Below are 71,589 nucleotides of genomic sequence, written 5' to 3'. Positions count from 1 at the left end.
TCTGTCTTTCTCTCTCAGGTCGTCGTGTCAGTCAGTCTGTACTGATCGTAACGGGCAGCTAGCATGCTAACGCTAGAGCCAAGCCCTGCAGGAGCTGCATGCCTGGCGCCTGCCCAGCCCCAGTTAGGAAACCCGCGTGTGTGTGTTTGTGCTGTGCTACCTGTCCTCAGTTAGCAAACAGCCCAAGAGCCGGACACAAACCTGTCAACATGGTGGCCACAAACACGTCATAGGAAACCCGTGCCTGGGTCTATACACTGTTTGGGCAAAGCTACCTGACCATCACACATATTGACCATCATCACTCACACATCACACCTTGTTGAATATCCCAATCCCAAACCATGGCCCTTCTCCAGTACGACCAGTTCTAACGCAAATGGGGTCTATGGAGATTGGTAGCTGCTGGATTTGGTGGACAACCTATCAGCAGCAGTAAGATTTGACACTTCCTGACTGGGGCTTTGAGACTGTCCAGCAGTGGAAATGAGGGATCCATTAGGTGTCCTAATCAAGCCCACCTGCTGAGGCAGCCGCTTGTTAGCCATTCATCGCTAACGAGTGTCAGGTCCCTCAATCAGAATGGGTGATGGAAGCAACCGCTTCCTGACAACTTATGTATGACCAATGAAAAACTGAGCTGGGATATCGTCTTTCTGCAGAGCCAATAATGCTCCTTGATCTCGGGCACTCTCTGAGATCTACGTATTGTTTCTCGCTAGGTGTGTGTCCATGTGAATCAGTGCTCTAATTTGAGCTGCCTTACATCGCTTTACACCACTGAACCTGAATCAGCATCCAGCATGCGATGAAGTTTGTACCATGATCTCCTTTGAAGACAAATGAGCTTTGGCTAAGATCAGTTCCACTGCATTCCAGTAGAGCGCACTGTACTGCTACAAATTACATGTGTGTGTTTCTAAATCTGTTTCTTTCTTCCCACATCCAGTCAGTCCTGCTGAAGCGTAAATGCGAGGAACATTTGTGAGTGTTTTTATTCGTATTTTTGGCACATTTCTTGGTGAGAGCTAGCATGAGGCTTTTTAGGTGAAGAACCTTCATTTTCACTTTGGCTCCACTTTTCTCTTCAGGGAGAAACTGCGGGATGCAACCAATGAATTGCTGAAAAAGAACACCATCATAGAAGAGCTGGAGCCCAAATATAATGCAAGCAGTGAGTGAATGAGTCATCAATCTGCGTCCCGACACTGTCCTGCGCTGCGCCTGTCAGCGGGCAACGTCCCGACACTGTCCTGCGCTGCGCCTGTCAGCGGGCAACGTCCCGACACTGTCCTGCTCTGCGCCTGTCAGCGGGCAACGTCCCGACACTGTCCTGCGCTGCGCCTGTCAGCGGGCAACGTCCCGACACTGTCCTGCTCTGCGCCTGTCAGCGGGCAGCGTCTCGACACTGTCCTGCGCTGCGCCTGTCAGCGGGCAACGTCCCGACACTGTCCTGTTCTGCGCCTGTCAGTGGGCAGCGTCCTGACACTGTCCTGCTCTGCGCCTGTCAGCGGGCAATGTCCTGACACTGTCCTGCTCTGCGCCTGTCAGCGGGCAGCGTCCCGACACTGTCCTGCTCTGCGCCTGTCAGCGGGCAGCGTCCCGACACTGTCCTGCTCTGCGGCTGTCAGCGGGCAACGTCCTGACACTGTCCTGCTCTGCTTTCAGCCATACGGGTTGAAGACCTGGAGGAGGCTTTGAAGAAGAAGGATGAAGAGATGAAGCAGATGGAGGAGAGATATAAAAAATATCTGGAGAAAGCAAAGAGTGTAAGAAACAACTTCTGTTAGGTGTGTGTGTGTGTGTTTTGTTAGTGTGTATGTTTGGGTATGCATGTGTAATTTGGACATTATGTGTGTTTTAGGTCATTCGGACCCTGGACCCTAAGCAGAACCAGGGCTCAGCTCCTGAGGTGCAGGCCCTCAAGAATCAGCTACAGGAGAGGGAGAGGATGCTGCACTCACTGGAGGTACGCGCGCGCACACACACACACACACACACACACACACACACACACACACACACACACACACACACACCAGCACAGACGCACACATGGACGCGCACACACACACACACACCAGCACAGACGCGCACACACACACACCAGCACAGACGCACACATGGACGCGCACACACGCACACACACACACACCAGCACAGACGCACACATGGACGCGCGCACACACACACACACACACACACACACACACACACACACACACACACACACACACACACACACATGTACTCACATGCCTCACACAATACTCACATGCATACATGCACTCAGAAATAATGCACTTGCTTACACACCATACACATGCTCTGCTGTTGAGTCACCTGCACAGACAGTTATTCATTCTAATTACACACACGGAAACTTTATTGGTGGTGTATTGGATTTACAGAAAGAGTATGACAAGGCCAAGTCACAGCGAGACCACGAGGAGAAGCTGATCGTGTCTGCCTGGTACAACATGGTGAGTGGAGCGAGTTTCTCCTACTGCAGCGTGAGATCTCTGTTGAGGTTGTCCACGTTCCTCTCCCAAGACACAAAGACGTAATGCCGTTCATTCTTATTTGAAGTTTATGATCCGCTGAACATAATTTACTGTTTAGTTCTAAAAGGTTCTGTTTGCAAAGTTTAGCTCTGTAGATGGCGCTGTGGCGCTGTGACCCATGCCCACGTCAGACCTGCGGGGCTGTGTGTTCATGAATGAGTCTCTCTTTCATATGATTGTGTTTGGAAAAGGCAACAGGCCGCTGCTGGTTAATCGTTTGTAATCTGAGAGGTTTAGATTGGAGCAGCTGCGAGATGGCGCTCGTCAAGGTTGTGGATAACGCTTCAGCTCGCTCTCTCTCTCTCTCTCTCTCTCTGTCTCTCTCTCTCTCTCTCTCTCTCTCTCTCTCTCTCTGTCTCTCTCTCTCTCTCTCTCTCTCTCTCTGTCTCTCTCTGTCTCTCTCTCTCTCTCTCTCTCCTCTGTGTCTGATTCTCGCCCACTCCCCCAGGGAATGGCTCTACAGAAGAAGGCAGCCGAAGACCGCTTGGCCAGCACGGGTTCGGCTCAGTCGTTCCTGGCCAGGCAGAGACAGGCCACCACCATGCGCCGCTCTTACCCCGGCCACGTGCAGCCGGCCACGGCCAGGTAGACCCGCCCCCCACCCCCCCGTCACTGCAGCAACACTACCGAGCCGCGACGTCCGTCTCCCTCTTCAGCCCCAGTCGTCTTACTCTTCCTCCCTCCCATCCTCTTCTTCACCCGCCTCGAACCCCTAAAGCCAGCCGTGTCGCAACAGGGTATCCAGCGCCGTCTTGTTTACGGTCTCTTTCGAGACTTCCTTCTCTGTACGTTCCTGCCTTTTCTAGCGGACTTCTTCTTCTTTTTTTTTCTTCTTCTTCCCTCCACGTCCTGTGCCACCTGCAGGATTTTCTGAAGAGCGGCGGGTTTTGGCGCAAACGTCTGCTTAAGTCCTTTTAACGGAGAGAAGCTGCTCCCCTGCTCTGCTAATGCCTTCTCGTTCTTTTGCTGTTCCCTGACGAGCAGCGTTTAGCGAGGGCGCTCCTCTGCACGGAGGATGACTGAGTTGTCTTCAGGACGCCGTCTGAGGGGACGCTATCCCATCCTGCACTGTTGACTGTTACACCAAGACGTTCTTGGCGAAATTTTAAAGAAACACATCTGATGAGAGCTTTCACGATGGAGGATGCCATCAGACGCCTCCCTCGGCCACAGCTCTGTAGTTATTAGTGCTTGAAACGGTGCCTCTGTTCATAAACCCCAAAGCCAGAGCCAAGGTGCGGTGCGGGCCTCAGTGGCTGATCTGGGATCAGCTCTTCTTTACATACATGCCCGTGTTCATTACAATGCAAATAGCCACCCCCTCCCCCCCACACCCCTGCCAGTCTGTTTATTTACTGTAATCTAGTCTGCCCAAAATCACCAGTATTGCGAGCGAAGAGGCACGTGCTGATATAAACGCCCTGCCTTCGTTCAGATGTGTCTGTGCATTACGGCCTTCCTCTCTTCCTCCACAGTTTTCTTCAAAGAACTCATATCTGTGCATCAATCTACACAGTGTGGCAGTGATATCTAACGTGTGCTGTGTTACTGCCTGCTGAGCTCATGGAGCCATGTTGGTCACACCAAGCTGAGTCCCATCAGCTTCAGCTAGAGTTAAAAACACACACACACACACACACACACACACACACACACACACACAACTGCTTCAGTCTGCCCAGTAAGAAGGGCAAGTTTATACCCCCCCTTTTCCAGTATCTTGATTGGGGCTTGCTGCATAGAACAGCCAATAACAGGCTCCCTTACTATATCTGCTCCACAGTCGCTCCTGGCAGTGAAAGTGCTCCTGGCAGTGATCAGCGTTACGTCCACCCTCGCCAGCAGTGTTCCTCGAACATGGTCTTATTACAGGGGTGAGATCTTGCAGTGGGGTCCGTTTTTCCAAATGTGCTATTCGGAAACACATGCGCCAAACCCAGGCCGTAGCGAAGATGGCCGTGTTGGGAGTGCTGGTGTTTGTGTGGCTAAGCTCGTGGAGGACACAGTCGCCATCATAACAGCTAACTCGAGCAAGCATGCCCTCAAATACACAGGCTTGTGTGTGTGAGGCTGTGGCCTGTCTGTCTGTGTGTGTGCGCACATGCACGCTAACATCAAAATCTTTAACATGCGAGAATCGTCATTGCCTGGGTCTTGACTGACAGCTGTCCATCTCTCTCTCTGTCTCTCTCTCTCTCTCTCTCTCTCTCTCTCTCTCTCTCTCTCTCTCTCTCTCTCTCTCTCTCTCTCTCTCTCTCTCTCTCTCTGTCCTCCCTCCACAGTGATGTAATGGCATGACCAACCAGTCAAGCGCGTGTGGCTGCATGAGGGAGCTGCTTGCATAAATGATTTTTGATTTGAGGCTGTTGCCTGATGATATATCCACATGCACTAACCCCTACCCCCTTTAACAGCCCCCCTCCCAACCCATCATTGCTCGTGAACCACCGCCACGCACAGGAAACCCTGCCCCTTTTACCACCCACCACCAATCACAGAGCAGCATGCTTGCTTTATGTTTCCAAACCACCGCTGCCCCAGCATGCAGCAGTCTGAGAAGTGAGCACCGACGGTCACAAGTCGTGTATGTTTGAGAGAGAACGGTTACCTAGCCTTAAGATTACGTGCACGTGGATGGGTTTCCTAACGGCAAATCTAGAATAATAGGATTATAATCCAAGTGCTACTGAAAAACTGTCCTGCCAGTTAAAGTATTAAATATGAAGTGTGGGATCCTCCTCAAGGGTTGCAGAATGCTGGAACCACTTCAGTAAGTGTTATATGAGGAATAGTTACAATGAGGAAGGGACAATGATGTGAGGCGTGCGGTAATGCAGGTAGATGGACTCCAGACTCTTCCATATTTATTTGTTTTCTATTTTATCTTTGATGCCACTTCATCTGTTTGAAATGGTATGAAGTATTTTTTTCTTCTTCCCTTTCCTGTGCCCTCGTGTTATTACTCATATGAGCAAATGTACTGCTTAAAAGTGGCAAGTTACCCACTGGAAGGTGAATGCTTCGGCCCAGCTATGCCTGCTGAACCAGACGTGTTTATCGTGAATTTTCCTCTAATTTACAGCCGCTACGCACATTCAGCTCTCAGGGCTGTAAAATCCCCAGTCAAGCCACAGCGTGGGGGCTGAGGCAGTGTTATGTAACATTAGCGTCATGCTATCGCACCTGAGGGATATACAGTATTAGGGAAAAATGTATTAAAGGTCATTACGCTGGTAAGCAAAGGCTGGTGGAATGACACACAAACCCCCTGCTTTTGCTTTGTGGTGTCTTCTGAAAACACTACTCCATTTGTTGGATTAGGAGAATTTAACCAATGCTGCACAAGCAGGTGGATCTGTCTAACCAATGGCCTCACAGAAAATCAGTACAGCGCCGCCTTTCCTGCCGGTGTTGTTAAGTGCTTTTACCTCAAACGAGTAGAGCGGAGGGCTAAGACACAACTGTACACACTAACCCAATAAAGTCTGCTGCCTCTGCCTCTTCAGCTGTCGCAGGTCAATATCAACTGTCCATGTCATGTAACAGACCATTTTGCAGTGTGTTGAGTCAAAGGTGACACATGACTTATAAATAAGGCAAATTTGGATTTAAAGTAACTGCTTGTTCTTTTATAATTATTTAAGGTAAGCTTGGGGTTTGTATGTTACGGAATGGCAGCATTGACGAATGCTTGGGTTGTTTTAGTGTTTGGGTTAGAGAACAGTTAGTTTATTTAAAATTCTCTCACAACCGTTATGTTATGTCCTGAACAGACACCTCAGTCAAAGCTCTATAAAAGGGTAAAAATAAAAACAATAGGAAATTCACAACAAATTTCTCAACTTTTATGGCTGTACATTTTTTAATAGTTAGACTCATTATGTTTATTCGAAGCAGCAAATAATCTTTCCATTTGCCAAATTTTATACTGCTTGTAAACATTTTGTAAATAAACTATTTGAAAGACCGTGTTTCCTGGTGATTAGTTTATATTAAAAAACAGGAGGATAAATGAGTAAGGACAGGATGTTGCTGAATTACATGGTGTTTTTACTAGGACTGTGTTGAGAGAAACGCACTTCCAAAGCAAAAGAAATGTACAGTTGTTAACCCAGTTGTAAATAAAGCTTGTATAAAACTCACTCTTGCTGTTAGTCCTCTGTGTTCCGATGATATGTGATATTGGTATTGTATGCCTTTTTTTTTTTTTTATACATAAAACGCATGTATATCATCAATGGCTTGTAACCTGCAAAATGACACAATGTCACACTCTCTCGAGTTATTTGCCACGCGCAATCCGTCCTTCCATCAGCTAACTGTAACACGGCACAGGTACGGCCCACGGAACGGCGCCAGCTGGAGGCCCAATGCCCCCGCGCTCGTCCTGATGAAGCAGGGCGGTGCTTGGGCCCGGGTGGGCCGCCCGCCTACTCTTCCTGGCCTGATTACTTTCACATGTGCCGGATGGTTCATGGCCCTTCATTTCAGTCCTTCTGATCTGGAACCCCGCCTGAGCGAACCATGACCTGGTGATCTGGCTGCCAGGTGAAGATGACCTGGGTTTGATTAAGGGAAATTAGCACGTGACCGAAGCCTTAACTTTGAAACCCAACCTCCACCCCTGACCTTGGAATGGCGGCTGGTGAGTTTTGGGTGAGTGGCGAGAAATGTTGCCGCTCGTCTTAACGGGTGGAGGTCGTTACCAGCTGATGAATCTAATTATAGATGAACTTCATTAGCTGAGGGTCATCTCCTGATTGGTTGTGATTTAATTGTGTCTCAATTTATTACACACAAATTACATCACTGACATGCTGGTCTTCTGATGCTGTGGCCTGCAGACCTCTGGGTAAGGAGTGTATGGAATATCTGTAGGTCCTAAGGATAAAGAGCTATGATATGAATACCTATGCTCGGAGACTACAAATCCAGGACTGCATTATTTTTGGATACACGAACCTTAGTCATAGCTCATAGTTTTAGGAGTTTCTACCTTGTGTTGGTGATTTTCATCATCGGGTGGAGTCAACATAACCCCAATACCTTCATCACCAAACATTGGGGGAGGAGGCCGTATCTGAGGCAAGCCATGCGTTTAAACCATCAATGTTTCTGGACACCAATAGTCTACCTGCACCACCAGACTATATTTAGCCCAGTTCCCAGCCAGTTCTTCATGCTTGGCCCCAGGAGTAATGGGAGCTGGAACAGGGCAAAAATGTGCATTGTCTGGTAGTACTGAGGACTGAGAACGGCCACTGTGCCTTTTTGTTGGTTAGGCTTTTTTATTAGCATGTCCACTTTAGACTATATTTAAAGGGACATTTTAGTATGAAACGGAGTAGAAAGTGTAGCTCCACAGCTAGAGCTAGATTCGTTGTACCATGTTGTACCATGTTGTACCGGACTTGAATGTAGGTCTTGATCACTTCCGTAAGATGGACCCGTGAGTTCTACCTGGCGGCTTGGAAGGTGTAGGATGCAAGTCGAGTTCTATTACACCAGCACCAGGAATAACAGCTGGTTATGGATCGGCAACAATCACATAGCTGTCAAATGGGTTTCTGAGGTAACACCAATTCCATTATTTGTTTTAGCAGGTTTTCGTTGCTTTCGGGTCAGTAATGGTGTATCCCTGCAATGACACTCAACATATTAAGCGTTGGCAAATCTGGAGAGGCCGGGTAAAAAAAAAAAAAAATTTTAATGGAGATCCCCAGAAAGCGCGATTCAGCCTGTCTACCTAAACAGAGGTATAACTCCGGGCGGCTTTTACTCCTTCAGACTCTACGCTGATGTGATTTGAAAAACACTCCAAATGATCCGCGCCATTCAAAGTCTAATAGTTATTCTCTAGCAATATGCCGATCGGTCAGTCCCGGGGAAAATCGGGCCACACAATGCGCTTATTTCTGAAACGCTTAATTTCATCTCACCTGGAGACAAGGCACTCATTGTCGGACTCTTGCTCAGGGTTTCCTGAGCTACGGTCTAAACGGCCCCCACACTTTCTCACACTCACGCCTGCCCGCCCGCAGAGTGCTACAGGTTGCTGTAGTGTTGGCCTACCCTAGCGCAAATAATCTAATGGGTAAATACGGGATTTGTGTGATAATGGGCCATTATTACAATGGCGACACAGTCAGCAATCAACTAAAGCAGAACTTTTGATAAGTACTAGTCCGGGTGGGGACTTACTTGGCAGATGCAGAGTGGAAGTAAGAATGTTTTAAAATATGTTGGTCTTCATGCAACAGCTCACAGACTTTCTCCATTTTTGTTGGATTTCATGATGTTTTATATAGTCTAAGCTCCATTTCCACTAAAACAAATGCCCTGGTTTCCACTTTTAAAAGCATAAATGATGAGGGGGGGAAAAAAACCTTAGTCTTCTCACTAGAATGGTTTCTTGGAAGTTCGGGTGGGTATATGCTGATTGCTTATGACATCCAGTGACATCCAGTGCAATGTTTTGTCTGAGTAAGTGTGAAACCTTTTCTCTTTTGGGTAAGTCACCAATTGTATTTCCCTCAACTTCCCCTCATCTGTTTTGATGTTAAGTTTGTTTTTCTCCTTGGAAATGTATGTTCTTAATTTTCTGTGTTGTGCTTTATTCTCATCTCTAATGAGGTTTTGCAGCCTTAAAAGGCTTTAGACATCACTAGTATTATCCCTTGACTGAAAATGTGAGATGGTTAGATTGTTTTTAAAAAATCTGGTGAGAAAAGACTTGTAACTACTTTGGAATAACATTGCAACAATGACTTTCAGGAAAATAAGTTTCATAATTTTTTTTTCCCCTTTAGTCTGTATTTGTGAATTTTCTGACACGCAAGAAATTGGTAACAGTGATGTCTTTCTTTGATTTTCTGCTGTTGATGGGAGAACAGGTCCAATTTTAGAAGTGCTGATGGACGTTTCAGAGGAACCCCTTAGATGGAAGAAAATCCCTCACACTCATAGACAAACCAGCCTTTTCTATAACTTTGTACATTTAATTTGCATTAAAATGTATATATTTGCCTAAGGGACCTTTGCTAAAAATATGATTAAATTATTAAGTCTGTCTTTTAAAAAATAAATGTTAAAAATCTGATTTATCTGATTTTTCACTGAAGTGATTAGTTGATTATCCAAAAAGATGCTGAAAGCATGAAGCCTGCTGTACACAGCTGTACGACTAGGCCATGTGCTTGTCATCGAGTGTGTGACATTCAGAGATTCAAAGTACAAAATGGTGCTAGTTGGTTTTGAACTGGTAATGTTACAATTATTTAAATGGAAGACAGTGACTTGCACATGGAGCAGCATCCTGGAAGAGTGCCTGAACAGCTCATGCCCATCAGAAAAGGGGGATGTATTAGGACATCTCTGCCTTAGCAGACAAATCTATCATGAATGGAATGTAGAGGACAGCCGGGAAAAAAACAAATCAAGAGACCATAGCAGAGGGAAAAAGTTGAAACTACAAAGAGTGACATGTCCAAATATTGTTGCCTGAACTTGTTTCCGAAACAGATCCAGTTAGCCATCCAGATCGTGGTTCTGCTTTTCCACTATGGAATCATCCATTTCTGTTCCAGCTTGTAGCCCTGTATCAGAAAGCTGAGCTCGCAAACCTGCCTCAGCCTTCCAGTCATATGGGTATGTGCTCCTGATGTGTCTCGTACCTGTCAGTGTGGTGAGTTTATTTACTGCCCCAGTGTGCCCTGTCTGTGTGTGTGTGTGTGACTGGGAAACTGGTGCAAGACTACCACCTGATTACAATTTCATAGCTCTCACTTGGCCATGGCCCACGTCATTCCTCACGCCGAAGGATGGGAGGTGTTCTTGGCTCCCAGTCATACAGGACTTGCTGTTTGTGTGGATTAACTGGAAAAATAATGGTCCATGTGGCCCAGTTCTGTCTCCGTGTGAAGCCACTGTGGCGATGAGAGCTTAGGAAATATGTGTTAAAAGAAAAGAAAAATAGTTTCCATGGACAGGCTTCAGGTTGGATTTATGGTGCTGGAGGTGTGGGAGAGTGCTTAAGAGAGGAGAGCTGCAAGAGCCAGTGCAAGATGAAGTGACTGCACGCCAAAGTTCATTCTCCTCTGATCTCTGCACCCAAATCAGCTCCATCCCCTCTGAAGCAGCCAAACTGCTAATCCTACACTACTTTAAGCCAAACCTCGACTCCTGTTCCTCTGCTGGATTCCTGGGTCGGGCCTGCCGACAGTGGCGACAGCGTTGCGAGAGAACTAAAGGGCGAGCGTGCCGCACTGATGGCTGGGATGGCCCTTCTGACAGCTTTTTCGTGATCTTCCATATATTACTTCAGCTTCTGCAGCAGGGCACTCTGGTGTGTTTTGCATTTCTATAGTCAGGCAGTGTCTGACGGAGCCACATTGGACAGAAATACATTAGTGCAGACCGGGAGCACTGAACTTCTGAACAAAACGCACACCCACTCCCTCCCTCACACACACACACACACCTTTCAGACTGCTCTGCTTATTGATCAATGAATCACTCTGAGCCTGATAACATCAGTCTGCTCCCTTGAAAGCAGAGACCCCAGTGGGCTCCTGACACCGAGGGGCTGACCGGAAGGGAGCTGGGCTCCAGACTACCGGCCATCTGGCCCCTGTGATTCAGACTACTTACTGGAAGCCTTGCTTCATGTGGCTGCTCGGGCCATCATTGAGGTATGAGGGACCATACACGCGCCATGTGCGGAACACTTCCTCACGCAACATTTCTAGCAAGAGACCCTCATTTATGAGTGACTAACCTTTTGGTAATGCTGTTCTAAGTTTTTACAAGCAGTGTTCCATTATCCTTGTGGAGTTTGAGACCAGGCTTGTTCCTTGAGCCCTTGAACTTGACAACACACTAGTATTCACCCCCCCCCCCCCCCCCCCCAAAAAAAAAAAAAAAATTTCCAGTACTGTCATGTCTGTATGCATAAACTGTCTTTGAGGAGGCAGAAACCCTTTTTTTTTTTTTTTTTTTTGCTTCTGCACAGCTGGTTTTGCTTTAATGCTGTGCATTAATATTCATGTTGGAACAGGCCCATAGCTGGGTCCACCTTTTTGGCCTAACATCCCGTAGCCCCTCCTCCGTGCTGTAGCTCCTCCCCTGTACCATCTTTGAAGGGAAGTCTGTCTGAGTGGTGTTGGCACTTTCCGGGCACGTTGGGCGGCTGGTGGGGGAGACACTCAGCCATCCTCCCTCAGAGCCTCAGAGATGCCACCGCTTTCCGCTTGAAGGCCTGTGGAGAATTTGGGTCGGAGTTGCAACAGGAGTGTCTTTACACAAAACACAGCAAGCTTAGCTTTGGGTTACTGCATATTTATGAACAAGACAACTAGGCAAGCCAAACTTCACTGAACCACCATCTTCTACACAGCATTGTACACATACATGTACTTCAAGGGGACAACATCTGAGACACTTGGAAATCTCTGCAGGAAGCATAGAATTTGTGTGGTTCTGTGCCTTACTGCTGAGAATAAAGTTCCACAGTTTCTAAAAGACTGCTCATCTTGTAAGCTATCCTGCTGCATATATTGCCAAAATGAGTCCAGTTTGTGTTGTGTAGCTGTTGGACAGCCACAGCTAACAACTGCATTGTTTATGCCCATTTCAGCAGCAGGGATGTCATCTTTCATGTGTAACAGCTCAGAGTTTTGAAAATATTCTAACATACTTCTAACACAATTTTTCCCCTCTAGAAACACTGTAGTATCTGTCAGATCTGACATTTTAAACGGTTTTCCCACACACCATGAAATGGCACACATCCTTAATAAGTTAACCTAATCATCATCTGTTACCCCCGTTACGAACACCCCACATTACAAGCCAGCGATGTAACTTACTTTGTTGAACGGTAGCCTATCTAGCATTAGTGAAAATAATCATTTTCATGTAATTGGTCTGTGTACTTGCATAATTAAGTGATTAATTAGAGAACACTGATCACTTCATAGTCAACAAGATGTATTGTCCTCACTGTTTTGTATTGCTAGTTGTGTAGACAAGAGGTGACTGACCTCTTCTAGGCAGGTCTAGGGAAAAAAGTAAACTGTAAATTGGAAAAAAAAATACTAAAAACATAAGGCATGTAAGAAGTGACGTTTAAGGCTGGTGTGAGTTTTGTATGGCTAAATGGAACAATATGTACAGTATAGCACTATTTTAATGCTTTACAGCAAGCCTGACTACTTTTTCAGACAGTTATGAGCCTTGGGTGTAGAAGTGTGAAATACTCTGTGGCTTGTAACTGTACTTCCAATATAGTTCATATTCAAAAATATTTAAATTCCCGGCAGATCTGTGAAGTGAGTGGCAACTACGCTAGTTTTGAGTATAAAGCATTGCACCCTAAATGTACTCCTCTCCTCCTTCCTCTTTCTCTCCCTCTCTCCTCTCCCTCTCTTCTCCTCCTCCCGCTTTCTCTCCTCTCTTCCTCCCTCTCCCTCTCTTCTCCTCCTCCCTCTTTCTCTCCTCTTCCTCCCTCTCCCTCTTTCTCTCCTCTCCTCTCCTCCTCCTTTTTTCTCTCCTCTCCCTCTCTTCTCCTCCTCCCTCTCTCTCTCCCTCTCTTCTCCTCCTCCCTTGGCCCTGAGCGCTGAATCAGGAGCCAAACGATGGTCCTTGTAGAATCATAAACAAGTGAGCATATGTCTTACCTGTTTACTTTGGAAAAAGCCCTGATGGCTTGGCATGGAGACCGCCTTTGATAAAGATGCTCTCAGATCATTGGCAATGAACTGTCATGTCTCCCTTCAAAATAAAGAAAATAAATAGACCTGAGGTTAACTCAGATTTATGTGTGCAGACTTGTAAAGTTCATTTATGTCCACCTGGCATATTCAATGATTGTGTGTTTTTTTTACTTCATTTCTGAGGTGTTCAGTAGATATAATTCCTTTTATATGGTTGTGTTTAATATACAGAACAGATGTGAGCTACATATGGATTACAAGTCAAACAAACAAATGATGAAGGCACAGAAGGAAGGCAAAAGAGTTGTAGAGTTTTTGATGTGTTCAAAAATGAAATCTGTGCTGATATCAGCTCTGAAATTTTATTTGCTTCTGATGAAAGTTCAAGGCTGTTGTGCCTTGACTTGTGAAGGAGTAACACAGTTCTATTAGTGTAAAGGTGGACTTTGCTTGGAATTTAAAAAAAAAAAGTTATTGAATAACACTAAACTGAAAGTGTGTTTAATAAACGTGTGTGTTGGAGAGAGAGAAATAAGATTGAGGGCCACAGTTTTCCTTCCTTTTTGAAAAGACCCATTGCTCATGGAAAATCAACAAATGGTCCAATGTTTTCCTCTGCTCACATACTGAATATCTGTAAGTAAATGTTTACAACTTTAGTGTTTGTGGTGGTCTCACTGTTAGATGAAAGCTAAATTAGAACAAGCAGATTGAGGATTTTTCTTTCTTTATCTGAGTAGAAAAAAGCAGTTTGTCTTCAAGTGCCCTTACATATTCCCTATGTCAGCTGTCATGGGGGGGTGAGGATCGTATGTCCTTGGGCAGGCCTGGATAAGGCCCCTGAACCCCTGTCTATCATCTGCAGAGCCAGTATGTATATCAGGCTTAACGGTTCAGTTTTGTTTGTATTAAAGGTGAAAATCTTGGTGAGATGTACAGTGTGACTGTTTTGTTGACCAGCACAGAACGCTCGGTTATGTTCCTACCATGGCTGAGGTGAGGTTACTTCCTGGAGGCTATGTCCTGTATGGCTGTGATTCTGCCAGCCATGCGGTTTTGCCATTGGAGGAGTGATGAGTTAATTATGCATTATGAATAATTATGCGTCTTACAGCCAAAACCTACAAATGTCACTTAGCGTACCTTTGAAGCCATACGTGGCTGTAAGTGACTCCTGACTGCCTGTGGAAGGGATCACTGCTTAAACAAGCATAAAACGAATCAGAGGCTGTGCTTTCAGATTCAGAGCTGAGCCCTCTAATACAAGCTCTGATCAGCTCTGCCATGTGTTCTTATCGTGATCCCCCACGTGCTTCAGAGGCCAGGCCCATGCATGGGAATGCCAGCGTGTGTCTATTCATCTTTTTGTATTTTTTTCGTGGCCTATCAAAATAAACGGTTGGGCCAGTGGCGTAGTGCAACGCTGCTGACCAGTCATTTTCAGGCCTGCAGGAGTGGAGCTCAAACAAACACGTTTCCCCCGAACCTGGTGGCAGAAATGGCCCTGCCTTTCACCAGAGCTACAGCGTGCGCATTTGTGGGACTGATCGGAACAGCGTGGCTAAAATGAAAACTTATAATCGAGAGCTAGTTATTTTATAGCCAATTAATTTAATTCTGACGTCTGGGCCTTGGAAGAGAGTGTGTGTGTGTGTGTGTGTGTGTGTGTGTGTGTGTGTGTGTGTGTGTGTTTGCGTTTGCTGGTCGGTTGGCTCTACCTCTGCGCAGCATAGTGCTTTCACTTTTATCAGACGCAGGAAAGAAATTTGGCATTCAGCCTCATTATACTCCAGCTCACCTCAGTAACGAGCCACTCGCATTCAATTAAACTCCAATTAAGCCGTTAAGCACAGCGGTGAATCTTCACTGCGTATCCTTAACTTGCACAAAATAATTATTTAGGTTGTCTAATGTTTGGGCAGCCTGAGAAATGAGGAATAACAGTTCCATTAGCTGCTTAGTGTTTTCCATTTAATGGAATTAGAGATGCAGTTGTTTTAAGGCTGTGTAATGGTAGCAGTGTGTGTTAGGTGAGGTTGATGATAAGGCCTTGGGGATCTTGCCTGTGTTGTGTACTTGAACCACAGGACCGGAGGAGAGTAAATGCCTGTAGGCTGGTGAAAAGCAAGTGATCTGATGTGGCTCTGGCAGCATTTAGCCCACAGAACCAGTCATCCGCTCAGTGGTATTAAGAAAATCTCGTGGTTCAGTTGTGCTTCGATCCTGTCTGCTGCCAAAATCCTTCATGTATGAATTTATCCTGTATAGTGCAATTGGTACAAGATGAAGTAGAAAAGCAGTGTGGTGACTGAAAATCCCTGACTGACTCTTCCAGCGTCTTTACGTGCAAATGCTACTGACATCATCTGCTTCTTTGAACTTGCTGGTTCCTGTGATTCATGACATTTGATCTGGAACGGCTGCCCAGTGCGTCGTCCTTCCCGGCAAGGTTGGGAGAAAGTGAATCAGAGCCCGCCACTCCTCCCAACATACCACTGGCGCCATGCCCACCGAGAATGTGGCCAAGAGGTGATCGCTCACGGAGTGGCCGGCAGCCATCACGCATCAGCGCTGCTAACGCCGGAGTTCTGAACCACAAGCGAGGAGAACCACGGCCCGCCAGAGAGTTCATACTCGGACAGGAGTGTCGTGTCGATAATCAAGATGTATGTGTTCTGTTGCAGCAGTAGACTGGTGATGTATGACGTGGGAAAACTCACCCAGAGCAATCATGAAGGCCTTTTTAACCAATCACAGACATAGAAAGGCAAATAAACCACAGCAAATGAACTCTGTCACCCTGACAAGTAAAATTAAGGACTTTGATTCTGGTGATAACAAACGTAATAAATATATCAGCACAAGCTAATTACATATAGAGCAAGTGTTATAGTGGGGTAATTAACATGTAATAAATCATACAAAACTCCCTTCAGAAGCACCAATGCTGGACTGTAAATCAGAAGTGTCTGAGCATTCGGGGTACGGCAAGCTCAGCCCAAACGCTAAATCGTAAGTTTTCTTAGTGCTGCAGGTAAACGTTTGGATAATATTTATAGGGTCTTTGAACAGGGTGCATTTACGAAGGCGGGCTACAAAGAGGAATGTCTACATTGCATTGGGTACCTGTATTTAGCATACGGTGCAGGAGTACCCAGACTGCTGCCCTGGCGATATAGCTGTTGAGTGTAGTTCTTCTTGGTATAATGAACCTGAGCCTTTGAGTTGGACGATTTGGAGCCTAGCCCTATTAGAGCAGTAGATCTTCAGCAGAATGTCAGATTGTCACTGTGTGTGAGATTCTGTGTGGGGATTTTTCTTGTAAACTGGACAGAATTAGAACCCTAGTGAGGCATGAAGTTCACTCCAACACTCATGCTTATCAAATGATCTCACTGTGATAGGTTTTGCCATCACAAACTTGGATAGCTAAAACACAAATAATGACTTCTTCCCAGATCTAACACTGCTCTCTCACTTTCACTGGTAATTGATCAATGTTAAAAGAAAGCAGTTTCGTTCCAGTCAAATCATATTAGTTCAGACCTATATTAGACCTGAGCCACATTTACGAGGTCAGTAAAACGTTCACACATTACAACACAAACCACAGAGCGGAGGCCTCTGGCATGTGTGGATATGACGTAGGCATTTTACTGTCTACCCAAAGCCATTGGACTGGCAGACTCTGAGGCCTACAGTGGGGTTGGAGTGGTGGCAGTAAAGTGCAGTAGTTTTACCCAGTGTGCCCTGGGTGCAGGGGCATGTTGGTAAGGCATGCGGGTCCACGGAGACGAACTGCATCAGGAGTGCTGTTGGTCACGTCTGGCCTGGGCTGCAACCGTAGCGCCCAACCAAGATTACTGAAATGTGCCCATAAAACCTTTTGAAGTGCGGTTGCCAGATATTAGGACTATTGCATCGTTTGCTTTGGGGAGGGGGGCTTTTTTGAAGACATCTGGGATCCCACAAGCAAACTGTGCAGAATTACTGGGGCTTATGCAGGGGAACAAAATGCAGGCCATCTGGTGCCTACCATCCATTAAATATTTTCGAACTCCGAGGAAAGGGTGGGGCTCCTCTCCCAGCACTGACGGAAAGCCCAACCCGGAGCAGGCCGCGTTTAGGAGCCGCTCAGAGAAAGCTGTGAAAAGTTTGCCGTCAGTACTGTAGTAGATCATGCAATGATGCGACACACCGCGCAGCGGAGCAGCAAAGAGCCCCAAATGTCCAGATGTTCTCTGAAACACCTACTCATCTAATCACAACTGGAAGAAATGGAGAATGTCTCATACATCATCTACATCCTGTAACGACCTGTGAGACTCCTGTACAGAGCTGATGATATTGGAATGAAACTCCCCCAGCACCCAGACCTCGCTTGAGCCGTTTGAAAGTCCCATCTCTCGTAAACTAGTCCATTCCTGAAGCTTTTTCTTCATTTCACATGGGATGTTTCCACTAGATAGTTTATTGTTTTAAAAAGCATAAACAAACATTATCATAACTTGTCGCAGTGTACGTTACTGGAATGCGTGCTAATGGATGGCAATGATATGAAGGTCTTTAGGCAGTGGGGAAAATCCCAGTCAAAATAAACATACCTTATAGAGCTGTCAGAATTAACATATTTAGAATAAGCTAAAGCTATATATTTAATAAATTAAACGAATAACTTCCATGTAAAAAAAAGCAATTCAAACACATTAGAGCATGTAGATAACAGAGAGGAAACAAACCATCACTTATCCTTTTAAGAGAAATACCATATATATATATATATATATATATATATATATATATATATATATATATATATATATAAAAGTTTGTTAGTAGCCAATTTTAGTCACAAAAATATAGTAAATCTTATTTACTGTATATATAAAAATGAGCAAAATGCATAAATTTTGTTCATGTTTCTAAATTACATCTATGATACATTTGATATTTACAAAGTCTGCCTCATGATCCGGCATTTAAGTAATCCTTTAGGAAATGAAAGGGTGATTTAAGGATTTCTGTATGACCTTTTCACCTTTCTGCATGACCTCTTCACCTTTCTAGTTCTTTAGAAGCAGCTCAGGAGGTCATGTGGTCAAGCTAGAGGTCACGCAGATGGTTTACAGGTCAAGGACTCTCCCCAGGATCAACGGTAGCCACAACATTAGCATGCTGACGGATGCGCCTCCCCTCAAGGTGGTGGAGCCTGAGAATGTCCTGTCGTGATTGGACCTCCCGTAATGTCGTGGATGGGCCTTCACGGTGATGTAGCCGTTGATGATGCGGACCACTTGGGGCGGGGGTTCCAATGTTGTGCTGTGAACAGGAGAGAGCACGTTAGGCCTCTGTTGGAAAAGACTCATTGCTGATTATCAGTGTTTTGTTTGTTGCAGTGAGTCACAGGCCCATACACGCCATGCCTTCACAAGCCATTTAACAATGGAATAGAAAAGCTTGCATGTGGGTTATATGAACTTCTGACTATGATGACGGAATGTACTGGGAAGCAGAGCTTAAACAATTATTTGACATTACTGACAACACCGACAAATATATAAAATGTTTGTTTCGGTTTTTTGGGGGTTTTTTTATTTATTTTTTTTACATTTTTTCTTTTGACCATGTGGCATCCAAGTTTGAATTTAAGACTTATCCTGGATGCTGGAGAAGAAGCCAGATCTGGGGGCGTTTTACCAAAGAGGGCACATTTTGCAGGAGAGCTTTCCATGGAAATATGAGGTGAACGCATTAGCAGCTGGGATGGAGAGATCCTGGAGTCTACCGTACAGACCCTGCAGCAGCAGGGTTGCAGAACTGTCCCCGTACTGGAATCTGCGAGGACGTGGAGCTCAGCAGAACGCTGTGAAGTGGAGCTGATTTGACCTAAAGAGCTAACATCTCTGTGCTAATGTTACTTTTACCAAATGACTGAAGCACTAATAAAGCTAGTCATTAGAATAATTGAACCCAAATCCATTTATGTATTAGATACATTCAGCAGATTGCTCTGAAAACCTATTGAACATGTTGCAGTTTGTGGTGTCATAGCGCTATACTCATTAGCAGGCGATGTGAAACTGGGTAACATTAGCTCGTTCTATAAACCCCTGGTCAGAATGCTTATGTTTCATGTGTTGTAAGTAAAATAATAAGATGTTGGGAGTTATTCCTTGCTGGTAGTCAGTACAATAACAATATTTCTCACTGAACTCTAGCACTAATGTTAACATGGCACATTACAAGATTTGTTACAACCTCTTATTTGCAAGGCACATTTATGCTGATTAATCATTTATTTGTCAAATAATGCATATTTATATTTGAATATCAAATTTGTTGGTTCGCAGCTTTCCTGCAAAGTTTAGTTCCAGAAGGAAACACACTAATCTCTTCTCTAAACCCTGATAAACCTTCTCTAAAGGTTTCTTGTCACCCATCTGTGCTCTGCATGGAGATGATGTAAGGCAGGATTTGAGGAGTTTGTGATTTTCTTCTGAATAAATCAAACATGCTGTAATGAGACCAACCACGCAGCCTCACAGTTGCCACTGACATGGTGTGAGTGCATTTTATCTGAGAGAAGCATGTCCAGAAGCATGGCCCGTGGTGCCTGGCTGTTTTGCTCATCGTTTGACCTTACTGCACCCCCAGCCCCTGAGCGCAAAGAGAGCTGTAGATCAAGGTGTGCTTCTGCCCTGAGAGCTGGACAGAAAGCTGGGAGGATGCTGTAGCCCGATATGCTGCGGTACATTTTTAAAGCATTTGGTAGACACTCTTATCCTTAGCAGCTTGGCATATTTACCAGCCTGACCAGGTGTGCACACTCCCTGGGACTGGGGACTTTACAGGTGAACCGGAAGATCTACTGCAGACTTGCACAGCACAACAAAGGACAAAACACACACGCTCACGCTCTCTCTCTCTCTCTCTCTCTCTCTCTCTCTCTCTCTCTCTCTCTCTCTCTCTCTCTCTCTCTCTCTCGTTCTCTGAGTCTTGGCTGGTCCCAGTGAGCACTACCGATCCAAAAATTCTAAACTGTCAAGCTTCTCCCCTCACTTCTGTTAGCAAAAGCTAATCAGGAGCCTGCAATATTTACATTTGTCTAAAACTTCATTATAAAGTTATCAAGTTTCAGAGAGGTGAATTTTGGATTCTATAAGGTTTGGACAGGAGAGACTGGTGGATGTTTATGGCCATTAGGAGGTTGTCCATCTGTATCTGTAAGATTGGAAGAAACAGCCCGAAACAAGCCTGAGTATTCAGCCAAAACCACATATGTTCATTTTCATCAGAGTCATATGCTTGCAGTTAATAATATTTACTCTGCATTGATTGGCTGTAGCTGTGTCTGGTTTATTTACTCTGCACTGATTGGCTGTGGCTATGTCTGGTTTAAGAAGTTACTTTCATGGCTTACCTTTTCCCTAACCATCTTTCCAACTTGTTTCCCCTGTAAAATCCTGGACAAGGGTGGAAAGGGGGACTGTATGTTTTCAAAAGAATTCACGCCATAAAACGGCTCCGAATAAAGGGCGGGAAATGCTGATGGACTGGTGAGTGACCAGAATGCCAAAACCTTCCACTGTGACTCTTCAACACCTGTCTGCTCTAATGTTTACAAGAATCCCCGAGCCTCCAAGTGTATGAAACAAGGAGGCACAGTGAACAGGGTTACTTTCCACACAGAGAGAGAAGCAGGACCTTAGGTGGCTTGGATGGGTGAGCGTAGACTGCTTGGAGCTTTAGAAAGTGAGAAAATGGATGAATATGTTGTTTTATTTACGTGAATAAATTTAGGGTTTGTTTTATTTGTTTGTTTGTTTATTGACAGCGAAATTACATCCACTTGTTCCACTTCTGGAGACCCACAAGTTGAAAATGCACCGGTTTTCTGTGTTTACCCTTCCTGCTGGATAAGGCCGTATGCCTGGATTACCTTTACATGTATGGTTACAACTACAGCCAAATTAAATTTGACTGAATCTACCTTGATGATAGTTGTGCATGGGAGTGTGTATGTGCGTGCGTGTGTGTGTGTTTGTGATAGACAGGGAGCAAGAGCGATACTGGTTTCTCTATAATAAGGCCCATGGACCACACATTAAATCTGTACAGACTGAATGTTAGGATCCCTGAACAATTTCTATACTGTATGTAAAAATAAAGTCCGATGATATTCAGGAAACATAGTTTGCTTTGACAGTCTGGGCTTGCCTACAGACGAGTGGAGGAGTATATTTTAATAAAATATCTGTTAAAGGGCTGATTTTTCAGATTCGAATAGGCAACTGCAAAACAGACATATCAACTGATTGTGGCATTTAAACAAATCTGTATATATGTGGTGTTTTCGCAAATGTAGTAATTCGGTATCAATTCTGTATTAATTCCTGCATGAAGAGTAGTCATTCAACGCTGATATTATGATTGGCAGAAAACCCCATTAAAGTGAGTTGTAAGTAATCAAATGTAATTTACCTTGACATGACAGGAACATGACAGTTACTGAGTTCAGCTAGTTTCAGTGAAGCAGGTCCCTTATTATATATACAACTTAAGGTTCCTTCAATGAATCTGATTCATTTTAATGCATTTGGCAAAGTCATGTAAATATACAGCAGTGCTTTAAAAGCCTCTCAGTGTAAGCTCACTCCTCTAAGTGTAGTAAACTGTTGCGTGGATGCTGAGCGAGACTCCTGGATGAGTGATGCCTTCTCTCCTCAGGGTTAGGCTACTGGCCTGCCAGGCGGAGTCCTTGTGCAGTGTAGCATATCCTCTGGTGTCCTAGATTCCTAATGCTCTCCCAGCTACAAACCAGTACAGGCAGGTACTGCAGGTGGGAAGGTGAGATCTCTGTCGTGCGTGCGCGTGCGTGCGTGTGTGTGCGCGTGTGTGTGTGTGTGTGTGTGTGTGTGTGTGTTTGTGTGTGAGGGGGAGATGTGATAGTGGAGCTTCAATAGCCTCTAGGCATCTACAGACAAAGTATCATCTCCACCTTGAGAATAGACGTCTTCCGCCTGCTGCGTGTCAGACCGTCTTCTCCTGTATCTTCTGCTTCTCTGGCTTGCTGTGTCCTGGGGCTAACCTCAAGTCCTCCACCCGCTCCACCCCTACCCCTCCCCACCCACCGGCTCCCACTGCGATCAGCTACACCACCCACCTCATCCTCTAGATCACATGCAACCCGAGACCCGCAGGAGGAAGTGGTCTCGCACCCGGACGCCAAAACCAGATAGCGGACTCTGATGGGGTCACCTGTGAGCAACGACTAGGGTGGGAAAAGGGAGGGAATTTTCTGAAATTCCACCTGGAGCAACTTCCAAGAAATCCTTCCACTGCATGCCAGAAATAACCCAGCGCTGGGAAAGAGCAGGCGAGGACGATAGCGTCACACGATATTTCTCGTACGGTTTCCTTTGACTAATCGGGCTTCCTGTAACATGAAAGGACGTGGTGAGAGCTTCCTGGGGTTGCCGTGGGACCCACCTCTCATCCATGCGCACCCAGAGGTCGTTGAACTGACGGGGGCGCTGTTTCCTCTGCCTGTTTCGCCGCCTCTTCGTCTTGCGCTCGGCCTTCCCCAGCAGGTCCAGGCTGTCTGGGAGCAGCAGGTGTGGCGGTGGGTCCTCTTCCTCCAGGGGGCGCCACTCTCCACCCTGGTGTACGAAGGCCTCAGCTGGCGACTCCTTGTCCAGTGTCGCATGCTCCCCGTCCACGGGATGTCCAGGATGACGGTCGCTGCAGAAGGCAGGGAAAAGATGCCGGCGTTAGAGATGGGGGGTGGGGGGTGGGGAATTCCAGTGAAAAATTATGACTTTACAGACATGGACTCATACTGGGTTACATGGTTGATGGGGTTTCCAATGGGAAATGTCTAGGCCTATACATAATCAATGCCTGCCAAACCGAAGTCTGTCGAAACATGGCTGGAGGTGGTCAAATGATATTGGCCTGAGTACAATGAGTGGGTTTCATGAAAGCAGGGCTTTTTTAAACACTAGGATGAGCCCAGGCTGTTTCCTTGTGACTGGTTTTACTGTAAGAATGTCAGTTTTCTAATCAAAACACATATTCCAAGTTCAAAAAGAAGCATTCAAAACATTCTCCGTCACCGCGGCAGTGGGTTGAAACGACGTGTTTAGATGCTATTTTCCCCACTGTGCACATTAAGGAGGGCCTAATTCTCTGCGGTTTGTGTATTTTTGGGGTGGAAGGAGAGATGGGTTTGATGAAGCGGAATGCTGGTTTTCCGAAGATAAAAAGGAAGCATCTGTTTTTGATGAGCGCGCAGCCCTAGCTGCGTGAGATGTCCTCACTCCTGCGCATGCATGTGGCTTGAAATGGTGTCTGAAACATTGCAGGAATCTGGTCTAGAGGCAGTAGTGCAAGCAGCTCTGGAGTGCCAAACCTCGTCCAACTTGCCGCTGCATTTTTACAGTAGAACTTTCCGGACCTCGGGCTTCCAGTGTCTCTTCCAATCTGGCAACCCATACATCTTGAAACTATGTGTGCATGTATGTGCGCGTGCATGCACGCACATGTGTATGTGCATGTGTTGTGTGTCGGAAAGGCTGCACAGAAAAGGTGAGCTGTCTACTCCCTGTAGATTTTGGATGACTGCTTTATAAAAGGAGAACATTTGTTTTTCTTGGGTGCATTATCCATTTTAAACATCTTACCTCTGGCTGTGAGGCATATTTTGAGTGTGTGTCTGTGTGTGTGTGTGTCTCTGTGTGTGTGTGTGTGTGTGTGTCTGTGTGTGTGTGTGTGTGTGTGTGTGTGTGTGTGTGTCTGTGTGTGTGTGTGTGTGTGTGTGTCTGTGTGTGTGTGTGTGTGCGTGCGAGCATGAGGAGAAGTGAGATATTTAGAAGAGAAAGCAGAACGTAGAGATGAAGTGCGTGATTGTGTTATCTGTTTATGAGGTAGAGATTTCCACCCAGAAGAGAGCTGCAGCATGTAGATTCTTCTGAAACCCATAAATTCCATGGGTTTATGACCTCACAGAAAGATCTGTGACTTCAAAAGATACGCTGGGGCTTTAGCGTCGCACCGCACTGCTTCTGTGGCCGTTAAGGACATTGTTGTAAACTATATGTCTAGTAACAGTGCCTTTATGGTACAAGTTAGTACCTTTATTACAGGTCACTGTGCTTCCCTCTGAGTGTGGCTTAGCCTGAGAATGAGAGCCAGATCGCAAGCAGAGATAAAGATGATGCAACAGTTAGGGGTGTCTATGCTGACCCCATATGTATGAGTCAAAAGACTCATGCATTTCTAATGCATATAAGCTCCTTATAATATTTGCTACTGGCTGCAACAGCTATTAAAGGTTTTTTTTGTTGAAAGGTGGCCCTTCAAAAAACCTTCTCAGGTGGTAGAGTGAGGCCCCACATACAATGACTCCATTCTGGCCCAGAGCTGGACACCCCAGGGACTCTCTGTGCTTTATTATGTCAGTGGATCTGTTCGTGGGCAGAGGGCGGGTCATGGACCCTTTTTTCACCCACAGGGAGGCGACACCGCCAACCCCTGAACACTGAACTTTAGAGGGAGCGTTTGGTGGCTCTCCTGTTAGCTGCGCAATGGCTGAGGTGGATATTTGAGCACAGAGCCTCATGGGGATTTGTTCAGGTCAGCCGTGAGTTTAAGAACAACCAGGACTGTAAGTGTACATCTCGTTATGTGAGCTGTTTAAAAACCTTTGTGGTCACTGGAGGAAATGGCCGGACGGTTCCACACACTGCTGATTGGGGATTTGGAGTCCGGCGCACGGCTTTAATCTCCCTCCGTAAACACCGCCTCCCGACACGTCGTTTATTTTTGCAGCATAATCGCCACCATTGCGAGTCCAAATGGCGCAATTACGTGATTAGTCAATTACAGGCCACGGCTGCCTTTAAAAGTTTGCAGTGCGACATGCTGACTCGTTGACTCACTGACCCAGGCAAGTTCTCCGGGGAAGCATCTCTGATTATGGACAAACGGAGATGAGCACGGAGAAGGGAAAACGGACACGCCTTATTAATGAGCAGGTTTTCAGAGAGCAAGTTTTCCAACTGATCATAGGCGGGGCGTTCTTATTTATAGACTTTTTAAGGTGAACCAGAGTAGAGTGGGACATCTGTTTTGGGTCTGTGAGGTGAAACTGCATCAACAAGAGCAAATGTTCACTGGGAAAATTTCCATTTGATGTGCAGTCAACGAAAATGGCGAGGGAGGAGAAAATAAACACCGTGTAGGTTTTGGGACAGAGCTCAGTGTATTGGAGCGTGGAAGCGCAGACTGCTGCCACGGATCAGATACACTTGGAAATGTCACAGGGGCAGGAGACATAGGCAGATCAGAATAAAGGATGGGTCAGCAGCCAAGAATTCTGTAGTATCATAGATTCATTGGTCAGTGGACTGTCGTATCACCGATTCACTGTCGGTAGTTTGTTGCTGTTAAAACCTTAGGAAGGTACTGTGAGTTGGTGCCTAAAGTCTCAGCTGAGGTAGGCCATTAATCCCAGTGCTCTCTGCGCACCTCAGCAGTGGGAATGACTTAGAAAGCAACCCTGTGCTGGATTAGCAATGAAGCCCTTCATGCCATTAGGAAATGTTAGAGAGAAGGTGTGTGTGTGTGCGCGCGTTTTTGTGTGTGTGTGTGTGTGTGTGTGTGGGTGCACATTTGTGTGTGTGTGGGGGGGGTTAAGACACTAGACTAGAAGTGTGTTTAAGAATCATCACACTCCCATAGGTGTAGAAGCGAAGGGCAAGCTTTGAGAACCGGAGTCCTGGAGCACTTTACAAGTCACTGGGTGGTTTTCTTTGGATCAGGACTTTAAGAGTTAAAGAAACCTCAGACATTTCAAAAGCACATAGTGTCTTTATCTTATGGACCCCTTGTGGTTGTAGTGATTCAGTTACACTGATGTCAAAGTTTTCTTGGAAAAAGGGACAGAAGTGTGTCTGTGTGTGTGTGTGTGTGTGTGTGTGTGTGTGTGTGTGTGTGTGTGTGTGTGTGTGTGAGAGAGAGAGAGAGAGAGAGAGAGAGAGAAAGAGAGAGAGAGCATATGTGTGGTGCATGGTCAGTTTGTGTTTGAATGGCCATGTATTTATTAACTAGTGGGGTCTAAATGATGACTGAAACATGAAACTTTAACCCTGGTGTAAATTTTATTGCTTTGCAGCAGGAATCTTTAAATGAAAAATTAAGTTTTTGCTTGAAAAGCCTAAATAGAAGTAAATAGAAATCTTTTGCTTATGTGGTTACTGAGCTGGGAGTTAGGGTTAGGGTTATGTGTAGTTATAGCTTAAATGAGCTGCAGTCCACAAGTCAGTGGAAATACCCCACAAGGATAATAAAACTAGTGTGTGTGTGTGTGTGTGTGTGTGTGTGTGTGTGTATGTATGTGTGTGTGCATATTGGTGTATGTGCATTCGAATGTATATGGGAGTATATCTGCCTCTTTATGTGTACATGTGTGTACATATGTGTTTACGTGTGTGTGTGTGTGTGTGTGTGTGTGTGGGTGTGCGCAGTTCATTATTACCTGTTAATGGGCTGGCCAGCTGGTGTGTGCTCCACCTCATAGCCCTGACTCCTCAGAACATCGATCACTGTGTTGTTGCCCAGGAAGTGACCTGCAAAATAAACACTCACCCGGTCAGCCTCCCTCTACAGAGCAGCATCAGGTAGACCAACACATACACACACACACACACACACACACACACACACACACACACATATACACACACACACACACACACAGCCTGAGGTGTACCAGTGCTCTCCTGGCACCCCGTCAGTTTCCGAGTGTAACTCTATACAGCGTGTGAGCGATGACACACAATGGGGCAATATTTCACAATCTAGCCCAAAGAGCAGCCCTGAATAAACACACATCCCTGCTTGTTGCTTTACAGGAAGTGGGTGTTTGACATGAGTACCCCTGTCATAGCCTGAGCTTGCCCTAGGTCGTCCAGGCAACAATGGCGCAACGGAAATAATCTGGGAAGCCCCTCAGCCTCTGGGTGCTGGGGAGATTCCCCAGCAGTACCACGCAGGCTGCCTGCCTGGCAGGCTGAAGCAGGGCATTGTGGGTTGAGGTTGCTCTGCTCTCTCAGTGGTGCCATAATATCCCCAGCAGCTGCGCTGAGCTTTCCGCAGCCGTGGAAACAAAGCAGCGGTGTTCCTCCGTGTGGCCCTGTCGATAAACACCACCCACATAGTCCTGGCCCTCCACATCCTTCCGTGCTAGCACCGACTGTTAGGAAGAGTTTAGGGCTTCTGTATGATGATGAAATCTAGAACTCCTCAGATAACTGAATGAATGAAGAAGGTCACGAGAGGGTGACGCACAGAAGCTGCTCAAAAACGGACACCAGGCATGCAGCAGCACATGACACACACCCAAACTAAAAGGCAAAGTTGTCTCAGTTCTTTCACGCAACACCATGCACCCCTACCAAAAACCTACGGTGCTGGTTCAGCACAGAGCTGCAGGTGTCATGTCTGTAATGATGTGGTTTGACCCGAGTGAATAATGACTTCCACCCTTACCATCTTAATGAGACTATAAAGTATATTGGCTGCTCTCTCTCTCTCTCTCTCTCTCGCTCTCTCACACACACACACACACACACACACACACACACACACACACACACACACACACACAGCTGATGGGGGTTAATGAACACTGGCTTCAGGTGGGAAGCTCTGAGGGCTTTAGGTTTTTGACTTTGAGTCTTAGCCCTTAAGCCTCTTTCTGTTACTGAACACTTACTGCTGGACCTCACAGCTGCACACTCTCCTCCTCTCCTCTCCTCTCCTCTCCTCTCCTCTCCTCCCCTCTCTGCTCCTTCTCTCCTCTCCTCCCCTCTCCCCTCTCTCCTCCCCTCTCTGTTGCTCTTCTCCTCCCCTCTCCTCTCCTCTCCTCTTCTCTCCTCCCCTCTCCTCTCCTCCCCTCTCCTCTCTCCTCCACACTCCCCTCTCTCCTCTCCTCTCCTCCCCCTCTGCTCCTTCTCTCCTCTCCTCTGCCCTCTCTCCTCCCCCTCCTCTCCTCTCTCCTCCCCTCTCTGCGCCTTCGTTCCTCCCCTCTCCTCTCTCATCTCCCTTCTCTCCTCCCCTCTGCTCCTTCTCTCCTCCCTCTCTCCTCCCCTCTCCTCTCCTCTCCTCTCCTCTCCTCTCCTCTCCCCTCTCTGCTCTGTTCCCCTTCTGACAGGTTTGTAAAACAGGATTCGAAGGTTGATGGTGGAGGCCCTCTCACAAAAACAACACCTCAGTCGACTCTTTTATAGCAGTTAACATTAGGATTTGTGGCACAGCTGTAGTTGGATTGACTGCACGTCACTATAAAAGGAGAATTTTCAGTTCAGTAAAGGGAATCCTGGACAGCCCCATCAGTGTCAAAGTGATGTAAGTTTGTAATCATCCTGCTTGTTGTGTTCCCACTGGAGAGCAGTCCTGCAGGCAGGGGTCTGGCCCCGAGAGCCCATCTGCTCTCAGTGAATGGTGTGAGGTCATGAATTCCAACATTTGCTTTTCCACTATTAACATGGAGGGGCTCTGGAACCCAGGAAAGGGGGTGCATGCCAACCCAAACATTGCCTGTAGGGGGCGACAGAAGTGCGTGAGCATGCTGTGGTGAAGAGGGTTCTCCAGTTTCCATTATGCTCTTAAATGTGTGAACACGTTCCCGTCCACACATTGCAGCCAGCAGAAAAGAGCGGAGTAGACAACGATTAGTGTGGGTTGCAAACATTTAGTCCGTTTTGAATGTGAAACATTTATAACCTCCCACCTTGCTTTCGTGATAGGATGCACTCTGATTATGTTTGCAGAACTGACCTGAGGCCAGTTCTGCAGTTTGTGTAACAGTGGACTCATATCAGCTGTAAAAAAAAGTCACCTTCTGCTCTGAACTATAATCACACAGCCATCAGCTGTGTTTACAAACCCAGCGTCATTTAGGGTCGTAAAACATTTTCTGGTTGTATGATAAACTGAACTGGATATTACTGTCAGTACACTTGTAGCTTCTATACATCTCTGCCCCGGGGATCTGCCGCTCTGTCGAGTTCGGTCCGAGCAGAGTGCTCTGGGTCAGGGCCAGACGCTCCTGCAGCAGCCAAACCAGCCACAGTAACACCACACCCAGGGCCGCAGTGGAGCCATCTGATAGGCGAATGGGGGAGATGTTTTCTTAGAGGGCTAAAGTCAGTTTCTGAGGGTTTAATTACAGAAAGCGGGCAGGAATATTGGTGCCTAGGAGTACACAAAGTAATTTAGTCCAGTGTGTCCAGTACGATGTGGAACCAGTCCTTAAGAGCAGTTTCATTACATATTTTATTGCAATAAAGAAAGGCTCTCTCCAGCCTGGTTGCCATAGACATGACTGCTGAAATGGGGTGTGTGTGTGTGTGTGTGTGTGTGTTTGTGTGTGTGTGTGTGTGTTTGTAGGAGAGACAGATAGTAGCTGCAGCTTCATAGGAGTCTACAATACACACACAGCTTATCTGTGAGAGGAGTATGTGAGTGCACGTGTGTGTGTGTGTGTGTGTGTGTGTGTGTGTGTGTAGGGGCGCCACAAAGGATTCTGAGCCTTGTAAAAGGACATTATATGGCCCCACTTCCTAATAATGTAAAATTGTTTTGGGGTTACTGCCTGTCACAGGCCCTTAGAATTGTCCTAAGCCCTCCTGCCCGGTACTACCTCGCCAGTACTGCACTACCCCGATAATACCTCTCTAGTAGGCTGCTAGCAAACCATGAAGTGCCTCATAACCCCGCGCATGGAAGCAGCCTGTGCTCTGGCACACGGCCCCTCCCCCAAACAAAGAGTGTGCTAACAGAGCGCAGCACTGACCCGAGCTGTGAACTCAACTCCAGCAGATAAACAGCGCGTCTCCCTGAGCGTGCAGCTCGCGGCCTGCCACACAGCGCCGTTCAGCTCTCAGAGGCCGAAGCTGTGCGGTGCGGCCCAGCCTGAAAGGCAGTATTGATCTGTGACCGGCTGCTGTAACTGGGGTGTTGAGTGAATGCCAAAGGTAGCCTAGTCGGAGAGTGCGCTGTTAGACCATGCAGCCCGGTCAAACCAACTCTCTCTCTCTCCCGCCCCCCAGCTGGCCTGCATACGAGCTAGATGCTGGAGATAAGGAACTGCTGGCCAGCTAAAAGCTTTTATTCAAAACTTCCTCTGTGTGCTGGCTTTTAGTGGAGACATCTCTGTGGGCAGGCCTGGTGTCTGCTGCCTGTTCACTTACTGAGTACCATTCAGCCCCTCAGTTGGCTCAGCTTCACAACACCTCAATCTTTCTGTCACTATCACTCTCCCTCACACACACACACACACACACACACACACACACACACACACACACACACACAATCAGCCCAGAAAACAGTCCTTCAGTCTCCATTCCAATTATTAGAGCAAGCGCAAGTCTTAAATCCAGGTTCTTGTCCATGCGGTGTGATATGTATATTAGGGCTTGTGAGTGGTGGCTGCTAAGTAAATAACAGGGAGGCAGTGGTGGCAGCGTGCCTCTTTCGGGCATACGGGCCAGAGAAGCCGTTTGTGTATACATCTCCCTCGCAGGCCTGGCTCCCTGACAGCCGCAGAGAAAGGCAGAGGGACGAGGGGAGGAAGGGGGAGGCTGTGGTTACCTATGGGACGGTAAAGGAGGAGCTGAGGAGAAGGTCTCGCATGGACAAGCAGGCTGCAGCTCTCCACACAGTTCTGCTGTGGAGGGTCTGTGGTGCACAAGAGGAGAACTGATGAGCAAAAGGGCTCCCCCACGCATCAAGAGTCACTGACAACTGTGTAAACACACTGAACACTGAACGTGACACAGTGCCTGCCTCTCCTGCTCAGTGTGAGTGTGTGTGTGTGTGTGTGTGTGTGTGTGTGTGTGTGTGTGTGTTAGGTGGGGATGATGCTCACTAGGAAGAAGGTTGATAGGCCCACTCCATCCACTAGCTCAGAGTGTATGCGAATGTGCATGTGTGTGCGTATGTGTCTGTGTGTGTGTGTGTGTGTGTGTGTGTGTGTGTGTGTGTGTGTGTTTGACAACTAGAGGATGAGAGCCAGACCAAAACACCTTCCCACAGAACCCTTGTGCTGCAGAACCCAACACAAGGCAGGGAAGGATACAAAGAGGTGCAGATTACATACCCCCCCCCCCCCACACACACACACACACACACACACGCACACACACCGATGATTCACTTTAGTCAGCTTTACAGCCTCTTCCTACTGCTCCCACTTCTGTAGTGTATACAACCATATATCACCTGCCTCTTATAAACCTGACAAGAATGTAAAAGAGAAAGAACGTCTCCATCATACGAGCTCCGAAAGCTGTTCTCTTCTCCATTTTACTTGCACAACACCAAGCTTCAAGACTTTCCCATGTCCCTGAGAGTATGGAACTCCTCGCAGGGGTCCTCTGAAGGGCAGTGAGGAGGGGTGTTTGGGGAAAGCCACTCTTCAGTCAGACGGCAACAGCAAGAAGATCGCGACGAGCGCCCGCCGCACGCTAGTGGTGAGAGCGCCGTGGGTTGGGCTGCTTTCGCTCGCGTTACACTGGTTCTGCATACTGGAAATGCTCTTTGGGTATGTGACACTGAGTCAGTGTGTGGGCCTGCTTTACCCACTGGCTTCCAACCCAGAGAGAAGGAACCATGGAACCTAACACATGCGCCGTGTTATGTGTCCTTAGACTCGTGCCTGTGGGCAGATTATGGGCAGATTACAGATAGATTAGCAGCAAACCAAACCCTTCTTGCTATTGTCCCCTTTTGGATGGATGATAAAGGCATTCTGGAATTGTCTGATAATAAATGAAAGCCCACAGGAAGCAAGGGAATAGATGTGACATGCAGGAGCACAAGCTCAGAAACACCTCCAGTGACCACCCAACCTGACAGTGTGATTATATACTTTTCTCCTGAGATTAATAACATAAATTACCTCCACACTCTTATTTTCCAGTGCAGCCATGCAGCAAGAAAGAGAAAAAATATATTCCTGAACTAATATTAGATTCATCTCAAATAAATGCAGGAATTACCCTGAAAGTTTGTATAGTTGTGATCCTTGTCCTGTCTGAAAACTTTAATACTTAGCAGTTTGGACTGGCTGGCTCCTGGTCTAACCCTTAACTGACCCTGGATCAGGGTAACGACAGGCTGGAGGCCCCTGTGTCAATGATTAGCTTAGCTAATGGGATACTGTAGCCAGAAGTAACCGGCCACTAGATCAAAATGACAACCTTGGTGTCTGCAGGATAGGCACTGATTATTAGACCTCAGACAAGTGGGTCTGCTCAGTCTAAATTTATAGCTTTCTAACTGGCCTAAGTGCTTGTATGTCAAGGGTTTCATATTACTGCCCAAAAAAGTTAAAGGCTTGTGGTAGAAGACCAAGTCATTGTGGAAGAACATTGCTGAAGCTGGTGAAACTGGTTTTATGCACTATGTCTCATATCCTGTGTGCAATTAAACAAGGAGGAAACTTGAGAGCGCAAAGGATATCGCAAAGCACAGTTTCTGAGGTCCAGCAGAACTAGACAAAATATTAATTCACTAGCGAGTTGTGTTTTCATGGGCCAGTGTAATTGTAGAACAACACAATCACACACAGAGATAGACTGAGGTCACTTTCTGAGCAATCACTTAAAAGCAAGCCGTTCAAACCGAATAGCCTAATAAAGCTAACAAGTGCCTGGAACTAATTAATTATTATGGAACATGCTTTTGCATCCTATCACACTCTTACAGTGTGCTAAAAGCTGTACTAAGTCAACAGTGGGAAACACGTGACACTAAAGGCTCCCTAAGATCCACCCAGGGGCTTTTCTGGTGATCTTAACTGTTCCAAATGGCTTGTTGTTGTTGGAGCTTCGAAGCTTGGTGTTAAATGTTTTTTTCTTTTGCTCCTGACTTATTAAGATGCCGGAGGTGGCCTCTATATAGAGTCCAGCAAAGGGCTGAAGCCACGAAAGGGCCAACTGAAATCTGCTCAGTGTTGCTTTAGCATTCTACTGTACACTCCTCGGAGGAGGATGTGTGTATTACTAACCGAAACATGAAGGACTGCTACTAAGCTAACAAACTGCTGCCTGGTCTGAGGTGCCATGGCTGCTAATGTCTCAAAAAGGTAAGTCGAACAATTCCAACAAGCCGGAGTATGGTGCACAACCACAGAAATAATTCATGCTAACAATTTATAAATGCTTTTTTTATGAAACCATAAATAAGTCCAAGATATTATCAGTTGACTGACCTCAAAACATCAGTGTTGGAGGTTTGATGCAAATTTTGTTAAAAAAAGAAAAAAGGACCGCATTCCCATGGCAGTCCATTGTCCATATACCTGGAAACATGCTAGATCTGGTTTTCTTCAACGATGCGAGACAGAGAGGGAGACACAGATAGCATCTCGACACAACGCCAACACTAACCAGAGGTGCATTCCTCACTGGCCAATAAAGAGGCTGGTCTGAAGAGCCCAGGCCACGCCTGAATCCCAGTGAAAGGCAGAAAGTTCCAGAATCCCAAAGCAAAACCAGAGGGCAGTACAGAAAAGCGCTCGTTCATGCGAAAGCCTCACTGCAAAGAATCCATTGCAGAAAAAACACGCAAGACCAAACGAACGTTTCCTAATGTTATCAGAAGCTGTGACGGGTAGTAATGGACCACCTTTTCATCCCACTGATCTGTCGATCTCCTGCATTTCACAAGCAGTTGGAAAAGGAGAAAAGGGGTTGGAGAGGGATGAAAGCGCTCTAGAACCCCACGGACATGGACACGTGGGCGTAGAACATCCCAAGCAGGAAGGAGGGAATCGCAGGTGCTGTGATGCCTGAATGTGATATGATGGGCGAGGATAAGAGGGCTTGGCACACTCAAGATTTTGGACAGGAGTCCACCCGGAGTCCACCCAGAGTCCCCGCAAAGCCTCCCAACAGTGGCCAGGCCGTTCAAGAGGAATCATATCACTGTGTTTCCACTGAGAGCAGAACATTTAGCTAAGATTATGTCATTCCTGTTAACAGGACAGACCCAGTGTGTGCCAGTGTAGGTCTCGGGGCCTGATGGGTTTGAGTCACTGATCTCTAATACAGAACTGGATAGCTGATGCAGTAGTAAACTCTCTAGTGAAAGCTATCACCACCAGAAGTGGCCAACCTACCAGTATGTCCAATGCCAGTATATTGTTAAATAGATTCTAATAGGAGACTGGCATTCTGCACAGCCTTTCAGCACAAATTGATCTTTTGTAAGGGATGTGGCCAAAATAACCCACAGATACTGGGTTAATTAGAACACATTATGGCTATATTGTCCCTAGATTATGGATGCACTTCTTGTATTTGTGCTAATTTATAAAACAAATTTAACATGGTAACTAACACTGTTATCAGTTATTGGGCAGACTAACATGGCACTGTGGGTACAAGCTTGTTGCGTCTTTAGCGTTAACGTCATTAACATCAATGGTTTCAGTTCATCTTGGCAGCGTTGCAGGCTCTTCCTCAGCCTACTGCTCATACAAGATTTAATGCCTCTGCTCCTTCATGCAGGTGTATGTGTGTTTGTGTGGGAGTGTGTTTGTGTGGGAGTGTGTGAGTATACATGTGTAGCTGCCAAAGTGCAGATTTACTGGTTTATTTAAGTGTGAAAGACTCACTGAAATAAACCAACGGCCTGAGTTTGTGGTGCCACAGGCTGGGTCTTTGAGGGATTGCTGAACATATGCACACACACGCCCACGCAGACACACACACACACACACACACACACACACACACACACAAGCACAGCATCTCTTGCCAATGCCAACCCAAGCAGAATGAAGGGTGAATTTTGGTACCCAGCGTGAGGGCTGCAGTGGTATTAAAAGTGAAGGAGGGAGCGGAGAAGTGCAAACACACCACTGCATCGAGCGCTGGGCGTCAGCCTCAGCCAGGACGCAGCCCTGAGCGGGAGGCAGTGTGCTGAGACAGGTGATGCCACTAGTGAAGACACTAATGCTGATGGACAGTGATGCCTGTTTCACATACGCTCAAGAAACTGGCTGCAGTTTTCCATTATGCGTGTGTGTGTGTGTGTGTGTGTATGTGTGTGTGTGTGTGCGTGCAAGAGAGAAAGTTAGTGCATGGTTGTCTTCTTTGGTGCAAGGGGTCATGAGACATGTCTTTGTCTCGAGGAGAACCAGGTGCAGACTCAGCACACACACACACACACACACACACACACACACACACACACACAGAGTGTGGACGTGTGTGTGTGTGTGTGTGTGTGTGTATACATTTGGATATAAGAATGGACCCGTTTCATGAAATAAATCGGCTGAATGGTCGCCCTTCCTGCCCACCCACGCTACATCCCGGTATGCGCTGCTAGACGTGAGGTATGAACCAGCTTCCCAGCCATCCTATAAACAACAGAACCCTTGAAGAGGGTGGCTCCGGCGACCAGCGATCTGCTCCCACGTCATCTCTTTCCTCATTAGGAGCTGGTGCTTCCCCCTCTCCCGCCGTCCCGTCACTTCCCACGGGGTGGTAGTGCGCCGCCTTGTCCTGCGGCTCATCTGCGTGTCTGAACACGGTGTGTTTCAGGGGCTGCTGCATCTCAGCAGTTTATCTAAAGTGAAGCCCTGTACGGAAGCAAGGGCTGAAGGAGGAAGAAAAGTGTGAAGAAGATGGGGAAGCCCAGGCAGGCTGTAAACGGCTCCGGGAGCTCGGAGGCACACGCCACCGGGGACGTGTTCTCGCTCAGCTTCTCCTCTCTCACCTCCTCTGCCTGCAGTGCGCTGGCGTGATGTCTCCTTCCTAATAACTACATATGCTTGTCCTCTCACCCCCTCTTTCACAGGGGCTTGACTGTTCCTGTGCAGAATGGAGGTTGGCTGGAGGCGAAAATATAAAGTCTCGTTCCAGGTGCGTGCAGCCGGGGTTACGGGAGGCGTCAGGGGTCAAAGTGCAAAGCCGAGTTGGGTTCGACCCCGTTCCGGTTAGCACAGGGGTGTGCGGGTGTTCCCGTGCTGCGTGTTTCACTGGGAGTGTTTGCACACTCTGCACAAGTACTAGATGGAATTAACTGTAAACTCGTTCAAATGTCAATATCTCCGTGAGTAATATGCATGGGTTGCTGGGAAATTCTTCCCCTTTGACGCTGAACCGTGCCTCCATCGGGTGCATTTTAATTCTGACTTTATAAATAGCACAACTGGGTGAAGAAGTACAACAGCTACAGTTCCATCTGACAGCGTGGTCCAGTACCACTGATCCCAGGCTCGTAAAACATGACTAAGAATGTCCAGCTAAATTAAACTGAATGTGGACGGCACCTCACGTGGCTGATTTGGGGACTCGTGAGCAGCGGGCGTGTGGTCAGGCTCTTCGCCTGGCACTCTCGTAAACGGTTTCACAGTCATTCGCACGGCGGTAAATCATTGCAACACGGAACAGCTCCGCTCGTAAAGAGCAGCACGGTGCGCTCTGGACCCCTCTGCTTTTAACTCCTGCGACCGAAGGGTCTGAACGTGAAGCTAGTTTATGTATGTGAATGATTTTGTGTGTGTGCATGTGCCTGCGTGTTCATGTAAAACAGTTGTTTTGACATCTGTACCAGATTTATGTGACAGGCCTGGGCAAAACAGTTGTAAAACATCTTTTATGAGGTCGAAGGGTGGCAAAATAGTTTTTGTTCTCATTCTTTTAACCTGGCGTTTTGGCCAGTAATCGCAGAGTTCATCTCGGCCCCTAGCTAATTAACACTCTTAGAAGCGCTCAGCTGGCCCACAGACCCAGCCTGCCTGCACGAGTCGGCAGTCCCGTTTCCACGGTTACATAACCCACCCGTGGACATCCCGAGTCCCTTTTACAATACGCAGGACATTTCCGACAACACCCCTGCCCGCGCTAGCCGATGCGTCCTCCAGGTCTCGGTATCAAAGGGAGTTTAACTGCGCGAAAAGAATGAAACTTCCAAACGTAAACACCGAGGCTATCGATCTCGGCCTCAGTTGCTCGACCGCAACCACTTCTCTGTGGTTTTCGACTGGGGAGTTCGCAGCAGGATGAACAGCCGAGCGGCTATGCAGTGTGGCGAGCACCAAGAATGGCTCGGATTCTGTAAGACGTAAACAGATCGTGTTATTGAAAGAGTTCAGATGGACGTAGGTGTCTGCGCGGGTACCTGCGCTGACTTCACGTGATGCAGACTGCAGCATTAAACGTTTGCACATGTTCCTCACCATCAACCATTTCTTAGCTATCAAGTAGCGCGTGTATTAAAATGGCTAAAATAGTTTTAGTGGCAAAGAGCTCGACATTGGAAAGATATGAATGAAAGTATTGTAACTTAAGAAAATGTGCGCCACGCAGCAACCTTTAGACCGATGTAAGCGATCAGCTAACCGATCTGCATTTCAAAAGGGACCCATCATTATTATCTAATAAAACACATCTGAAGTATGAGGTAACACCAGCCACTTTAAAAACAGAAACGCAAGCAAAGGAACTTTAAAAGACTAAAGTAAAATAAAATAACCGCAACACTACGTATAAACTATTGCTATAATTACACTGGTGCACCTGGTTTTTACAAGGGAAAAAATAGTTATGAGTAATTTTACTTTTCCCAACACTGGTGCCACTCGGTACCAGAAGTAGCAGAGAGCTTCACGCAGAGTTCGAGATCTGTCACACCTGATCTAGCTAAAGGGAGTTAGCAGAAGACCTCTTAACTGCTAATGTGTGCCCACTGTGAGTTGGAGTAAACTATAATGATAGGGTAGGTCTCGAGGAGCAGGACTGATGCCCATTTTGCTAAACCTGAAGTGTCAAGATAACAATCCTGCACATTCCCTCCCTCGAGTTCCCTCGCGTTCCCTCGCACCCTACACTGAAAGACAAAGTTGTCCACAGCTTCCACTAACTGCTCAGTTAACTACCGGGTGGTTCAAAGTCCAGGATTTCCACCGCTCATGTAAACGGATCTGTTGTATCTGTGTGCATAGGGAGTGGCAGAGCAGCTCAGTCACCTCCAGGCAAAGGTTGGGTAGGAAATGCAACACTCCAGATTTATTAGTCACGCCCACTTACCTGCAGATCCAGGAGATCCGCTTGGTCAGATTAAATGGGGCCGTGACCAGCTGACCGTGAAGTGCAACTGGCTGCTGGGTGTGTGCGTGCGTGTGTGTTTGTGTGTGTGTGTGTGTGTGTGTATGTGTGTGTGTGTGTGTGTGTGTGTGTGTTTGTGTGTGTGTGTGTTTGCAAGTCACAGGGAGACAGAGTAAGAGTGAGACAAAGAAAATGACCATACTGGTTTTGGCTTCCAATAACTTCAGATAACACCATGACAGGAATTCCTCTCTACACCAGACAGTTCCAAGTAGCATAGTGCCTTATTTCGCAGAACCACAGTTTAGATTATTTATGCTGGTGTAAACATGCTGGAGGCTCCTCCTCTCCTCCCTCGTTCTCTCTCTAAATATGTCTTTCACAATGACTGATGTCTTTGAGGGCTACATGCTCAGCAGTGTGGACAGAGACCAAGAGAAGCCTGGGTGTATCCATCTGAAAGTGAAGAAGCTTCTGTGGGCCTTTGGTTCGAGGCTCCACGCTCTAATCGTTCCAGCTGCGATGTGCGAAACAGCAGAGGTGAAGCTCGGCCTGGTCTGCCTTTTTCTCCCGCTGGTATGAGGCCTGGTAGGGTAAAACCCATAAGGACCACCATTGTGGCTCTAGCGCTGTCTCTCAGTTTCCAGCCCTCAAGGGGCAAATCAAACTCTGGGCCCCACATATCAGACACACAGGGCAGGCGACGGAGGAGAAAGAGAGGGGAGCATAGAGATGGTCTGGATGGGGATGCGGGGCTCCAGGGCAAACGTGGGGGAGAGGGGATCAATTTCCCTCACCTCTCTGGTCGCAGAGTCTTGTAAAGAAATCCCCACAGGAGCAGGCCATGAAACCCAGCCCTTGTTAGGCGTGCAGGGCAGTGGGCAGGGACAGGCCTATTAGCCCTGTCTCTGCTTTCACTCACACACTTCCTGGAGCCGCCGGACTCACCAGACTGTGAAGCTTGGCTGCTACTGCCACATCTGACACACACAAATGCCTCTGTACCGGTACAAATGTTGTGGAAGGATCCAGAAGGGGGGTGGGTAGGACTGGATATGCGCAAACTCCTCGACTGTTGAGTGGGGGAGTTTCTCAGATCATACGTGCTGTTAATCGCCATCAACAGACCTCAGCATGTCCATATTCCATTTTCTAGAAGTTAATTGCGACACACGCTCGGTCCCTCTCTCTGTCCCTCGCTCTCACCATGGCTCTCTCGGTCCAGAAGGCTGCACACTTCTCTGCATACACTCTAAGGTGAAGGGACTGTAGTGGACACTTGTTGCTTATTAACTAGCTGCTTGTTCAATTATCTGCCTGTTGACAAACCACATGAGGATATCTGGATGAAAGGGCCCTAATGGTGCCGTCTGATAGCGAAGGGAGTCACACGCAGGTCATGCATTCCTCTGCTCAACAGCACCAACCCTTTTTACACCACCAGTCACCGTCTTGTGTCTTACACCTTGGTAGATATGAGGTAGCCTCTGGACAATAATTATCACTTCAGATTTCATTAACACATTGACACGCATCTCACGGCCAAACTGGGAAGTAGTTCACCATTACACCAACCAATTCATTCATAAAATAAGGGATCATTTACATTTGTAACTGTGTATGTGAATGGGGTGCAGAACCACCGGTCCTGGTTCAGGATTGTCAGATCCTGCCTATAGACCTACACAGGATGTAAATTCCAACCCGAAGTCACAATAGAAATATCTTCTACCTTCAGCCAAATCAATAAACAATCACATTTGCGGATGGCAGTCTCCTTATCTAGCCAACTCAAGAAGTCAATGAGTCCTCATCACTTCGGTGAAGAGGTGCAAACAACAAGTCTTGTCTGATGAAATTAGTGTAGACGAGCCAAACGTTTGGTCAGCCTTTGTTTATGTACACAGCTTTGGAGGGTGACATCCTAGACCCTCGGTCAGATTCCTTCCAGATTCCTTCCCTAATCAGGGATATCTAACCCAGCAAAGGGTGCTTAGGCAAGGTAGAATTCTAATTGCTAACATCGTCACCCGAGCATTTCGCATTGTCTTACTCCCGGCATTGGTGAGCATGGCCTGTCTCGTAGGGGAGTTTCCTTATCTTAATGTCTTTTTGTTTTTGTAGAGATAAATGGATGTTTCTTGGGCGCACGGTCGGGGTGTCTGTATGCCTGCACTGTGGAATGGGAAAAACCCATAAGGGATCTATGGCACTGGATCAGAACATTCTGGCTCCATGATCCAGTTCCTGTCCCACTGCACCCCTGCTGGGTTGGTACATGTCACTACTGACTGCTAATTTAAGCTTAGCAGTGCCTTGTCTTTAAGAAGACTGAAGCATTGTGCTTAGTGTTTGGGTGGGGGTGTTGGTGAATGCTGTTGGATTGGGCAGAGAGGCTAGTGCCTGAGTTCATTACACAATACACCATCCCAAAAGAAGCTCCAGTGACGTGCTCCCTTGGCATATATCAAGGTGACACTTCTGCTCCTGTGTTGTACTGACGGGATGAGAGTGTGTTTCACTGACTGTGTGAATCCAAGCGTGAGACACGACACACCATCATTAATGGTTGGAGTCCAAAGTCCAAAGTCCACTCCACGTGGACAGCTGTAGTCGAACATCTGAGAGAAGCTCACTGACATTTTAAAAGCATGTGGCTGTCTGTTCCTGACTCTGCTGCAGACGTGAACAGCTGCGTTACCGGGGTTGGGGGGGGGGGGGGGTGGATACTGTATCAGCAGCCCCTCCTCCACACTGCTCATGTGACCTCTGCAAAGGTTACGGATGTCTGGCTCTCGTAATCCCCAAGGCTTCCAGTCTGGCATTAAAAGAAGTCGCCACTGCAGCAGTAAACGGAAGGGTGATGGTGGCCTGGTTTCCATTCTGACCACTGAGACACTTGGTCTACGCCTAAACGGCTGAACGCTAAGCCCTCTCCTCTCTCATATCAGAAAGATTAAAAACATTTTTCCTGCTTACGACCTGCAGGTGACCTCAAGTTGAACCGCAGACGATGTGGAGAGGACTTACTGGGTAAAGGCCAGTCACACGAGGACGTTCCAAACACAGGTTGCACTTAACAAAAGAAAACTAACCATATCTTATTATTAGCCATTTTCATTTAACTGTACTAATATACAAGCAAGGCCTAAATGACAGGTCTATGGCGTATGCGTCAGACAGAAGCGATGATCACACTGGTGCTAGGGCGTGGCCAGAGAGAGGCTGGAGAGCCTCACTCTCAGAGTGGGGGGTGGAGGGAGAGATACTGACCAGCTCCGAAGGCGAAGAAGAAGCTCTTGTCTGGATACTCTTCCAGCAGGAGCTTCACGCGCATGCCCATGCGCTCGTTGCGCTTGTATATGAGCTCCTGACGGAAGTAGCTGTCGATCTCCTGTGCCGTGGCCTGCTCGCTGGGACGCAGCGTCACATTGTTGAAGTTTGGAACCTGGGAAGAAAATGGTGACGCGAGGAGCAAATGATGGGTCAATGAAGGAACAGAGTGCTGAATTCCACTGAATCCTGGTTTAACACGTTCTCACCCTGCTGGTGGTAGTGTGTGCGCAAGCGTGTCCGTGTGTGTGTGTGTGTGTGTGTACCTGTGAGGTGTCATGGTTGAAGATGATGGAGTTGAGGTCCCCACAGTTGTAGTGTTTGATCAGGTCTTCGGTAGTGTAGGGGACCTGCATGCTCCCTGCACGAAGACTCTCCTGCTGTAGCAGCGTCTGGTTCAGGGCGAAAATCACCTGCAAGCCCACAACAGGAGGCTGATGGGTGAGGGGTCGTGGGCACACTCATGTTGAAAGGGCTTCTGCCAAGCTTAGCTATCTGTTTGTTCCAAAGTACTTGATTTGTGTAAAAAAAAAAAAAGTGCTCGTGTTACACATTCAAACATGTTTACAAATTAAGATGTTGCTTCTACAGTGACTTATATGATGCAAAAGAATGAAGGCTGTTTACAGAAAAATGTCAAATGTATGTGGTTTTGATCTGGAGATTTATGGAGGAATATACAGCAACAGGTGTTAATCGTCTTGTTGAACGTTTTGGTGTTCAACACAACGGGTGTTAAGTCTTCAACACTCCATGTGTTGAAGGTGTTCAACACTACAGCAGGTGTTACTGTTCAACAGGTGTTAGTGGTTCAACACTACAGATCCTGCAAGAACAGAGTATGAGGAGCAATGCAATGGATATGGAATATGATGCCAAATAAATACAATATCACACAAAACATGCTAATGGTGGTCAGCGACCAGTCTGATCTCTCCTCCGGCACCCGCACAGTGTGCAGGTGAAATGTGGAATGTTCAGGTTGCAGTGGCGAGCCTCACGAAGGAGTAGCGCTTTTCAGCCCAGCTTTGATGTTTGTGAGAAGAAATGACACGGACCCGAGAGCTAAACAGTGTTCGTTTCTCTCACTTCTTTTCTGGCTCCAAGTTTAGCTGGGGAACAAAAGCTCACCCTCCCTCCCTCCCTCCCTCCCTCTCCTTTTCTCTCTCTCTAAAACCCCACAGTGCTAACATCAGGGAGTCTTCTCCGAGATCAAAGGCAGGGAACAGCGTTTCTTTCAATTAGTTCTACTTCTCCTCTTTTTGTTGGTTCTGTTTCAGAACTCACTCTTGTCTCACCATGAAATTCTCCTGTGCTTACCCACTGGCCCAGCCTGTGTCCACAGCCCTTGATCTCTCTCTCTCTCGCTCTCTCACACACACACCCTCTCCCCACCACACTCCGATCCCCCTCTTCAGATCCTTTTGGACCAATCTATTACAATGACTCTCCCTTCACCCAAATAACAAGTTTATTTGTTTCTCAACAGGGAAAAATCTATCAAGCTGCCGCCTCCCCCTGTGCAGTGGTCTGTGTAGCCATACAGCTGGTGAGAGGCTATGCATTAAGACTTAACCCAAGAGTTCTCCACTTAGACACACACACACACACACACACTCACTCACTCAATCACTCACTCACACACACACACACTCACTCACACACACACACTCACTCACACATGTACACACTCCCTTGCTCACATATACAAAGACAAATTTGCTCTCGCTCACACAAGCAGACACACTCCTGTGTACTCTTTCACCAATATTCACCATTTCTCACACATGCACAACATCAACATTCACTCCCTTGGTCACACACACACAGACACACACACACACACACACTCACATGCTCGTGTGGCAGGACTCTTTTCATGTGTTGTGATGACACTCCCTGGTCCTGGCTGCTATTGTTTCAGGGTCTCGTCCGGAGAGAAGAGGGCAGTGCCCGGCAGATGCCTCCTCCTTCGGGACAAAGAAACCCCCACCCACCCTGCGGCCTCTTCTGGCCCTGCACTTTCATCCCTCGCCCATCAAAGCGTCCTGCTCTGCATCTGAAAGGGGGCCGGCTTTATGCCACTCAAATTACCCTAACCCCACCCCTCCTCCCTCCCCAGCACTGCATCAACAACAACAAAAAAAAAAAAAAAAAAACCTTTCCCCATCTGCTCCATAGCGGAGTCCATTTTTTGGGGTGTTTTCTCAGACCCCCACCTTCCCACCCTCAAACCCCTTTCAGCGTCTTAAATCATAGTCCAGGGTTGGGGGGGGGGGGGGGCTCTCAGAGAATTGAGAGAGCGAAAGAGAAAGAAGGGGCTGGGAGCAGCACGAGGGAGAGAGCGAGAGAGCGAGAGAGCGAGAGGCTGAAGCTTAACGAATTACATTTCTGCCTGTGATTCCCTCCGTTGTGTCCGAGCCGTGGGTCAGCAGGTGAATTCACGCACACGCACACACACACCCCTCCCACAGCAAAGCTAGCTCATATCAAAGAGCACTGGCTCTATGAAAGTCAATAATTCTTTGTAATGGAAATAAAGCACTATTCTAAGTTTGAGGGGGGTATAGAGACTGAGAGAGAGGGAGAGAGAGAGATGCGTAGAAGGAGGTAGACTGGAGGCTGACAGAAATGAAGAAAAAGAAGAGCGGTCCTGTGAATATATTTGTGTCTGTGTGTCTGTATGAACACGCAAGGCAGAACTGCGCTGAAGGAGACTGGAAGGTAGCAAGCACCAGACTCTAAACACCCACACTTGCTGATGCCTTTGGTCTCCAGTGGAAGAGTGAAGTGAAAGGAGCATGACGGCAGGTGGAGGAGGTGTTGGAGGTGCTGGACGTGTTTGGAAATACTGGCTGTTTTGGAGGTGCTTGGAGATACAGGATGTGTTTGGAAGTGTTTGGAGGCACAAGAGGTGCTAGAGATGTTTGGTGGCGCAGGAGTACAAGCGGTTTTTGGAGATGGAGGCGGTTTTGGTGGTGTTTGAAGGTAGGTACAGGCGGGGCTGGAGGTGTTTGAAGGTAGTTACAAGCAGGGCTGGAGGTGTTTGAAGGTAGTTACAGGCAGGGCTGGAGGTGTTTGAGTCATTGAGGTGTGTAGTTTGCAGGAGCTACACCGCAGTGTGCGTGTGCACTTGGTGTTGAGCACGGTGATGCAGGTTTCTTCATCTCTTAAGCCTGACATGTTCCACATAATGACTGCAGCAGCCGGGCAACTCAATGAACTTGGCAGGTTCCCAAGAGCAAATGAAGACTTCCAACCGCTTCCATTTCTGTCTCTCTCTCTCTCTCTCTCTGTCTTTCTCTCTCTCTACCACTCTCTCTCTCTCTCTCTACTGCTCTCTCTCTCTCTCTCTCTGCACAAAGGCATGAATGAAAGACATAGATGTTATCCAAGAAACCCAAGACTTCATGCATAGACTGAGCACAAGTTCACTTTAATGGACCCGCAATCCCTTTTAGATACAGAGACTAGCTGAACCAGAAATGGCTCGAGTGCCACACAGCTTAATGGAGCACATTCACTGCTTGCAATTTGTTTAGGGTAGCAGAGTCCCTTTCACACTGACCCAGGACCAGTATCTCACTCAATTTCTCTACTATCCAGATGAGGCAAGCTGAACTCGGATCAGCTCTAATGCACAAACCTTAACAACAGGTACCTTCGCAGACACAGCTAGCCTTAGCCCTGTCTGTCAGCGTTTGTAGTGATGGACAGCTTTGTGTCCCCGTGCTAGTGGACTTTCTTTAAGTGCATTGACTTCTTTTTCTCGCAACATCACCAGTCCTTTTTTGTCGCAGCACTTAGGAACGCAAACAGGCCGAGGAAAACACAGAGCCGGTAACATTGTTAGCCTGTTCGAATGGCCCCAGTTTTTGCGAATGGCACTGGATGGGCCATGTGAATATCCCACGCTGCACCGCTGTGCGGTCTGGCAGTCATGGCGACAATGCGTGATGTTGCCTGCCTTCCTCATTCCTGCTAAAAGCATCGACAGGCTAGGCCTGTGGTCTGATAGTGAACCTGGAAGAGTATGAAAGACAGTTAATTTAAACCAGACCCATGTGGTGTAGAGGAAAGGATGAAAGGAGAGAACCACAAACACGAACACACACACACACACACACACACACACACACACACACACAGAACGAGAGAGACCCTCTCTCTGCCCTTTGGTTATTTATTATATGCATTGTGTATGAGTTAAAGATTAACGAGGGAATGAAGAGTATTACAGGAGAGGCTTGACTGGAGCATGGCTGCTGGGCTGTGGGGTGAACTCGCCTGTGTAATTTCTGAAAAGGGCAAACACTTTTTTTTTTTCTTTTGGCAACATCTATGCAAAAATAATTGAAGTGTATCAGCTTAGAAGGTGAAGGTGTCAGTGGTCACAGACAAACCTGTCTACCTGGACTCCAGCGCCAGTCCAGCTGTCCAGCTGTTGTCCTGCGGTCTGTCGCTCTTTGTCTGTCCCTCTGAGCAGGGATATCACTATTTTCTTTTCCTATAAAATGTGTTCATCCACAGTGTTGCTGAACATCCCAAGCCTGATGTGTGATTGGCCACTTTGCCCAAACAATGTCGAGCCAACCCAAGCAGACAGGAGGTCTGGAGACTTGTGGGAACTGCCCTCTGGACAACTCCATCTCCGTCATTCAGCAGGACACTGCCTCGGAGTGGGAATTGAAGGAGGAAGATGAAGAGGATGGGGCATATGCCAGAAATCCTGCAGGAGCTGGGTGGGTGCCCTAAGTATCTTCTGGAGAGCACTATCTCCCGCATACTTGGAAATATTCGGATACCCGTTTGGGAGTACTGGCTCAGGAAGGAGGGTTCAGATATATGAGTGTTCTCTTTGGTGTGCTCAGTGGGATGTGCACACTGTCTCTCACCAGCACTCTCACTTCTGAGTCACACACACAGAAACTGGGTGTCTTGGGGATCCAGGTGTACGCATGCACACACATGCATGCATTGATGTCCAAAGTGTGTGTGAGTTTATCTTGATCTACTCTGTGCTTTGATCCCGTAGGCACTCTGCAGGGCCCTGCCTCGCAGAAGGTCTTTGCATTTCATTGAAAAACACTGATGGCACCAAGCCTGGATTACTGTGTTCACACACACACACACACACACACACACACACACTGCATCACTGCAACAGGTGTGTTTGATGCCATTTTCTCAGAAATCAAGTAACAAAAGTGACAAAGGTGTGGAGACAGACGCAAAACCAGCGGGAGCGCCGTCCAAAAGAGTCCCTCAGGACTCGATTCTGTCGCTGTTTACCAGTCGACCAGTCCAGCAGAACACTCCTTAAACCACTGCCTACCAGTTGCTAACTGTAGCACACTGGGTTGGTAAAGGTGTTTTTTTCCTTCATTCAGGGCCATTTTCAAGACCTAGTATAGACCCTGTGACTATGTTTGAAGTGAACATCTTTGGTGTGCAGTGTTTCTTGAGGGAAAAAAGTTCTTTCCTGTTCCAAGCTGAAGTCCTCACCAGGGGCTATAAGTTTCCCTCTCACATTAGCGTAATTATTATTGTTAGCCTGGTTAATGGTCTGCATATTACTTGCTTTTTGAAATATTTCCAAGTATATATAAGTGTAGATAATTAATGCTAATGTCTGTTAGATTTGTTTAAAAGTTGTACTTTTTTTTTTCTGTTTTTCCCTGTTCTGATGCCTTCTCTCTCTCTCTCTCTCTCTTTCTCTCTCGATCTCACTCTCTTACACACACACACACACACACACACACACACACACACACACACACACACACACACACACACACTATTAAACATTCATTTGTTTTTAATTTGTTGATGTAGCGGTGTAGACCCTGTGAGAGGGTGTGTGTAAACACACATGCACAGATAAATAAACGTTTCGGCGTCACCGGTGAGGCAGGTTAGGTCTCACTGACTCGGAGCGGGGGGTGGGGGTTGTGGTGGCTTGTCTGTCACTATGGCAACCCAACTGAACATCTGTCCCTGGACACGGTTAAATAAACATTGCAGCAGTGAGCGGGTGTCCCAAACAGGCCGGGGTCTGTGACTCTGTGTGGCCGGCTGGAGCGGGCAGCTTTCTCCAGAGCCTGCAGGAATCCGCGCCGTCCTGCATCGTGTGCACTCCTGCCTATCGTCTGTGCCACAGAGAGTAAACAGACAGCGGGAGGAGCCAGCGCTGTGTCACAGAGCTGGAGAGAGACCAGTGAGACCGGCAGCTCACTGATGGTAAAACGCCTGCCGTTGTGGAGCACTGGAACACGGCTGGCTCGCTGGGTCTTTTTCTCTAAGCTTGCCACTGTTTAAAGCTTCTTTTTGCTTTGAGTAAACATGTTTGCAAAATGACTAAATAGAAATGAAAATATTTTATTCTCTGTTTCAGCACCTTCCTTTGGCTTTCAGCCAAAGCCCGAATGGCTCTTTGTTGATATACACAGTGCACCCGACATGACAAGTGCTTCTAGTGCTGTTTAGGCAGCACACATGCAGACAGCAGTAGGAGCTCCATGCTGTGGACCCACAGTAGCACTTAACCAGCCAGACATCAGCAGGTTTCTATAATGTAGGCATCACATGTTCTAACCTTACGTCCACACACAAGCGTACTCACACACTCAGCTACAATAATGTTTGCCCCCCCACGTACACCCCCCCCGCCCAGTCTGTCCATGATTCTACATTTCCTCAGTACTTGGCTGTGACCAAATATTTAGACTGTCAAGATGAATCAGCATCAAAAACAAAAGGCTGGTTGGCCTACTGTAGCCGACAGCCTCACCCATCCCACACTGGGAAGCAACGGCCAATCACGTCGCAGTATGCCAGACCCACTGGACTCTGGGGGTGGCAGGCTGTCAGCTGCTGACAAGACCTCCACTGTTACATGCCCCTGCCTACAGTACGAGTTGGCCTCAACACAACCAACACTGTGCACCTCTTCATCTCTTAGCCAGAGTATTACCTACGCACTCGAGACAGATGCTTAAAAAAGAGCTTCAGGTTCAGCAATCAAAGTAATAACTTTCAGCTGGTGTAAAGCCTAGATTAACTGCTGGCAATGCCATTGTTAAACTTATGTAAACATTTTGACCGTCACAGAAATGGTAAACTCTAGCCATCTGCTCATGACTAAGCCTTAGCCATGTGCACCTTTGATGAAACAGAAAAAAACAAAACAAAAAGCAAACCTGTAGCTTGAATATCGGGACAATGGTGCAGGAAATGTCTTTTTTTGCCCCCACTGGGAATCATGCCCAGTGGAAAGTGTTCAGGGCTCCGCGGTTTTACAACCAACTGCAAAACTAATGTAGACATCACCGAAGCAGCTGCCCAGGGAACCACGAACGCTACTCGCCAAATACACACACACACACACACACACACGCCTGAGTGTGGGGGCACACACAGATGTGCGCAGAGCTTCACTGGCCACTAGATTCTAGTAATACTTGAAACACACTCAAAATAGTTGCTGTGTAAGTCCACATAAACGAGGAGAGGAGGGAATAGATTTAGCCATGTCATTTTTAGCTGTTCCTGGCAAACATGCTCATATGGTGACATTTCATATTTCATATGAGCTTAAAAAATACACTTGAAGTGAAACAGATTTTTACAACAGAGGGAAAATGTGAAGGAGCTGCAGAGAAAGTGGGGGGAAAAAACACAGAAAGAAAGACTGACTGGTCAAGAGGCTAAGGGCCAGACTGGGGAGAGACTGGAGAGAGACTAGGGAGAGACTAGGGAGAGACTGGAGAGAGACTGGGGCAGAGACTGGGGAGAGACTGGGGCAGAGATTGGAGAGAGACTGGGGAGAGACTGGAGAGAGACTGGGGAGAGACTGGAGAGAGACTAGGGAGGGACTAAGGAGAGACTGGGACAGAGGCTGGGGAGAGACTGGGGGAGAGACGTGGCTCAGCAGAGGGAAGAACAGTGGTCTGCTTGTCAGTGAGTCTGTGAAGCTTTTATGAGGTCAGTGTGCAGAGGCAGACAAAAGCACCCCATCCCCAAAGACAAACACTCTCTGGGTGTAAATGACCCTGAAAATGCTGCCGTTTCATCTGGGCGTGTGGAATTCTCTCTGGGGCAGGACAAAAAGTAAACAATACAGGGGGCTAGGGAGTGGGTGAACACACACACACACTCGCTCCAGAGTGCAGCTGAGCCAGGCAGTGGAAACCTAGAGAAACTACAGCAGGAGAAACCCAACAACACTTGTTTGATTCCTTTACTTGTGTTTGGAGTGGGAGGGGGGAGAGTTCAAAGCGACCGAGAGAGGAGGGAGTGGCCGTGTGAAAGGGTGTCCGGCGGGGCAGTCTTTCAAACGCTCCGTGCACGCATGCACGGGCTCGGGAGGAGGTCTTTGTGCAGGTGGCCCAGGGCAGCTGATGGTCTGAGCGCATCAGCGGGTTCCACTCTGCACAGGAGGAATGCACCCGTCACCTCACTGTGCACCCACTGCAGCGCAGCACTCTGGGGGAAAATATCTAATTGCAACGTATTCTGAACAGCAGTGCGATCTCAATTTAAGTTGGGCGATTACGTTGAGGCCAAGTTGGGCCATTTTGTGTTCATTGTGATGTGCAGTTACAACCACAGGTATTGTGGTTTTAAAAATACAGTGCTTACGTGTGCATTGCTGGTAAACACTGTCAACATGACACTGACAGTCATAGCAGATACTCCTAATGGCAGATAATTCAGAGTGGAAGATTTCAGGCAAACTGCCTCATGTGAATATGGAGAGCTGAGTGCGTGAACGTTGGGACATCTGCTGGTCTGCTGCTTTGTTCTGCCACCCCAGGTGGATTTCATAAGTGAGTTTAGTAACAGATTCTACAGCGACAGGGACTATATTCCTCTGGAGAGAGATCATTTCTCCACTTTTTCGAGTGACCGCACATCAGTCAGTCAGCATCACCGTGTGTGCGCGTGCGTGTGTGTCAGGAAGTCTCTCCAGTGCTAGCAAAGAGGTGCGAAACCACCATCTGCCTTTTACTACACACACACATGCCTTCTCCCTCTCCTTTCCTCTCTCTTCAGCACTCTCTTTTCCCAGTAATTCTCTCCTCATACTATTAATCATGCTAAGTGAGTTGGCTATTAAGAATCAGGCCACAGGCCAGAGAAGCCTCTCCCAGCCCCTCTCAGCCGCGCTCGGTCTGGGAAAGGTGTGACCGGCTACACTCCTAGCCTAGCGTTCTCACTCTAGTCTAAACACATGCACATACCGAAGACATATGGTGACAGAGCAGAGTCCATGGGTAGAGGCTCTTGTTAGCCATCTAGGGTTGGTTTGTATAGAGTCTGACAGACCCTAACATGGAAAAAATGTCATGCTGGAAAGTTCTGATCCCCAAAGTGATATTATTCAATGTGTCTGTTTCCCTTGTTACAAAGCATGTAACATATAGACAAGGGCAGTCCAACACATTTTAAGCTTTAAACCTGATTTCGTCTGATGAACAAAATTAGTGACCAAGTTTGTTCTGAACCTGTTGTAGAAAGTTCCAGTGTCTGATTAAAGCTACCCTTGCAGCTAGTACACCGAGAGAAAAGCCTAGATTCAGCTCACACTCCCGGTGAACTCATGCACTAGCACGTTAGAAGGGTTGTGTGTGTCTGCCAGTGGAAAGGACAATAAAGACCATAAGTGCTGATGAGTGCAGCACACAGTGTCTAACTAGGGAGTGTTGTTTTCGAGGGTCATCACAAATGAAGCCCTCCACGGTCGTTTGGCTGAAGGACAACCAGGACAGGGTCTGTAGAGCTTCCTGTGCTTCTGGAGTCAGGGGGACAGATTCTTTGAGGGCACCCTGCTAAACAGGAGCTGGGGGGGTGGGAATGGTTATGTCTGCTGCGCATCTGCTCACGCACTCAGCGCAGGATTACACGAGGGTTACCATGGGAAGGTAATAACAAATAGCCGGCCGTCCGCACGCGCGAAGCCTGTTGTGTCACACACAGACACAAACAGCCATGGAAAATGAAGCTCTTGCCAGTAATTCATTAACAGTGTTGCTATATAATATGGGTCAGGGAACTCTGGAAACATTCCATTTAATGCTCTGAGGAGAAAAAGAAAAACTGGAATCCAAAGCCAGGATAAATAGCACTGCTAGATGGCTATTTTCCTAATGCATATTAAGCACTTGAAGTGGAACGAGCTTGAAATATCGCTAATTACATCTGCATTTGGTCTGTGCGATGCAGTTTAGTCTCGCTACACTCCATCCTGCTGGCTTTATTCAGCCTGTATCAGTGGCCTGATCTTGGTTGGTGCTACCAGTCCTCAGCCAGCGGTTCTTCCACACGCCTCTACCAGGCCCTTTGATGAGAGCGCTTTTTACTTCTCTTTGAACATTTAATTCTGTACCTCTTGATTAATTGTGTTTCTGTAAATTGAAATGGAACCCAGATATAATCATGCTCCGAGGGACTATATTTAGTCCAACAGTTAAAGTGAACGTCTCTGAGACTCGTATTTATATAATTCAGTACAAAATCAACAGTCTTTTTTTTCTTTCTTCCTCTCACTACTTTTTTAAAAGCTTTGTCATTTACACACTCTCACTGGGCTGCTCAGCTTCGATGTTGATCAGCTGAGTCATAGTAGCCTGAGGACTGGATTCATGTAGTCTGCTCTTGTCTCTGAATGTTTGCTGCTTATTTGAGAATCAAGTTGCTGGCCTACCCTCGCAGACACACACACACACACCCACCCACACACACACACACACACACACACACACACGCACACACATACACACACAAAACTTTCCTACCCTCACAGACACACACACATCACTGTCTTACCCATGCAGAGACATACACACCACTGGCTTACCCTCACAAACACACACACACACACACACACACACACACACCACTGGCTTAGCCTCACAGACACACACACACACACCCACACACACACACACACACACACACACACACACACACACACACACACACACACACACACACACACACACCACTGGCTTAGCCTCACAGACACACACAACATGCAGGCACATACATATCACTTGCCTAGCCTTACCTAGCACAGGAGAAAGAACGACTGGCACAGCGGGGATTGTGGGACACCAAACCTGCCCTAATCTCTCACAGACATGAGGAAACAGAGACATCTCATAAACCTTCACTCGTCTTGGTCTGTCAACAAATGTGAAAAGCAAACTCACATGCCTGATGTGAATCTATAAGGAAAATGAAGCGACTTGCAACGGGGATATTTGCTAGTTTGAATCTCTTATGTCACATGAGGGCTGCAGACTTATCTGACATGGATAATCGAAGTTTTAATATACCTGCTGTTCCTCTGCTCTCCACCTTCCAGTGAGGCACTATACCACTACCTGGTCTAGGGGGCGCTGTGTCGTGAAGCGCCACTTCTTCCCTTAGTCTGGTACTACTCTCTTCAGGATTCACTAGACCCCTTCCCTTCATGCCTCCGTTGTGGTTATACGAGGGATGTATTTCAACCGCTCCGTTGACGTTGTTATGGAGAGACGCCACCTAAAGGATTTGAGGTATGTGAGATCCATCTGTTTGGTCAACAGCAGTGTGGTAACCAGACACTAGAGTGTGAAAGAGATCCCAGTTGGCTAGAAAGAAAGGTGGATGTGTGCTCGCGTGCAGAGTGAGGAAGGGCAAGTCAGAAGACTGGACCCAGAGCGGGACATCTCAGTCATAGACCTCTCTGAGAAGTCTCGCCTAAACAATCTTGTGTGTGTGAGGAATGGCTTAGCTATTTGTTACTGCTGTAAGAACTCCAAAGTCTTAACTTTATTAGAAAGAAATATATATATGCTGCATATTCAGATTCAAATTGAAAAATGATGAAGTCTTCTTATGACAATAACGTTGTTCTGTGTTCAGTGATCACAATCTCCCAAACAAAAATCCAGACAGGTAGAGCTCCACTGTGCTTGAAACTGTAATAAATCCAGAAAGGTAGAGGTTCCTTTCTTCTTCTTGCAACTTTATATATCTGTCATAGTCCTAGTTGAATTCCCATTCAGTTCTCCAACATCAGCCTCCATGTACTTGCCTAAAGGGGTCACATTGAAAACACCTGTCATTTCCACGACTGCATGAGAGATTCTGTGAGTCTGTGATTCTGTTGTGCTCATGGTTAACTGATGATGTTTCTTTTTTCTTCCCTAATCCTCAGGTACATTTATGCCAGCTGCTTGTTTAACATTATGCTTAACATTGACATTACACTTCAGATCTGATCTTGACATACTTTAAGGACCAGGCTGAATTTTCCAGGAGATTTCTGTGTTCCTAGAGGGAATTCCGCATGCTCTCACATGGCAAGGTGCTGTAGTGGGTTCTTTATTTCCACTCCTGATGGAAATGATCCTCATTAGGATTTAATCTGATTATGGAGATCAGGCGTGCCTTCCTGTCTGATCAAGCTCTCCAGAGTGAGTGGCTGGATGCTTAACCACCACCCAGGGAACTGGGGTGAGTCTGAGCTCCAGCCCTCAGAAACATAATAACTGACAGTAGGTACCATCATCAGGCAAAGAGATTTAAACTACCTACAAACTACTACCTGAGTTAAGAACAAAAAGCTTTCTGCTGATATTTCAGTAATAAAACAAAATATGTCTGATATGCTGATATAACATTCTGCATGGATGCTCAAGAATGCAACCACAATCTGGCTAATTAAAAAATATTTCCATGGCAGTCCAATCCCAAAATTTAAAAATGTTTGTCTTACCCCTGCCCAAGAGGGGATGGAAAACATCTATTATGCCTGTTTTGGAGTGTTTGGTATGAGGCTCTACTGAACTCAATATGCTGAGTGAAGTGCTGCATTTTAGGTTGTCTGTTACAGATGTGCAGTTGGAGCCAATGCGTATTTACAGCACTTAAAAACCTCATCGCTGTGTCTGAAATGCAACTGTAGCTCATATCGTCCGTCCCTCATGATGTCCCAACGCCCGTGCCATAGTTCAGTTCTCCCTCTCTTTCTCTCTCTCTCTCTCTCTCTCGCTTGCTCTCGCTCTTGCTCTCTTTCGGAGAAAATAAGACAAAAGGTCAACTCTTTTGCTATGGAAAATTAAACACCTTGAACTGTGGGGCAGGAAGGAACATAGTAATTAAGGCAGAGCTGAGCTGACCACTGCTGTCACATGGTGTCAGGCCTCAGCGTAGGGAATGCTTGTTTGGGCTACTCATGTGAAACAGCCCTGTATCTGAAGCTCCTCGGAAACCCAGAAAAATGTAGAGGGTACTTTAATCCTTCCTGGAAGGAGCAACATCTGTACAAGCGCAATTCATCACTATTAGGAGTGTTTGTCTCAAGCATCGCCATTTGAATTTGAGTTTATTTTCTCAGAGTTTCAGTGTTGTGCTTGATACCGCAAACCGGCAAACATTTGAAAAAGTCATGGAATTTGAAACATGTGAATTGGGTGCCAAGACCTGGGCAGTTGCTACATTTCTGATCCTGTCAAAGGAGGACTATTCCAGGACGAGTCAGAACATCTGAGTGGAGATATGCTGTCTTCAGACAGAGCCTATTCTGCTGTAAGTACTGGATTGAAAATAATAAAAGTCCTTACGTACACCGGGCGCACTATTTAACTTTCTTTCATTTCATTTGTCTTTAATCACTGTGATCTGATTCACGGCATGCGAGGCTACCGTAGGTACGGAGACGCCCTGACAACCTTTGCTCCTCTCCAGCCCCAGTCATGTACCACCGACCGTGGATCGGGACGCTCGTGCAGAGAAGCCCAGAACGCTGGCTGCTGACTGAGATGATGCGGCGTACATCGCTTGGACAGTCGGCCGGAACACAACTAATGGACCTGGGACTTCCAGCGCATTCCTCAGCCCTGGTTGGGGAGACTGGATGGAGACTGCTTGGAGACCGGCTGCATTTATCATCTCTTTATGGGTCATTACTCCCACTGGCAGGAGCCAGAGACCAACAGAGACCAGCTCCGGCTGCAGGCGCAGGGGTGCTGGCTCTTGGTGAGGTTCTGCTTAAGAACATGCTGGCTGAGCTGACTGTGGCCAAGGATGAAGCCTGATCCCAGGTCGGCAACATTCTAAAACAGTGCAGCACACCATGACGTCTGTTTGGTAGCTAGAGTTTTTTTCAGACGGCGACAAAAGCTTATACTCTAAGGGTTTTCGGAGGGTTTAAGATAATATTTGAGATAAACATTTCCTTTAAATGTGGTCAGGTATATTCACTGAAGAATGACTTTTGGTGATGAATGTTAACGATTTTCAACTCTGATAAATGTTTATTTTTATATCAGACCCAAACCACTTACACTGAAACTGTGTTGTCAATACCACATTATTAGCATGTTACTGATATATTTTGACAGCTTTATTACAATTGCAAGGGTTCATTCACTGAGACACTAAAAGTCTTTACCATTTCCAAAATATGACTTTTCATATCTTGAAAATAAATTACACGCATGTCTTATTAAACCAAGTCTGAGGTACGAGCTATAGCTTCTGAAATTGTATCAGGTATAACTGACGGAAAGAGCTGAAACAAGATCAGCTTTTGCATGTCGTGTCATAATTGCCTCAGTCCTATAGGCAGGACAGAGTTGATCCCAGAACAGCAGTCTTTGCACTCAGAGGCCTCGCTCGGTATTTAGTTAACGTGCCTTCTGGGTGCAAGCTAAAATTGCCATGAGTAATCCCCTTAGTTCCGTCCCACTGTTAGCACAAATTCCTGCAGCCACTACATGATTTCAGAGTAGCCTGTGCACTTTGAAGGACACTTATAATTGCATGGGCCTAATAGGTCTACCTCTCCAACCCAGGCACCCCCTAGCTACAACAAGGGGGTTTTGAGTCAGATTCAGACGAAACCCATTACTCTCAAATTTATCTTAATAACGGAAGACACACCAAAAGCAGACTATTTGTTCAGCTGATAAAACCCCCACACCTGCTGTGCTGCCTGTCTCAACTAATCCCAGCCAATCCCAGCCATTCCCAGCACTCGCAGCCAGTCCCAGCCACTCGCAGCCAGTCTCAGCCAATCCCAGCCCGTTCCAGCCAATCCCAGTCCGTCCCAGCCAATCCCAGTCCGTCCCAGCCAATCCCATCTTTTCATCTGGACTGTCAAGCATTGGGACTAATACTCCAGCATTTCCATCCCTCAGGGGTTTGCCATTTCTTGGCCTTCATTGTGAATGTGGCACACTCAGTTTAAAAAATGCAATTTTTGCATTTTTCACTTGTAAAAACAAAGAAAAGGCCTGAGAAATAACAGTAGAGAGTAAAGTTCTCAATAGTTAGGAAACTGCAGTATTCTATAGAGTTCTGTAGAGTTCTCAGCAAAGTACTATATGGATATAATACTATACTACTATAGAGGCCTTAGTAGAGCACTAGAGTTGGAGTACTGTAGAGTTCTTGGAAAACAGTGATATTTTTAATGGCAAACAGGGGATAGAGTACTGAGTTCTTAGTAGATTGCTAGACTTTATGGCATTTAGTAGCTTGATTACTGTAGCATTCTGAATAGTGTCAAACCAACAGAGTACACTACTAAATGTTGAGTCACTGAATGAGCTCAACACATCAGAGTTCACACTAACCTAGCATCATGCTTAAAAGCTTCTGAACTGTACAATGGCTCCTCTTAGGCCACAGCAGTTCACTATCGTGACCAGGCAACTGTGGAGAATGAAGGTCAAGTTACTTCACTAGGACGGTTATGATTACAACAAATGTAAGCAGGGCCTTCAAGTTTCTGTGACCGCCGTCATAGAGGGTGGCACAGGTGAAGGCGTGAGAAATACCCACAGGTGCAGCTACCTGGGAGAAGTTGAGGCCGTTGAGTGGGAGACACTGCTCCTCCACCTTCTCCACGGCGCCCGTGCTCTTCTTCATTCGCTCGGCCTCCTGCGCCAGGTACAGGTCGAGCACGGGCACGCCGCGCGTCTTCACATCCGCCTCCGTCAGCGAGTTCACCATCAGCATGACCCAGACGGGACGCTTGCGCTCCCAGTTGCCGGCGATGGCGTTGAAGAGGTAGTCGGCGTAGAGGCCACGCCCCCGCTGGTCCGCCGTCATCCAGAGGGGCATCATGTGCTTGACGTAGTCCAGGTGGCGCTTGAGCCTGCGGTACAGGTCCCGAGGCAGCACGTCCTGCAGGTTCTCGCCCTGCGGCAGCAGCTGACACTTGGTCAGGGCCGAGATGGTGTAGGGGTCCGTCAGGTCCAGCTCGAAGTACACAATGTTGCTCTCCTGAAAGGCCTTCTTGGAGTTCTCTGGAATGTAGTCCCACACGCGGGTGTAGGGGACATGGATGGTGCCGTAGAAATATGAGGGCGGGTCTCGCTTTATCGTCCACAGGAAGGAGTTCAGTTCGCTTTGCTGTTAGCGGCGAAGGAAATGGAGTGGGTGAAGGGTTATCGGCAGTGCAAAACACAGCAAGCTGTTTGCCCTTTTGCCAAAACTGAAACCTCACACTGCTTAAAGGTGAGTCTGAGATTTAACGTCTGTGCTCCTATTTTCAGTGCTGGGCTAACACATGGTATAATGGTTAATTGCACAGTGGGGCTCAGACAAATCCTTAAAGTATTTTTTTTACATTGTGTAGCTGAGATGTAGTTTAAATTGAAATCCTATATAAAAATTCTAATTATTTAACCCTAATTATATCTGAAAATGGGTAAAATGCTTTCTGAATGTGGGGTTTACTGCGACAGCTCCATGTTTTAATGGTATTATTATACAACGGGGATATTGATAATAATATTATCACTACGGTCCTATGTGAGAACAGCAAAATATAGGAAGTGCCATGTTACCGAATGTTTATTCAGAAGCGATAAGAGTTACAATGGGCTGCTAATATCTCATTAGGCTCGGGACGCGTACTACCGCCGTCAATACACGTCGAAGCGGATCACACGCAAGCATCTTAATAAACTCTACTCATAACCTTTTCATTGAAGCACTTCACATAAAGTTAAATGTATTCGATTGTTTAATTAAAGCGATTACATTTTAAGTTAATACGACTGATTCATTTAATCTGGCTAAAACTTAACGAGGGAAGTGGGGGGTGCATTTTAATTTCGCATCCGAGAACCAATAAAATGTATAAAGATATCGTGTTTATATATTTCAAATAATAGCATGACGCGAATACAGGATGCGCCAAAATATCCGACCGTCTTAAAAAGTAACGAGGTTCTCTGATAAGCAGTAATTAACAGTTAACTGAGCTGCCAATAAAAACAGACCTCCGTAGCCTCTAACCATAAGAGAGAGCTTGGATTCCCCGTGTGTGTGGAACAAACACTTTCATATTAAAGGCGACTTACTTGTCTGTTAAGCTCACAGCTGGAGGAGTCCCTGAGGCTCCACTGGCTGGCCTGCACCAGCAGCGCGAAACACGCTTGGACCAGTGCGCCCCACGTGAGCAGCATCCTAGCCTCGAGTGCGCTGGCTATTTATCCCCGACTTGTTACCAGCGTTCTTTCCGTCTCCTTTTAGCTTTCAGTTGTCAGTCATGGTCTGGCCAACTTCAGGTTTAAGAGAAGTCCACGCGCGTCCCGGTGTGTTTCCGCCATTCCGCAAGTGAACGCGTGACCGTGACCTGTTCCCGTTAGGAATGGGTCGGTGAAGTTACAGTCCGGGGGAATATCGCTCTGACACGCAATGAGCTGTTCCCGTTAGGATTGGGTCGGTGAAGTTACAGTCCGGGGGAATATCGCTCTGACACACGTATGCTTTCGCTGACGGTGCCGTGTTAACGCCAAGCATTCAGTTTACATGATAAGGCGTACGTTTCACACGGGACTTCACTAGATAAGCACCTCGCCCACTCACAGTCCGTCTCCAGCTTGGGTCCGGCAGCAACGTCCTCCAAACGTCAGAAGCCGGGCTCGTAACGAATACGGGTTACATGTGTCCGCCTGCTGGACTTCAGCACTCGCGACAGTCCGCGCGTCTGCGGGCAATTCCGCAGCCCCGGGGTGGTCGTGCGCCCGCGCCGCTTCCGATCAGCAACAGGTCCTCTCTTACGCCTCCGCGGGACTTTAACGTACTTCGTGCTCAGTAACGCCTCGGATTGCTCACTCCTGTTATTCCCGCGGTCCTGCAGCGGACAGACATCTTTAAGACGCTCGGGCGGGGTGGGGGGGTGGGGGGTGGGGGGTTAATGAAGTGCGCGAGCATCACTGACCCGGTACCTACCTTCCCCCCAAAGGCACCCCTCACCAACCCCCCACCCCCCGCCAGTGCCCCGCTATACTGTGCAATAATCTGATTTAAGCATCTCGTACCCCGCAGGGTTTTTGGAGGAGGAGCGTGAGCCCTTGCCAGCGGCTCACGCGCACTGTCAGCGAAGGGAGGAAACAACATAGTTCAACAGTTTCTCAGTGGAGCTCTTTTGCTTTTGGGAGTTTTATGACTTTAAACAAAGTCATGAACGGATGCGAAGGACGCATTCAGAGACCTTAACAAACTTCTGATTTGTTTGAAACGTTGGTCTGTGAGCGTGAATGCTCACGAGATGGGTTGTTAACGCTGACTAATTAGCGAACTCGTAAGCCTAACAGACTCAGTTTCTCTGCTCGCGGGACATCCTGTAGATACATTATCCTGTTAATGCGCTACAAACAACGTATCATTTACATCCAAATGCGAATTACTGAGATCGACGCATGTGCTGCGACAGTGGTGCGTCTCTCACGCGACCCAGCGAGCGTGCTGGTGCAGGACGGGCGTAGACGTCTGTGCAAATAAGACGCGCTAGTGGGGGACGGTTTCTGAGATGGGAGGGGAGGAAGTCTTAAAAAGAAGCCAAATCCACAGCCTCGGGATAGATCTCAGGTTCATAAACTGCTAATTAATTCGTGCTGCAAAAATCGAGGGTTGCACGTTAAGTCGAGTCGACATAGGTTAATACATTTCCCTCTTAACATTTCATATTAATAGTATGTTCCCTGCAATGAGGAGGTGTTATTGGTATCCACGGTTTTCTGAGTTTTAACAAACAAGGTAAATTATAATTAGGATGTTATTATGTTCATTTAAATTATAAAGTAATTAAACTATAAACGATTTTCAATGTGCAGACGAAGCATTTCCGTGCGACAGTTATCCCATTCCATTTGTGGTCAAATGTTACTAACGAAATAATTAATTTTATTAAAATAATTTGCCGGTGCAGTCATATGTAACATAGGGTGAATTTATACACTTAAGGGTAAAAATATATGCGATATTAAATCTTGTTAATATTTCAGTTAGCCTAAAATATTTGGCGCCCTACTAGATTTCCATTCTTTTGGAACCCATTTACCACATTCGGAGCGAAAATGGCTTGAGTGTAAATATTAGTGCCATCTACCGGTGATAAAATAAAATCCACATAGATGTAGGTGAGTATACAACTCATTCATCAGTTCTTAATTTATAAATTACAAGTACTGGATATCGGAATCTTCCATCTGTGGCGAAAGAGAGGAAAAAAAAATAATTCAGAACAAATTAGAGCTCAATTTGACTCCATATACGCGGCGCTTTACGGCCGGTTACTGCGCTCCGATAAGGGGCTTTTAAAAGCTTTTGATGCGAGGCCTGCCAGTAAGTGCAGTGTGGCGCCCGCTGATCTGAGCGGACGACTAAACAGGAACAAGGGCAAATTGGCCAATCAGATTGATGTGCTGATTGAGCCAGAGCAGAGCTAGGACCGGGCTGAAAGAATGTCACCGCTGTTTTCGGAGTTTTTACCGACACGTCATCTTTTAGGTAAACCAGTGCCGTTTTTAGGGTTGCATAATGGAGCGTAAGTTTGGGACCATGGCTGTTTTTGTTAGTGTGATTATAGGGCTGGTTTTCTGGACTTTTTAAAAATTACTCTAACAATGGAAGTTTGCCAATGTAATTTTAGTCTGTGAGATCTAAAGATTTCTTATTCTATCCAGAAAAACATACCATTGCATAACTTAATATACACAGAATCTCTAGGTCAGTGTATGGACGTTTGATTGTCTTGCTGTGTGTATGTATGCTTTTGCATGTTGCATTTGATGGGCATGCTTAAAGTAGCCAAGAAAACCATGTTTTGCTTCCAGAATCCCAGGAAGACCCTTCTGCTGTGGACACTCTTCCTCCAGACCAAAGGGGAGGTACCCATGGCCAGATGAGCAGTTCTCCACGAGGCCGCACTCTGCTTCTATTTTTTAAGGTTACCCAGGCGGCGGCTGGCAGCACTGTCCAGCAAGGATCAGGCTGGCACTGAGAATGAAAGACACTGAAACAATTCCCCTTCTGTATTTGCTGATATTCGTGACAGGCATATGAAAAGTAAGAACCGATCACAGATCAGTCTGAAGCAGCGTGTCCCAAGGTCATGAAGCCTGCATTTGCAGTTATGTTAAGGTGGTGGAAAAGCTGATCTGCTCAGGAGAGGAGAAGCCAACAAAAACATGAGTGTAATGTTTCATCCCGCACCGACACTAAAGGAGCAGCCAGACTGGACCTCCTGTGGCTCTCGCATCAGCTGGAAGGAAAGCGAGAGGTAGAGGGGGAAACAGACACAGAGTGGGAAACAGAGAGACAAAGGGAGAGACAGAGAGAGACAGAGGGAGAGACAGAGGGAGAGACAGAGAGAGACAGGGAGAGAGACAGAGAGAGACAGAGGGAGAGACAGGGAGAGACAGAGGGAGAGACAGAGAGAGACAGGGAGAGAGACAGAAAGACAGAGGGAGAGACAGAGAGAGACGGGGAGAGACAGAGAGACGGGGAGAGACAGAGAGAGACAGAGAGAGACAGGGGGAGAGACAGAGAGAGACAGAGAGAGACAGGGGGAGAGATTTTGTCTTACTAGTGAGAGGAATAAGATGGGGCTTCTCTTGTTTAAACAGCACACAACTGACCTTGTGTGCATGTGCATGTGTGTGTGTGCCTGTGCATGTGTGTGTGTGTGTGTTTGTCTGTGGCTGAATGCCGATAGGAAAGAGTTGAGTGGTATCCTGCAGTGGGAAGACTCAATGAACTTCACAGCACAGCCAGGAAAATGTAAACACACCTAAAGATACACACATACACACACTTCGTATTCACACACCACTCTCTGCACCATTAGTGCAGGCTGATTATTAAAAGCATACTCAGGGCTTATATGCGATTCAGTGAATGGTTTCTACCTCTTGTAATGCTGTTTTAAAGCCATTTTTAGCACTAAAATGGATTTTCCCTTTACTGTTCATTATGTATTGTCCATTTGCAATAACAACAAAATACCAAATCCACTACTGGCTGCTTCTGACACAGCAATAACTGTGTGTATTTAAATGTGTCCGAATGGCCTGCCAGTAGTACAGTAGTTGCAGTTCGGTCCTCAGGGCTGATCTTGGTAAAGTTAAGACTCTGTTCTTGCCCCTCTTAACATGCCTCAGTCATTCTGTTCCTCTTATTAATGCACGGATTTGTCCACTGTTGCCGTTATCTTTAGTAATGCGCTTTAAGCCTATAGAGGGCTGGCTTGTCCATGGATCTGTTTTCTCAGCTGTCGGGCCACGGTGAGCTTTGTTTTTAAAAGCGGGCGGTAGAACACCGCAACTATCGTTTAATGGACAGATAATCTGAATGGACGTCTCCCACTGCCGAGGTAGAAATCCAAGCCACACGAAAACGACGGTGCTTGTCTCGAGTTTCCAAATGGTCACGAGTCAGCGTGGACTAAATAAATGCCCATGAATCAGATCCAGATGCTGACGCTCGTAGCAGTGGCGTGTTAAAAGCCCAAGCGTGGAGATATGCATACGAGCACAGATGGGACGCAGTTAGAGAAGCCAGGTCATGTTTTCTGAGTAGAGGCCCAAGATTAAAAAAATACAATGAAATGAAACACTCATCCATTAAGATTTTGCTTTTAGTCTTTTGAAAAAACACTGATAAGGATATTGGAATACCACTACCAGGCTTTCTGCCTTCCTGGCTTCTGTCATACAATATGATGTTCGCCATGTGTATTTATCTGAGAGATATCTGTTTATATCTGATTAACTCCAACTTGGCCCACCAAGCCGGAGACTAGGTGACTTCATGAGGTTAAAAGTGACCCTGTTGAAGTCCTGGGACAATAATAGTAGCTTCTCCGATGTTGAAATTTTGCTTTAGTGAGAGTTGTCTGTATGCATGTTTACAATTGGAAGTTACAATTTTTTAAAACATTTTAATTAGAAAGCTCTCCCTCTTGAAATGTGTCTGTGTCGGTCTGTCTCTACAGATAGGTCTGTCTACAGATAGGTCTGTCCACAGACAGGTCTGTCTCCACAGATAGGTCTGTCCACAGATAGGTCTGTCTCCATAGATAGGTTTGTCTACAGATAGGTCTGTCTCTACAGGTCTGCTTCTTAAATGTTATATTTGCCTTCCTGGATAGGTCTACCTCTGAATGGCCAATTAGGTCACATAAGCGAGAAAATCCCTTCTTTGTAACAGCATGTATTTAATATTATAAAGCACCAGAGTGCATATGGACGTATTATTCAGGTTCCTCTGGAATAGGTTTCTATGGCTTTTATTATCCTTGTTACTGAGCGTATTAGGATTTCTTTAGGATGAAAATACCTCACATTATTGCAGATCATGCAAATACCAGTCTATTATATACACCTACTCTACAACCAGACATGAAGTCCTTCAGCTGTTTCTGTGTACCTAGAAGTTAACTAACCGATCATAATGTCAACATGCCAACTTTCCAGTAGGCTTTTTCATGAATGGCCTGTTTTAAAGCAATTGGGCAGCTGATGTCTAGATATTTTGTGTATGTAAATAAATGCATCTATATGAATTTATGCGGCATTCATTTATATATAATTTTATGCTGTATTCACACACAGTATTTACAAGTGCATCTAAAATATAAATATATAAGTTTCAGCAAAACATTGGCCAGTAAAGTTTGACATAACCTACACAGAGGTAAGGACTCTGGTAGAGTTAATCTTCTACATTCATTGTACCGCAGTGATGCCAGGAGTGCTTCATTACTGTATACTGAGTGACTGTATGTGGGAAAATCTAGTGGTCGATGGTGTGGTTTGTTGGAAAGGCCCATACCACAGGAACCCTAATCACAGGGCCCTGTGGCAGCTAGCAGAGCTCAAAAACTATGGGTCGACGTGGCCCACCAGTAGTGGCCCACCAGTGTGACAGATGACTAGAGTGATTGTGAGCATGAGAGACGCGTTGCGTACATCACTGTGCACCCGTGTTTATGGCTTTAATCTGTCCTGAGCATTGCCGTGCTACAGAGTGACTCACGGGTGGGGAAAATGCTCACTTAGCTTTGTTCGAATTCGTCATGGCTAATGTAGAAAGCAGGCGGATGAGTGAAAGAGTCTGTTTGCTAAATATTTTACTGCAGGTAGAATTAGATGTAGTGCTGGCCTGACAGTGTAAGCCATTAGTCACAGCTGTGATGAAACAGCACTGAAGGTACAGCAACACTGAAGATACAACACTGAAGATACAACAACACTGATGATACAACACTGAAGATACAACACTGAAGATACAACACTGAGGATACAACACTGATGATACAACACTGAAGATACAACAACACTGATGATACAGCACTGATGATACAACACTGAAGATACAACACTGAAGACACAACAACACTGAAGATACAACACTGAAGATACAACACTGATGATACAACACTGAAGATACAACACTGAAGATACAACACTGATGATACAACACTGATGATACAACAACAATGAAGGTACAACACTGATGATACAACACTGAAGATACAACAACACTGAAGGTTCAACACTGAAGGTACAACACTGAAGGTACAATAGTCATAGGTATAGTAGTCTATTTTATTTTCATGTTAACTGAGGAATATTTTAAGCTTTTAATTCATAATAATGATTTTCAAGACTGGAAAACAAATTTTCTGTAATTTATCTCTTTCTCTGTCTCTGTTTCTTTCCCTCTCTCTCTAATTGGATAATGGAATATTTCAAAGAACTCGTGGCACTGAACACATCTTCATTAAATAATTCAGTGTTCTCCTGAGTTCCCTGTTATGCATAACTGTGCCCTAAAACGTTGGTAGTGGCAGCACAATTTTCAGCTACTGTATATAGCAACACGGTGGAAAGAGTCAACATAATGCATCAATGTGCTTGATGACAATCCAATATATGAGCTTGTATATCAAAGACCACGGGGCACTGCATGAGCCGATCCTACGTTTGCCGTATAGATCTAACAGACCTACTGTAATTAAAGGGGAAAAATACGAAGAAAAAAGAAAAAGGAAGAAAAACATTCCAACAGTAATTACATCCCATGGCACCCCCTTGAGAAACTTTAGTAAAAAATCAAAACTTTCATATTTCTCCACCAGGGGGCAGCTCTAGTTGGCAATGATCTGTCAGAAATCCATATCGGAAAGAGGAAAACCACGTTCTGTGTACAACAATCAGAATGATTATGCAAAGCACATTCAGTGTGGACTTTTGTTGATTTTTCATTCTGTATGCTTCCATAAGCCATCTCTTGCTATTAATCACACTTTTGCTTTTAAAAACGTCTCCCTCTGTATCTCTGTAGCCATAGTGATGCAGATCTGCTTTTTTACCCATTAGGACTGAAGTATTTGAGCAAACATCCTCTCCTGCTATGTGATCACCGTTTAGAGATGGTGTGTGTGTGTGTGTTTGTGTGTGTGTGTTTGTGCGTGTGTGTGTGTGTGTGTGTGTGCGCATGTGTGTGTGTGCGTGTGTGTGTGTGTGTGTGCATGTGTGCGTGCGTGTGTGCGCGTGTGTGTTTGCGTGTGTGTGTGCGTGTGTGTGTTTGTGTGTGTGTGTTTGTGTGTGTGTGTGTGTGCGTGTGTGTGCGTGTGTGCATGCGTGTGTGCATGCGGGTGTGTGCGTGCGTGTGTGCACGCACGTGTGTGCGTGTGCGTGCGTGTGTTTGTGTGTGTGTGTGTGTGTGTGTGTGTGTGCGTGCGCGTGTGTGCGTGTGTGTTGTGGGGGCTATTTAGTGTGAAATGATGCATGATATTTGGAGTCCCACCCAGAGAGATTGTCTGCTGGTGTTACTTGGACTTGAGACAAAAGGCCCAGTTTCTTTCTTTCCTTCCTTCCTTCCTTCCTTCCTTCCTTCCTTCCTTCCTTCCTTCCTTCCTTCTTGAGCTGAAACTGTTGAGTAATTACAGTAATATTATTCTCTTGTTACAGGACTCTGGAAACCTAACAGCTTGGCTGGTCAGAATATTCTACAGGGAACAGAACTTCTCTCTTCACACATCCTCTTAAAGAACAAAGGACCAGCATTCAACAGTTCTGACTCCTGTCACAGGACCATGTCACAGGCCTTGGAGCAGGATGTAACCCACTTAAATGTAAAGGCAATTGCAGCAAAAAAAAAGGCATTTCCCCTGTGCTGCAAATGTTGATGAGACTTTGGACCATGTTTTTAATTTGCTGATTTTAATGGGGGGTGGGGGGAATGATTACTATTGCTCATTTATTTCTTCAAGTTAATTAATCAGTGTGGGAGCGAGCGCTGTGGATCAGCTCTTGTCCTATGGGGCTGATATCCTATAGGGCTATGGTTCTGAGGACTGATATCCTATGGGGCTGATATCCTATAGGGCTATGGTTCTGAGGACTGATATCCTATGGGGCTGATATCCTATAGGGCTATGGTTCTGAGGACTGATATCCTATGGGGCTGATATCCTATAGGGCTATGGTTCTGAGAGACAGGTGTCCTGTGGGGCTGATATCCTATAGGGCTAGTGTTCTGAGGACTGATATCCTATGGGGCTGATATTCTTCAGTACTGGTGTTCTATGGGACTGGTGTCCTGTGGGGCTCAAATGCTGTAGGGCTGTTCTTCTGTGATATTGATATCCTGTGGCTTTCTGACTGGCAGGTAGGTGCAGGTGTTTTTGGGGTTATTTGGGGGTAAACACAGTATTGCAGCGTGGGTGTCTCCAGACATCAACCCTCTTATGTAGAGGTCTGGGCTAGCCCAGCGGAGAGCCACACACTAAGTGATGTCTCCCACAGCCTGCAAAGGGTTTCATCGCTTTACAGATCAGATTAGACCTTGTGTGTGTGTGTGTGTGTGTGTGTGTGTGTGTGTGTGTTTGTGTGTGTGATCCCAATGCTTTTCGCGTCAGCTAGAGATGGAGTGGACATGACTCCCCCTGTGATGGTGGGATCAAAAAATACACGCTTGGCACAAAACAATCAACTGTCAATCATCCAGAAATAGGTCAGTGGGCATGGCACATTGGTGCATTCTGTTATGAGAAGATGCTCATATGGAAGCAGTAAAACCCCCACAAATACATATTATAAATAAATAATTTTTCTTCCCTTGTAGGCAAACTCCTTTGTGTTATTGCTTTTCTCAGAGATGTTTTATATACATCCTGATTCTCAGTTTAGTACTGGAGTTTATCTTAAGGACACACATCTACTGGCTGATGAATTATTTCACTGCTGGGGACTTGCATGCTTTTTTCTTATACAGTTAACATGACACCCTCAACATGCCATCAGTAAAGTGAACAGCAGTGTTCAGCACAAGTATTTCTCATTATACAAAACAAACATAAACATACATGTTGAACACATCATTATAGCAAATTAAAATATTCCTGATATGTTAGATATGTGACCTGGATGAAATGTAGTCTTTTCTTAAATGAGGTCGTAATCGTTAAGCGCATGGTGTGGATAGATCTAAAGAAACAGTATGACAAACTTTTTATAAAGAACAAAGGAACATGCCCCAACACTCACCTTGCCCTCTAGGGTGTACATGTCATTTTACACAGCAGCCAACAGGGGGCAATGTTGCCCTACACCCCTCACAGGAGACAACCCTTAGACTTACCTCAGCGCTGTCCACTTCACACAACTTGAACCTCCAGGTTAATTGGCTGCTGGTACGCTTAATTGGACTTGCAGTCATTGGCTGTGCTTTGACCAGTGAAGCTGATCCTTGTTCCAGAAGATTCTTAACGAATTTTCATGGCTCAAGTGACATTTCCTTCAGGACTGTCCCTTATAGTTTACTGCAGTTGGCATGGAGTCTTGCTTAATGATATCTTGTTCTGCCAGGGAAATAAGTTCATTCCATGTTTGTAGTATTGGTGACTCACAAGAGTTTGTCAAACATGCTGCAATCAGCAGTGTGGTTTTGAGAAGCAGGTGAATTTAATTTGACCATCCTTAACACATTAGTACTGGCGTCCTATGCTGAAAGCTCTGTAACCTGTTTGATGGTCCGTTACTCTGCAGGCTGACAGACACTTGAACACTCTTTAAATAAGGAACCATGGGTAAAACGCCTTTAAATAGGAACCTGCCATAGCTCAGGGAAAAGACCATTAGCAGTGACACTGAGAGCAGCTGGTTGGGGGGCTCCGGTGGTTAAGTCTGCCCTGCTGGTTAGTGTCTTGCTAACTGATGTGCCTGTTTTGCAGTGTTGGACTGACATGCCACCGCCATATTCATGTTGCCGTCAGCGTGTAACAGAGAAATAGACCTGAAAGCAAAATGTGCCTGCAGCACTGGTGTATAGACAGGGCAGTAGAGGGTGTAGGGTGTACAGACACAGTGGTAGAGGGTGTAGGGTGTATAGACACAGTGGTAGAGGGTGTAGGGTGTACAGACAGGGTGGTAGAGGGTGTAGGGTGTATAGACAGGGTGGTAGAGGGTGTAGGGTGTACAGACAGGGTGGTAGAGGGTGTAGGGTGTATAGACAGGGCAGTAGAGGGTGTAGGGTGTACAGACACAGTGGTAGAGGGTGTAGGGTGTACAGACAGGGCGGTAGTGTATGTAGGGTGTACAGACAGGGCGGTAGAGGGTGTAGGGTGTACAGACAGGGTGCTAGAGGGTGTAGGGTGTACAGACAGGGTGCTAGAGGGTGTAGGGTGTACAGACAGGGTGCTAGAGGGTGTAGGGTGTACAGACAGGGTGCTAGAGGGTGTAGGGTGTATAGACAGGGCAGTAGAGGGTGTAGGGTGTACAGACACAGTGGTAGAGGGTGTAGGGTGTATAGACACAGTGGTAGAGGGTGTAGGGTGTACAGACACAGTGGTAGAGGGTGTAGGGTGTATAGACACAGTGGTAGAGGGTGTAGGGTGTATAGACACAGTGGTAGAGGGTGTAGGGTGTACAGACAGGGTGCTAGAGGGTGTAGGGTGTACAGACACAGTGGTAGAGGGTGTAGGGTGTACAGACAGGGTGCTAGAAGGTGTAGGGTGTACAGACAGGGCGGTAGAGGGTGTAGGGTGTACAGACAGGGCAGTAGAGGGTGTAGGGTGTACAGACAGGGCAGTAGAGGGTGTAGGGTGTACAGACAGGGTGCTAGAGGGTGTAGGGTGTACAGACAGGGCAGTAGAGGGTGTAGGGTGTACAGACAGGGTGGTAGCCAGTGGTGGCAGGGCACACAGACACAGATGTTTTGTTAGAGCTTTCCAGGAATCAGCAACTTCATTTACATGCACACCAGCAGTCTGATAATGGTCCAAATGAGGCTGTTAGTCTGGCTGATATGATCGTGTAAACAGAATGGTCTCATTGACGTAGACTTATCTTACCCAAGACTAGCCAGATTAGAACACGTAGCCCCAGGCTGAACATGGGACAGGCTAATATCAGCCAGACTGTGCGGACTCGTAAACACTTACATCGATATGCTGTCTCTCATTCTCCTTCTCTCACTCACATAACCTCTTGCAGCGCTTTCTGCTCGATGTAAGGTGCTGCAAGATGTGTAATGGACAGTCTTTTTTATGTCGAGTCATAAACAGCACTGCATTTTTTCAATAATTCCATCACTACTACAGCATGAGTCTCAAATAGGACAAAGTACATTGTGAGCTTTAGAAGGCGTGTTTTTAAACCAGTAGGGAACCTCAAAGGTAAATGTCAAAACCCATAGGTAAAGGCCTAAACTAATAGGCACATGTCTAAACACATTGGTAAACACACAGGTAGATGTCTAAGCACATAGCTAATGTTTAAACTTACAGGTAAATGTCTAAACACAAAGCTAGATGTCTAAACACAGAGGTAAATATCTAAACACATAAGTACATTTCCAAACTCATAGGCAAATGTCTAAACTCATAGGTTGATGTCTAAGCACATAAGTAATTGTCTAAACTCAAAGGTACATGACTAAGTACATTAGAAAGGTTAGGTTTCACTATGTGTGTAACGCACATAGAAATTTACTACCTTTTATACCAGTCACGTAAACATCTTGGTTAGGTACACTCTCTTAGACAAACTGAGAACATATGCAGCCGCTGTGTACATATAAATGTAGCTAGTGTAAGAACAGGTAAAGTGATAACAGGAACAGAAACAGATAGGGTAATCACAGACAAATCCATCATCTTTAAACAATAACAGGCAGAATACTACAGCAGAATAACAACACAGAATAACAAAACCATAACTACAGGAGAAATGAGAAGTCCACAGCAGGGAAACACTAGGGACTGTGCACACAAGTACTAGTGAAGTCAGGACAGACCAATCACAAACAGACGAACTTGGGGGAAGATTATCTGATATCTTAGCAAACTGTTATGTACCTGTTAATACCAACAGTGAAACATATTTCTCTGAGAAGTGTCTGCTAGGCAGATAATGTTCTTTTCTGTTATGCTTTAGAGAGGTTATATTATAAGCATTTGAGCTGTAAAAGCTAGCCTTCATGTAATAGAGTAGTCATAGTCACTGATACAAATGATACCCGGAATTTTAAAACATCTAAAGTATGCATTAG

The 71,589-nt window shown here is 46.5% G+C and overlaps 2 protein-coding genes and 1 long non-coding RNA gene across 11 annotated transcripts in view; 2 read left to right on the top strand and 1 right to left on the bottom strand.

Annotated features, from left to right (window-relative positions):
• hook3 (hook microtubule-tethering protein 3) overlaps positions 1 to 6,706 on the top strand; it is a 28,413-nt gene extending 21,707 nt beyond the window's left edge. For 6 of the 8 annotated variants that reach the window (XM_027018817.3, XM_027018821.3, XM_081719246.1 and 3 more), the window contains 7 exons: positions 950 to 984; positions 1,092 to 1,174; positions 1,669 to 1,769; positions 1,865 to 1,969; positions 2,412 to 2,483; positions 3,013 to 3,149; positions 4,847 to 6,706. In XM_027018817.3, the coding sequence (XP_026874618.2) occupies positions 950 to 984; positions 1,092 to 1,174; positions 1,669 to 1,769; positions 1,865 to 1,969; positions 2,412 to 2,483; positions 3,013 to 3,149; positions 4,847 to 4,862 (549 nt within the window). In that variant the 3' untranslated portion in view covers positions 4,863 to 6,706. Of the gene's footprint in view, positions 1 to 949; positions 985 to 1,091; positions 1,175 to 1,668; positions 1,770 to 1,864; positions 1,970 to 2,411; positions 2,484 to 3,012 lie in introns of all 8 variants that reach the window. The other 2 variants (XM_081719245.1, XM_027018823.3) reach the window with 2 other exon arrangements.
• Positions 6,707 to 17,728: 11,022 nt separating this feature from the next.
• On the bottom strand, positions 17,729 to 59,961 carry trabd2a (TraB domain containing 2A). 2 transcript variants are annotated; one of them, XM_027018799.3, is made up of 7 exons: positions 59,106 to 59,956; positions 57,589 to 58,149; positions 42,006 to 42,152; positions 41,680 to 41,854; positions 26,814 to 26,904; positions 22,766 to 23,017; positions 17,729 to 18,595 (listed from the first exon to the last, which is right to left on the bottom strand). In XM_027018799.3, exons 1-7 carry the CDS (start codon positions 59,208 to 59,210, stop codon positions 18,400 to 18,402), a joined length of 1,527 nt encoding a protein of 508 aa, XP_026874600.2. In that variant the 5' UTR covers positions 59,211 to 59,956; the 3' UTR covers positions 17,729 to 18,399. The 2 variants fall into 2 exon arrangements, with proteins under 2 accessions (XP_026874600.2, XP_026874601.1); XM_027018800.3 differs by lacking the exon at positions 22,766 to 23,017 and having other exon boundaries at positions 59,106 to 59,961.
• On the top strand, positions 51,208 to 56,699 carry LOC145658904 (uncharacterized). Its single transcript, XR_014124748.1, has 4 exons — positions 51,208 to 51,662; positions 53,108 to 53,300; positions 53,945 to 55,317; positions 55,477 to 56,699. It is a non-coding gene; the product is annotated as an uncharacterized LOC145658904 (long non-coding RNA).
• Positions 59,962 to 71,589: the final 11,628 nt, after the last annotated feature.

This window comes from Electrophorus electricus, chromosome 8 (assembly GCF_041902795.1).
Source record: "Electrophorus electricus isolate QZ-2024a chromosome 8, ASM4190279v1, whole genome shotgun sequence".
NCBI lineage: Eukaryota > Metazoa > Chordata > Actinopteri > Gymnotiformes > Gymnotidae > Electrophorus > Electrophorus electricus.
This window is presented reverse-complemented; position numbering and strand designations above follow the sequence as displayed.

Excerpts from the sequence above, each read along its gene's own strand:
- trabd2a (XM_027018799.3), bottom strand. The coding sequence starts at position 59,210 with ATGCTGCTCACGTGGGGCGCACTGGTCCAAGCGTGTTTCGCGCTGCTG. Across the intron at positions 58,150-59,105 it reads GCTGTGAGCTTAACAGACAA|CAAAGCGAACTGAACTCCTT; the intron begins GTAAGTCGCCTT and ends CGCCGCTAACAG. Across the intron at positions 18,596-22,765 it reads TGGGTGCGCATGGATGAGAG|CACAACATTGGAACCCCCGC; the intron begins GTGGGTCCCACG and ends TCCTGTTCACAG.